Genomic DNA, 68537 nt, shown 5'->3' on the forward strand with positions numbered 1-68537 from the left:
ATGGTGCGGTTCGGGAACTCACTGTCGACCGGTATCTTCTTTGTCTCCTTGGCCGCTTGGACAGCTATGCTGCCATGAGGGTTGGTCATAGCCGGCAGACCGATCTGCGCCGACTGAGCTAGTGCGACAACTTCTTGCAGCTTCCTCTTCTCCCCGACAATGACCAATGACTCGGCCAAAATAGATCCTGCTGCCGCGCACTCCATTGAACGCTTGTAATTGCCGAAAATGGTTATGGTACCATTCTGTCGCACCAATGGCACCCGGGGTACCACCGTTGCTCAACGCGTGGGTCGCCTCACTTGCTTCCTACAAGGACGGCACCCTGGGCAGCGTGGTGCGAGCTGCCCGGAAAGGCACCAGCCCGGCAGGAGCATGGGAAGGGGGTTGCCGTGGACCAGGACTAGCCGGGCTGCGGGGGTTACCTCGGAAGACAGCGTGAAGATCCCCGTCAGGACGCCCCCCGGGAAGCCCACTTGCCGAGGAGAGTGTTCCCTGGCGTGGGCGTTTACAACAGGGCCGATGCCCAGCAAGCGGAGTATCAACGCCACGTGGCTGCCCGGCAGGCTCCTTTTGTGCAGGGCTGGTCAGAGCGTGGAGTGTGGCACAAGCCGAGCATTAAATGCTCCGACAGGGAGGAGGTTACCCGTCTAGTCAACCTACAGTGAGTAGCTTGCAGTGAGTAGCCCGCAGTGAATCTATGGCAGGTGTGGCCCTAGCTACAGCGCATCTCACCGTGCATGCATGCCAGCGCAGCGAGGGCGGCTGCCTTGGGCCTCTGTTCGACGCATGTCCTAGGGCACGTCCCCCATGCAGACTGTGGCACCTGTGGTATCCCCTTGAGTATAAAAGGAGGACCCGCTCCGATTTCCGAAGGTTAGACTCGAGCATATATTGCAATCCCGAGAGATTTAGTCCGGAAGTAGCAAGTAGCCACTTAGCAGAAAGGGAAGAGAGCGCTCGGGGGCTCCCCCGGTAACCTTGTAAATGCTTTTTCATTGGCTAATAAACACTCAGAAGCATGACGTAGGGTTTTACACCTCCGGGTGGCCCGAACCTGGGTAACCGACTTGTGCATTGCAGCGCCCGTCATTGGCCTCGCCGGCGATCGCCGGAGCGATCCCCAACGCCGACTGCCGAACCAAAAAGGGGGTGCCTCGCATCCCCGGTGTCTAAGCCCCGGCTACGACACATTCGGTCCTGGCATCTTCATCTTCAGGTAGCCATTGTGAGTAGTCGCCATGAATTTGGCCAATGCCGGTCTGCCGAGCAGCACATGATACGGACTGTTGAGATCCACCATCTCAAACACCAAGTTCTCTATCCGACAGTTCTCCCTGGTGCTGAATAAGACATCAACCCGGATCTTGCCGACCGGAGCACAAGACACTCCCGGCACAATACCGTGGAAGGTAGTCCGGCTAGGCTCAAGCATGTTATTAGTAATACCGAGTTTGAGCATCGTGTCTCGGTACATGATGTTTATGCTGCTCCCATTATCAATGAGAACTCGAGTGAACTTGACATTGATGTCAGGCCCAATGAGTGTCGGGTCGACCAGCAGAGCATAACCACCAGGATTCGGCATGACTTTAGGGTGATCGGTGAAGCGACCGCCCCCGTACACGGGTTCGATCTCTGTGCTTTAGTGCTAGTCTCTGGATCAACTCACCAGCACACAGTTTCAAGATGTAATATCATAGAACAAAGGTCTCAATATTACAACGAATTATCCAGAATTTAAAACGTACTTACAACTCGCATAACCTCACGGGTTAGCTGGAAATAAAACAACTGTTTAGCAGCGGAAAGCGAAAGATACAAGGGCACATCAACACCACGGTGAGAGCGTGTTGGAATGTAGACCCGTAACCCAAACAAGCAGAACGTACATCTTACTCGTCGTCGGAGCTTCCTGCATCATTAAACGATGCAGCCACTAGGGTCAATACATTGAATGTATTGGCAAGATTCACTAGGAGTTATATCAGAGCCTACCAAGTATATGCATAATGTGGCAAAGTGGGGTTCAAGGCTATTTGCGTGGAAGCAGAACATAAATTACCCTACTACAAAGAAATGTTATAATAATGTTAACTAATGGACACCGGGTAGAAACACTGATGCTCCTATTAACCTAGAGCACATTGAGTGAATTCATCAAGTGCTCCTACCCTGTTCAAACCATTCATTTTATTTAAGAAATTGGAATGAGTGAGACTTTCCTTACGGCTCCACATCTAGTTGCTCAAATTGTCCGTTGCCGGGGACACGGCTAAGTACTTAGTTTTGATGCTCTTGAGAGGTTGTACACTTTACCCACAAGAAATCAACGTGTTAATCCCTTGCTGTCCTCAGGGTAGAGTAGCAACGGCATCGATTACAGGAATTTTCAGACCATAATCACCCAGACCACCTGAGGGACCTACGTTCCCACCTACACGGCTACATCTGCACAATCCCTCGGATCCAGGATCATATGTCTTACATCCATCCTGGCAGAGCCCATATTACCATGTGGTTGTACTGAAAGCTACTAAACAGGAAACTAGTCCGGTCTCTGTTACCCCAGGTGGCATTCCACATTTGCAACGTAGGCGCTCCCCGAATCCACGGGAGAGACGTCCATGGACGATCCATTCCTGAATCCACAGGAACTCGACTCAGAGGGACCCATAGAAATGGACCTGACGTCGCTAATCCTCAAAATCTTCAAAGCAGCCCACCCAGGATGGTTCATTGAATTAGTTGTTTTGCCTTACATTTAACAAAAACATTTCATATAGCCAACGGCATAACAATATCATAATGTAGTTATTCCCCCACGATACTACCATAGCCTAGCATTCAACTAAAATCGATGGCAATTTGGTGGCAAGGTAATGGCGAGGGTGAATTATACTACCTGGGATTTATAGCTAGCATAGAGGTACGAGTAATAGTCCTATCAATGCATCTCTACCAACAACACTAATGCATAAGTATTTTAAAACAATAATAATAATGGGATATGATCAAAGTGAACTTGCCTTGTCCAAGGTTGTGGTAGTTCTCGCACTCTTCGCAACAACAAGGAATACACTCCACACGATCTAAAATCAAAGAAACATACGCACAATAAACACACAATCAATACGAAAATCATGCCATAATGCATATGCCATGATGATGCACACAAAGGTTACTTCTAAAGTAAAAAGTTTTGTTTCTGTTTTGAAAAGTTTTTCAAATGATTTGGATAGACTAAACAACAATAAAGAGGTAATTAACGTGCATGAAACAAGGATAGGGTTTAAATTAAAAAATTGTGTGGTTTTTGCAACACAGAGCAAGATTTAAACTTGTATGCTATTATTATTCACAAAATAATTTCTCTTTTTGTCCTAATGGACAGAGAACATGCTCAAATAATTTTACAGCAAGCTAACATGCTCAAAACCATTTTGAAACAATTCATTTGAAATTTAAACCATATTCATGCATTCTGTAAATTGCTTCTGACTAAGATGTTCAAAACTGAAAATAGACAGTGCCAAAATATTCTACAAGTTGTGACGATTCCAGAAAGGTGCGGATCATAAATTTTGGACAAACGGTTTAAAAGTTATGATGCTTTGAAGTTATAGGGGCTTTTCTGCAAAAGTGCAATATTGATTCGGCCGAAAATAAAAACAAAAAGAAAAAGCTTCGCCACGTGGCATGACGGGGTTGTCCGGGAGCTAGGGTTTTCCCCTGGGCGGCGCAAACGGCCGGCGGGCGGCTCGCGGGTGCGGCGCGGGCTGCGGTGACGCGGGAGGTGGCGAGCGGCGCGAGCAGCGCTGGCGGAGGCGGCTCGGGGCGGAGCAGGGCGGCGGGCGGCGGACGGATGGCCGCTAGAGCTGGAGAAGACGGGCGGCGCGCGCGGGGAGATTCTCACCGGAACGGCGGCAAAAACGCAAAGAACAGCGACGGCAGTGTCGAACTCCGGCGAGCAATTACTTTCTAACCGGTGCGAAATTGGACGTGGGGTTTGGGGGAAGTGGAAGAGGAGTTCGGGGGCTTCGGGGTGACGCGCAGGGATTTCGAGATGGAGGTTCGTGCGCGGAGAAATCGGAGATGGAGTCGTGGCGGAGTCGGAGTCGTGCGTGGCGGCGCTTCTCGGGAGGCAGTTGGAGAAGACGACGCGCGGGTCCCACCGGTCAGTGAGAGGAACCGGGCGGTTCGGCCAGTCCGGTCCGGTTCGACCGGTTCGGTCCGGGTTGACCGGGTTTTCTCGGTTTTCCCCTTTTTTCGGTTTTGGAACCTCAAAAAATATTCTGAGCTCCAAATCACTCCAAATAAATTGCAAGAAAATTTGTAAAATCATATTTTCATATGATCTAACTTTTGGAACAAGAATTTTCTCAAAATAAAATATTTAAAAATACATTTGCCTATACAATGGCTTTTAGGGCCCTTAGGCTATCAAAATAAATTATTTTTCAAAATAGTTCGAAAAGCCAACTTATGGGATAACTTTATATATGCATTAAATCCTTTTTTTTATACCAACGCCCACATGGGTTGAAATGCAAATACTCAAAAGTAAGATCAAAGCCCAATTCAAATAAAAACATTTTGAAAAGGGGTTTTCTGGGTAAATTTCAGGGTTTTTAAAATGATTAAATGTAAGGGTGACATGATGCTTATGATATGCAGTGCATGTGAAAGGTTTTGAAAATTGGGATGTTACAATCGGCTTGGTTCCAACAGAGCTCCTGCTCCGACCAATACACGAATTTCGGCACTACCGGGATGACAGCATTAACCTCCATCTCGCGCCGACGATGGCTCTGCTTGTCAGTTGGCTCCGTGATAAAAATCATGTAACTCTGGTGATGCTCCTTGTACTCATTCCTTCCTCCATACTCCGGGATGCCCTGGTCTTCTACCTGATTGACAACACTGTTTGCCGGAGGGGGTCCTTGAATCTGAGCATTGGCGCCTGTGAGTGGCGGGGGAGGAGGTAGCCGACTTGCCTCACCTTTCTCGGCCTGTTGCATCCAACTGCATTGCCGGGTTGTGTGATTCGCTGGCTTGCTGGGATTGGTCGTGTGGAAACGACAAGGCTGATCAAGCATCATCTCGAACGTGTACTTCTGCTTATCTTGCCACGGCTTCTTTTGTTCTCCTTTCTTGGCCCACTGCTGATTTCCAGCCTTCTGACGCTGGTTAGGACCGGCATCAGGTTGATCTTGGATGGCTGCCACATGGGCTGGCCCATACTGGTAATCCGGCCTATCGTCTCTTCTTTTGTTCCGGTGATCATGATGATCATTCGTCCGGAATGATCCGGCAGGATTGTATGTCGGCTGCTCTCTGTGTTGCTTTGCCGGCATCAGCAATGGCTGAGTTGGATCACCCAACGCATACATGTCCGCAATCTTGATCATCTCGAACAGTGTGGCCGGCATTTCTCTTTGCAGCTTCTGCCACAACATGCTGCCATGTCGGCATCCTTGGGCAAACCATGCTATGGCCTGCGACTTCACTATCCCTTCACAGGAGTTGCGGAGATTATTCCACCTCATCAGGTACTCTCGGTCAGTCTCGTTGTCCCTTTGCTTGCACATGAACAGTTGTTGAGGGCGGTTAGGCCTCTTGTAGGTGCTGGTGAAGTTGCTGACAAAGGCTTCCTCGTAATCTATCCAGCAGTTGATGCCGCCCTCCGGTAGGTTATTCAACCAAATTCTGGCTGGCCCTACCAGCATTTGGGGTACATAGCGTACTACCCATCTGCGATTGCCACCTGCCACATGCACTGCAGTGACATAATCTTCCAGCCAGTCTTCCTGCTTTGTACTACCGTCATACGTCCTCGTGCCCCAGGGTAGCTGGAAACCCTGGGCCGGTGTCTCTCTCATGATCCGGTAAGCGAAGCAACGTGGTCCCGGAGGACCCTGCTCTTCCAGAAGCTCCGACAAATGGATCCTGTCGAGCCGATGTCGGGCATCTAGCGGCGACACGCCCGAGTGGGTCGACATTGTCACGCTCTCGCCTGAGATAGCCTTCATCTCCCATGGCCGAGTATCCGACATTGAAATGGTCTTGCCTGCGATCTTCACCTCGATACAGGGGGTTGTGCCCGGCACCCTGCTGACCTGCAGCAGTATTGGGCGCCGGACCCCGAGGTTGGCGTCCATGACTTGTTGAGTGACGCTCTTGAGGATTTGCTTTCAAGCTAATGCCGGATCATAATGATCCAGCCGCTTGTCTCGGCCGGAGTTAACACTCTCATCCCGTCTGCCACCAGGTGAAGACGCTTGCTTGTCGGACCGGCCGCCAGCGCCCGCGGCCAAGTGAATGATCTGAGATGCATCGGGCGTGCCGTGCAGCCTCATGTATGCCTATTCTGCTCGTTAGCCGTGTGAAGCAGCTCGTTCACACGCGACTGCTGTACTCGGAGTCCTTCTCCCATGAGATTCGGCAATTCTTCTAGCGCAGCCTCGGCTGCCCTAAGGTTTTTGACAGGAGTGTTGTATTTCGGCTTTAGTGCCGACGCATAGCTTGCCGACACTGCAGGTATGGCTCTACCATCCCTAGCTATATCGGCATTCAATCTTCTGCCACGGTTACGCACTTCCCCAACTCAGATAGGGTTGTGCACTGCAGTAGAATTAAGACCATGAGCTTTGTTATACTCATGGAGAGAAATCTTGAGCTCTTGCCGAGCACGAGCCATGTCGACACAGCTTCCTGCAACAGGTTCTGGCGCTCTAACTCCAGCTCAGCCTGAAGCTGGGCTGAGTTGGCGTTTGGAGCCATAGGCAGCGTCAGCCTCTCGATGGCGGCCTGGAGCAGAGTTGGCTTTGCCGGTGCAGCGGACGTGCCGGCCTGAGCAGCGATGTTCTCAGGTTTCTCCATTGGGAGTCGCGCCGTTCTGCCGGACTTGCTCGAGAGCCCAGCGCTTTCTGCAGCACCCTTGCCCGCATCGCCGCCTTGCACCGTCATCATGACCTCCACACGGCTAGCGGGGCAGTCGACATGCCAACTGCGAGCCGTGCAGATGGTTGGGGGATCCTCGGCTACCACCACCAGCTCGGGATACATGCAAGGAGTGTCAGTGGCGACGTAGACCTCGTGCATACCAAAGTTGATGAATCGGCCTGCGCAGCGAAGTGGTGCGTTGTTGAAGCAGCCTGCGTTGTTGTCGATGAAGCCCATAGAGCCGAATCTCTGGACCAAACCGGAGATGATGCGCTCTCCGGTGACGAGGAAACTTCCCGTCCGGATGAAGACTCCAGCCAGCGCCGCTGCTGGCCCCACGGTGGGCGCCAACTGTCGTGGTGGTGTCACGGCAGATGCCATAGGATGGCTTGAGTTGGGGCCAATGGACGAAGGTGGATCCAGAGGAGGGATGGCGTGGTGTAACCACGCACAAGTAACCGTGAACATGATCTTTACCCAGGTTCGGAGCCCTCTTGTTGAGGTAACACTCCTACTCCTGATTTGTTAGTATTAGCCGGGATACTAGAGGGCTACAATGGTGCTCCTTGAGCTGTGTCCAGAGGAGGAGGAAGAAGGAGATGAACTAATGTCTAAAAGAGGAACCCCTCTCACAGGAGGGGTGGAGCCTCTATTTATAGGCTAAAGATGTTACACTGACATGTGGGCCGAAAGCAAACCCTAGCTACTCCCGGGCCCGCCGGGTACGCCCATGGTCCCCTCCGGATTGTCCGAGAGGAGACAATCCGGAGTTGTGCTTTATGTACAGCCAGACGGCACGCACTGTAGCCACGCCCCGGCCTTCGTCACTTGTTCTTCTACGGCGCGTCACTGTCTAGGCATGCATAAATTAACATCGGTAGGGCCAGCGTTGTTGTCTAGGCATGCATAAATTAATCCAGAGGACCATTTTGTAATCTGGTCTCCAATCGAGTCTGCTGCTGGGCGGCCATCCAACAGCAGCGACTGTATATTGAACGGGCTCTCGTTGTAAGAGGCAGAAGATGTCGATACAACCTCGGTCTTTTCACCAGAAAAGACCGGCTGCGGGATTTTCTTCAGCCGGGTCCTCCGTGAAACTGTATGGGTTCAGAAGGTGAAACAATGTCAAAAGATGCTCGAATTAGATGAGACCCATCACATATGAGAGGATGAAGCATGCTAGTTATATACCAATATTTTTTGGGTTTTATCAACGCGAAAAGTAAAAATGAAAAAAAAAGCATATACAAAAGAAACTAGCTGCATGAATATTTAGGTATCTACTTCTTCCCCGTAGTGGGCCATCCCCCCGCGTGTGTGTACTACCATCGCCGCCGGAGCCGAGTTTCGGTTTCAATGGACTGTGTCCAGTAGAGCTTTCGCCTGTGCACGCCATTTGTAAAGCGCTAGCATCATCCCGCCTCTATTACCTTCGCATTCCAGCGTTTTAGCTGGTGTGTCAAATAGGTCAGTGTTTGTTGCCGAGGCCAATCTCTTGCCAACACCTGCACTTTTTTGAAAGTATAAATGGTCATTCACTGTCATTGTTTTGCATATCAGAAAATGCACACTAAAGGCATGGTTTACCTGTAGGCGTGGTGTTGTTCCCAATATTGCAGGAGCCTTTTGCCGACGAGGAGCAACATTTGCAGCCTGCGGGCGTCGCATCAAGGATTTTGCTTGCAAACGAAAAAAATTCCTCCTGCAACCTACGCTAGAATTCATTTGTGTGTAGCACGAGGCGCGCCTGGTGTTCTCTCAGTAATATCGGCATCTTAGTCCCAGACTGCAGAGCATGATCATTGGTGTCATTTTCCGAGTTATTTGCATATCGATCTAAGTAACAAAACAAATAAAAAAAACTCTACTCTTACATGTTGCGGGTATCTGGATTTCAGAAAGCTTGAGAACTGTGTAGGACCGCATTCAAGTGGGCTCGCGAAAGGTGGGATCCGGATAGGCGTCACATCAGAATTTTGGCACCTTTGCAGGCTCAATGGTAGTGTCGTCCTCCTCGGTGTATTCCCAAATTCCGTATCCAACCGTGCGACATTAAAGCCTGCTTCATTACCGACGGCTTGCAAGTTCTTCTCCTGTGGACATACCTAATAGTTGTTGATCATTCGTTGCCTCCCCCACAAAAAAATCCCAACATGTCAATAACATCTTCTATGATTTGAATACACTCTTACCTCGGTGGCGGCCATGTAAACACTGAGCATGGGCTCTCCCGTCTGATCAATTCTAAGGTGCTCAATGATCTTCCATACTGACTCATAGTCGTACAATGGAATCCGTGGGTATACACCAGTGGGCTTGTTCAGCAATCCTAGATCCAGCTGATCTATGTAGTAAACCTTCACCGTATGAACAGTTGTCAGTGAAATGCACAAACAAACAAAATAATGATTATGTTGTACTCGATTGGTATTCGAGAAACTGTTACCTGCAAGTACAGGTGGCAGCCTCCAACGTTTATCGATGATATGCCTTTCGCCAAATCAGCTTGTAACTTGCGAGCTGCTAGCGCAATGTGTTTCAACACGTATCGGCACCAATTGAAAACTCCTATTTGTGATGGTACCACAAGGGACTCAAGGAAATCCAAGCACACGTAATCATGCTTGCATGTTGGCGCAAGTATATGCCCCACCAAGAAAATAGCAAATGCAATCTGAAAATGTCCAATCTCTAATTCCGTCAACTCTTCCGTCAGTGGTCGAAGAAGATATGCTTCAGCAGCTTTGAGGCTGTGGATCCCCTTTTGTCCATGGCTATTGGTGACTTCTCCGTAAAATGCCATCACCTCTGACGCCAACGCCAATCCTTGTGCCGGTCCCTGCGATACTATCTTGCTCCCCATGGGCAGATCAAACACCAACTTTACACTTTCTTCAGTTAGTTCAATACTCGATTTGTCAGACACTACGACACGCATTGAATCCGCATCCAGCTTCTGCATTAGCCAGGCGCTAAACCTTAGATTGATTTTTGGGAGCATGTGGATCTGTTTCATGCCCTGGAAACCCATCTTATCGACCAGACGCTTGAAATCGTTGAACTGACCTACAACGGTGCACACTTTTTTTATTGAAACTAGCACGATGGCCCGCACAAAATGCGCGGGCAACACATGATCATCGTTCTTGTATTTTTTTTATGTGTGTTGTTGACGTTTTTCTTTTGGCTTCTTTTGGTTTCCTGCCATACTGGTATACTCCTTCTGTCTGGATTTATAAGGCCCGCACGGGATTTATGCGGAACTTTGGTGAAACATTACTTTAGTGATACAACGATGTTGCGACAATAAAGAGATATCATTGTATTGGCATTGAAAAACTCTATCAATAGTATAACATTTATATACATACATTTTTTTGTATAAATGTTCGTTAAAGTTCAACACAAAATTCAATGCAAGCCTTATAAATCCGGATGGATGGAGTATAATTCATGATATTGGATTATGTCTGACACATATCTATTCGTCGTATTTGTAATTTTAAAATCAGAGACATGAGATTTGTATACCTAAGAGCAACTCCAGCAGAATCCCTAAATTTAAGCCCCCAAATTCTATGGGGATCCCCTATAAAAGATTCTGGCCCGTAAATTTGTGTTTTCTTCGGCAGACTTCCTATCTCACTCGGTCACTCCCTATATTTCACTCTTCTAGTATTTTATTCAATCGTTTTTCTAAACTTTCGTGTTAAATCGAATCATTTTACTTTATAGCACTTAAAAAACTATATAATACGGAGTATTATGATGATTATAATTTAATTAACATATTTTTTAATTAGCGGGGTGTCTTTTACAAACTATTCTACACACCGTATTATCCATGTGAATCAGCAGCAAAAACACATGTATCAAACTGCATCTACGTCTCTACTACTAATTAAATTGCTCTCCCCTTGATCTCTACATGAAGAAAGATCCACATGCAGTAACGGTTGTTTCCCTTCTCTCTCTCTCTCTCCCCTCTTTTTTCCATTCTCTCTCTGTTCCTTTCCTGGTACAGGCTGAGGCTCACCATATGCCCAAAATCGACCACCACTGCCACCGGCAAGGCCGCCGCCCGCCTCGTTGATGTCTCTCCCATCCCAAACAATGCCACCACTGACTGCCTCAACCAACGTTGCTGCGGCAGCCTTGACACCACTCAGCCAATGCCTTCCCCATCTCCTGTCCAGCAGCTCGATGTCGGCTCGCCCAGATCCGACGGCGCCCCATTGCTTCCTGCTGCTACTTTGGCACGCCAGCTCCACCAGCGGTTTGTTCGTTTTGTTCTTAGGAAACCAAAAGAGACGTTAACGTGACATATTTGGACTCGGTGTTTCCTTTTAGAGGTTCAGCCGAACATAACATCAAACGAACCGATTTGTAGGACGTAACATCAAACAAACGATTTGTAGGACTCGTAGATCTCATATCTAACAGCTGGAAATAATTTAGGTGATGTGGATCTACGTGGAGGCTGAGTACCCCGATATGGTAAAATTATTATTGAATTGCTTTCGAAAAATATCTTGGAAATCACGCTGTCACATGTGATTCACGTAAGCATGTATCTTTTTTTTTAAATGGCCAGAAGACCGGATTCCACTATGAGAGATAACGGAATATCGTAAGCATGTAACTACATATCATGGTTAGTAGAAGTCCATGTACGGTAACTGCATATCATCGTTAGTAGCACACGTTCGGTTTCCCAATTGAACCACCCTATGTGAGTTCCTATTAGAAAGGTATTAATCCCTAGGGCCATGGGCCTACGTGGACTTTAAATGGACTGCGTGGGCTGTAAATCAAATATATCTTCTCATTAAATCTTGATCGTTAATTATAAGATCCAATGGCTAGAATAATTAGGATGATGCGGATCAACGCGGAGGCTCCACTCAGTACCCCTCCTATTGCTTTTAACATATAATAGATTCTTGATAAAAATGACTGCCCACTGGCACCACCGGTCTGAGCTGCCGATTCAGTCGCGTCGCTCTCGGACGCATCAAACGAATCCATCGTCCTGTTCTCTGAGAATAAAAATACAAACGGCCTAAGACGCCTAGTACTGAAAATCCCCTATAGTCCCCCACGTACAGCTTACTAGCATCCGGTTAAACGTGTACAGGCAAAATCAGTCTAACCTGGTACGCGTCTTCCTCAGCACCTCCGATGCTGTGCCTGCCCGTCGTCTTCAGCAAACTACCCCCCTGTAAAACGAAACATTGTATCTGTCTATAGACCTCTTCCCATCACATGAAACAAGTAATCAAAAATGGGCAGTGCAGATCAGTACCTCTGTTTTACGGTCTTGCCAGCGCTGCAGGCAGCCTTCCCTTCGCCACCCTAAGCACCAGAACGCTGTCGATACTCCCACAAACAGATTCGGTGAGACGACTGCCGGACGGCTAGATACCTCGCTTTGGGAACCTTTGAAAAAACCCCAAGCAAGAAAGAGATCTGAAACTTCGTCTGAGACTGACCTCCTAGTAGCCTGGTTTTGTTGGAGAAGCGGGAAATGCTGAAATTCAAACGGGCATGTTGCCAACGCGGTGGTTCGTGTGAACGCACATGTCCTTCCCGAGCATATCTCCCTGGTGTGTCGTGCGGTGCACGCCTGGACTACATTTAGTGCGCGCTACCAACCAACGTCCTTCGCCTTAATGCTTATATCGATCCCATCAGTGGTCAGTGGTCTTGCTCTGCGCACAAAATACTTTCTTCTTCCTCTTCGCATCTTCCTCCATTTCTCCATCCAACCGCCGATTTATCTCTGTAAGGATGTTGTCCTGGAGTGACACCTCTAGCGGTCCGCCGTCCATGCCGCCCCGACGGCCATGCTGCTACACCGCCGCCACGTCCTGCCAGGCCAGCGACTCTGGTGGATCCAGAGTTCACCGGATTCGAGATTGAAGGAGACGTTGGGTGCCACCATGGGCTCTACGCTGCTAGAAAGGTCTCTTACGATGGCACCAACATAGGGAGACGATTCCTAGCATGCGGAGAAGAGGAGGTCGGTTGCAATAGAATTTGATTCTGCTTGTTCTTCGTACGTGCCAATCTTACTGACTCCTCGCACTTGATCGTTGTTTGTGACAGGATCGCCATGACGACTGTGGATTTATCCAGTGGGTGGATCCCGAGTGGCCGCCTATTCTGAAGAGAGCAATTATTCAGCTCCGAGACGAGATCTCCGATCAACGGCACGAGCTTGACCTGGAAAAAGAGGAATATGATTACAAGAAACGTGTCCTCGACATTGATGCAGCCTTGGTCCAGAGGGAGAGGAATTCTCTGAACAAGGGACGCGATAGCCTGACAGCTGCGGAACTGGCTATGAAGGAGGCCCTTGCTGGGTGCGTTCTCGCAAGGGACGCAGCAGTTAGCAAGACCGAGGCTACGGCAATGTATCTAAGGTGCACTATTGCGCTGTCATCTGTGCTTGCCATCCTCCTCGCCTACGTTGCCGCCGTCAGCTAAATCCTTCAGCGATGCTCCACGCCCCACCTACTATGTCCTATGTTTACGTTATTAGTTCGCTCGGGTTAAAAATTTTTTGTATACATTGTTAGTTCGTTCGCCATGCTCAACTCAATCAGCAGTTCGTTTTGTGATAGCATGTTGTGTATTTGCATTTATGTTTAATGTGATCCTTTGCCGACTGAGTATTTGTTTGCTTCCATGTTCCTGCAGCTTCGAACCTGTTGTGCACTCTAGCGTGCTGGCTCTATTGTATTTTTGTATGCAAAAAACTAACGCGCTCAGAACCTCATAACCTTAACTGCAGACCGAAAACTCTTGAACGTTCAAAAATCCATTTGTGCGACCCCACTCGAAAAAAGTATCCATGGACCAATTTTGAAATCTGATAGGCAACTGTACTAAAATCCGCGGATGGCTATGGGCCAAATGATATTGGATGCAACTAGGAAAACAAAGAAACAAGGATCCAACGTTACATTAACCAACATACATTACCTTGCATTGATACCCATTCGACAGCGGTGAAAGACCATTACTTGACTAGGACAAAACCATAAATTCGCATAAACCCTACTTACACGATACTTGCACCCTTGGTGGGCACACTCGCACGGGCACCTTGGCCGTTTGGAACTGTCTGGCTCCCATGCTGCATACTACTCTTCGTCCGACGACAGGACAATGACTTCGTCTGGTTCAGTCCATGATTCAATCTCGTCGAGGCTGTCAGCTTCTGATACTTCATCTACAGATTCTTCCTCAGTATCTTCCTCTAGCTCCTTCTCTGCTATTACTTGGGCCACCGCCGCTCGGCCATCTTCTCTTGCTCATACGTACGCACGGACTCTTGCATGGCCGCGTCATACAACTGCAGGTACGCATCCACGGCCCTCGTATCAGCTTCCGACTCCTCTATCGCCTTCTTCAGCATCTTGTCTTCGTCTTCGCGTGCCGCGGCTTCAAGCAGGGGCATGGACGCCGTCGGCGGCGCCCGCATGCTAGAAACCGAACCCCTGTTGTAGTCGACGCGGCACCGAGGAGGTACGAACGGCTGCTGGATCATCTGGCGCGGCGGCTCATCCCGCACCTCTTCTTTCGGCGCCAGTTCTTGTTGGGGGACCGCATGCGCCGACTGCGCTTGTATCGACGCCGGTGCGTGCTGCCGGCTCTCAGGCGCCGGTTGGTCTTGCGACGATGTCTCCCCGTCAAACCATGACGGCGTGGATCTTTGGAGAAACCATGGGTACCTGGTGGTGCACGGTTTCTTCTTCGGTGGCATTGTGCTCCTACAAGTGTGGCTACGGTCGCGACCAGCTAGTGCTTTGGCGAACTGATCAGTCCCTTGACTCGTGAGCATAAAAAAGTATGGCTGGGGCGAACTGATGTGTCTCGGTACACGATTCAAATGACATGTCCGGGCGGGGTTCAAAAAACTCTAGTTTCTTGCCGAGTAAGCCAGCATGCCTAAAATCGTATGGCCCAAGTATAATCACGTGGTGGCCCATCTGCTTTAATGCGGCCTCAACGACACCGTTTGAATTTGAATTTGGCCGGTCCATGTGCAATAAATGGCCCAACCCCCTCCCCCCCAACTGGACCAAATCCAAGCATCATCTGGACCAAATCTATCTTCCATCTGGACCAACCCTTCCGGCCTGGACCAACTAGTCGTCCTGGACCAATTTGGCACACCAACCTGGACCGAGCATCACTCCATCTGGACCAACTATTCTATCAAATACGGCCTATATACGGGATGGGCCTTGAAGGAATACACGATATGCAGTCCTCCCAGATTGCTTCACGCGACCCTGGACGCCTCGTGATACCGTGCGGCTAGTCGCCCGAGTAATCTGCCTTCTCCAGCTTCATGCAAAAGCCGCGATGAAAATTTGATTAGACTACTAAATTAGTTTGAACTAAATTATTTTGAAAATATAACAAAATTTATGATGCGGTTTCTCCAAAAAACTAGATGAGAGCAGTTTTTATGAGAAGCTGGTCATAGAAACCGAAAAGAACACAGCCATAGTTTCTTTTTTCTTTTAAGTTTGCTTCGTGGGGGCTGGGTGTGCCCTGAATGCTTTATTCTCTTGTACATGTCCATGTTGTAACTCATACATATCCATGTTGTAACTTATAACTCTATTTTTATTTATTTAGTCTCTCCTGCTGATTTTTCCTTTAAAAAATATAGGTACCCCTAAACGACGCAGCCTACGCGTTTTTTTTTTCGAGCAGGAGCCTACGCGGTTTGGATGTGTGTAACCCACTCACCCACCACACTTCACTTCCCTACAGCCGTCTATGTATGTACAGTAAAAAGAAGAGTTTGGCAGGGAGCCGGGGATCGTGAGAGACAAAAGGCGGTGAAGTGAGGGTTAGTGGGGGTGTCGAGAAGCGGAGACGACGAGCCGCGTCCCCTCCTCCCACTCGCGAATCGGGAGCCGGAGCAGAGAGATGAAGCGTCGGGCCACCATGGACGGCCCCCAGGAGCAGCCGGCGGCGAGCTACAAGGTTTGTGCTCATATCCGTATATACGCCCCTCTCTTCGGGTATGCATTAGGTCATCTGCTTGCGTTGCGGCTGCGCGTGGGATTAACGGTGTAACGCGAATCGCGAATCGCCGATTCCTTTCGGGATAGAGGGACACGCGGGTTGCGATCACTGATGATCACACGCATAGTTACTGATTTTTCTGATCCGATCGGCTCCAAAATGGGGTTTTGTGTTCGTAGCCCTTAACCCCTAGTTCGCCACTGCTAGCTGCTCGCGCTGGCAAGCACATACCGCTAGAATAGAGTCGATCTGGAATCTGGATCGAGGGCGTGTGTGGTTTGTATGCGATTTCCGTATGAAGTGTTCTTGGCGATTGGATGGTTTTGCAGGCAAAATTGGGATTTCCCCCCTCGAAGGAACCAAGAAGCCTACTAAGATGTTTGGAGTAGAAGGGAAGAAAAGAAAAGTAGTGAAATAAAGAGGAAATATATCATATGAAACACCTCTATGATGTATGTATATTAGGTTTCTGGATTCTAATTCTCCATGCTCCATTTTTACTGGAGCGGGGCAAATATGCTTATGTACTCCCTCCGTCCCATATTAAGTGACTTTGTATTACATGTATCTAGACGTTTTTTGAAAACAGATACATCTATATTTGGACAAATTTGAGTCACTTAATATGGGACGGAGGGAGTACCTTGTATCATGATGCTACTAATTGCATTATGTTACTCTGCTAGTGAGTAGTGACAAATAAGTTATGAGAATATTTGATTAATACCTAACCAGCGGGGCGACGACCTGTGCATTTGTGCGGTTAGACTCGCTCTAGATTTGTATGGTGCCTTTTCTCACGATTATGGGACATCATAGTGAACTGTTCCATTCCTTGTCTCCTGCATTTGTCTTTGCATGAATATTTTATAGGAATTATGTCTAAACCTTTTCGGATTTTACTTGAACTTTGTTATCTGTTCTGGTTGTTTTTTAGTTGTGTTTTTTGTTAGTACAATGCCGTATATCCATATGCTTCGTTGTTTGATCCTCTTATTCTAATTTCATATGCTATGATTTTCCAGTCTAAATATCACTTGCTCTTGTACATGTTTGTGCATTTGGCGTACATGTAGCCTTGTACAGGCAAGAGATTCGTGACTCCCGGTTTCTATGGAATGTGAGCCTTTTTGTTGATTCATCCCTGCCCGATCGTGTTGGGCACGGTGATTTTTCTGGGGCAAAACACATCTGTTATATGCACGTGGATTCGTGTGATGGCATATAATTCATGTTCCCTTCACTTTCCAAGTAGATTATGTTCTTTCTAAGCATCATCTAGAGTCCTGATCTAAGTCATAGAAACATTTCTGATCTTTTTTGGCTAAATCTGGACCATTATAATTTGGACGCACCACACGATCAATGGTGGACATATTTCAACCCTATGTGGTCGGGTGTGGTGGCTTCTTATCCTCTTCTTGTAATAATATAATAGATTTTTTGGTTAAATCTGGACCATTATAATTTGGAGCCACCACACGATCAATGGTGGAAATATTTCAGTTTATGTGATTGAATGTGGTGGCTTCTTGTCCTCTTCTTTTAGTTATATGCTAGATGTTGGTGTGCTTCTTGGAACTCTAGTTAAATAAATAAAGACTCCAAAATTTGCTCCTTAGCCCTGCGGACACATGTCTACAGTCTTCTTCAATCAGGTTGTGAGACTCTTCCTTGGGTGTCATCAGCAATCAGCATGTTCAACAATGGTTGCCTTAGGCATTTTGGATCATGAGTTGTTCAAATAATAATCGAGTGCTGCTATGATGAAAAGGAAAGCAGTCCAGTGCTTGAGAACCATACATCCAGTGTTGATTGAGGTTTATGTGTGTTGTTTATTGATTGCTTTAATTTTTTCTCAGTGTACTTTTTTTTTGTTATTGTGGTGTTCCCTTTTGTTGCAAACAGTAACGCATTTCTAATGAGAGAATATCTGGTTATATTTGTAATAGTTTGATGACTCAACTATCTTATGTCCAGATCCATGTGAAGATGCTAAAAACAGTCACCCTTGATGTTAACTGCACAGATACAGTTGATCAGATCAAATCTAAATTTAGTACCATCGAGGGGATTGACAAAAGCATGCAAGAACTATTCTTTGCTGGGATTCACTTGAAGAATCATGGCAAGGTTGCTGATTACAATATCATGCCAAACTCTTCTGTGGAGCTTTACGTAACTGACAGGATGCAGATATCTGTCGATATACCCTCCGATGTACCCTCAGATGGGAAAACCATCAGGCTCAATATGAAGAAATCCAACAAAGTTGTTGATGTCAAGGCGGAGATTGAACAGAAGGAGGGAATTCCTATTAATAGACAAATGCTGATTTATGAAGGTCGACATCTTGAGAACAACCATATGTTAAGTCAATGTGGTTTGACGAATGACCCAGCACTTCTTCTTTTGGTTCGCCCGACTGACAATCTTCATGTCTTTGTCAATGTTGGAGATAAAAGATTTGTCAGTCTTACTGTCAAATGCTGGCATACTGTTGCTATTGTCAAGTCGATGATAGACTCTTTGGAGGGATTACCTGCTTGGAATCAGATACTCATGCAACCTCGGTCTGGCGTTGATGTGGTACTTAAAGACAGCAAAACACTGCAGGCTCAGGGCGTCAAAAACAACGATATTCTCATATTGCAGCAGAAGGTTCAGCATATGAGAAACAACCAGACTGTCCAGGTCTTCATCAGGCTATGGGAAGGGAAGACTGTAACAATGTTTCTTAACTTGTCCGACAGAGTAGAAGAAGTAATGAAGAAAATTGAAGAGAAGCTGCTGATTAAGGAAGGCATATACTATCTCTGCTACCAAGGGCATCATCTGTCTAGTTTTGATACTCTTCAGAAGCACGGGGTCAAGAGGCACTCCACGATTACCATCCGCCTCCGCCTTCGGGATCCCAACCCCGTGAAACCAAGGCCTGGGAACTGAAAACTAGGAAGAGCTTGGGTGGTACTCCGAACTTTTAGGTGGAACTTTACATCTGTCTAGCGGTGAAGTCTTTTAACTTTTGATTTCTAATGACTTGTGATGCCTGTCAACTAGAAGTGTTACTTTTGTAGTCCAAGCGGCTTGTTTAGCAGTGTTGCTTTGCTTCCTGCTGAATGAGATGAGATCATGAGACGTAGCTGTGCTGCTTGTTTTCCTGTAGAACCTCAGATTTCGTGTTCACTGCATGTTGCCTGCTTTAATAGTGATTGGTCGTTCCAGACTATTTTATCTTATGGGCAAAGGCTATAGCAGTGGCCAAGATATGGAGCTTTTGTGTAAGTTGGGTCATGCGTCGTTGGCATGCACCTCTTCTCTTGCAATGTTGTCAGGTTCATTTGGTTTCATTATAGTAGGAGTACTATGTTAGTTCGTAAACATAACTAAGGTCGACAGATTTGCTTCTAGAAAAGGTCGCCTGATCAGTTGGCTACGCGTGGTCGTCTGGTCGACCAGCATGTATATTTTCCGACGGAGACGCTGCGCGTCACGAGATCTGGTCAAAAGTTTGCAGGCTGATCTCTCGCGTGGCCGTCGTACGAAATTCGTCCCCATTTAAACAAGGTGCCGACAGGGACGCTTCCTGAGGCGAGGACTGGTAAAGCCTTGATTTCTATAACAAGTGTATTGGTTATTTGAGAATACTGGGTGTCCATCCAATACTCTTATAAACTTCTTTATCCCAAAACACTAGTACGAGGAGTGTTTTTAATTGATTAAATAACAAGATATTTTGAGAGGGAAATTTAGAGATAATACATGTAATTCCTCTCTACCAAACAATTAATTTGGGGTTTCTAGTGTTTTTTAATTTGGCAGGATAAAAGTTTAAAACACTAGTGCAAAACAAATCCTAACGGAAATGAGATTTGACACATCTGCTCTTCGGTGTGGGTGGGTGGGGGGGGGGGGGGGGTGTTTGCGGCAGTGGCCCCCGGCCAACGTTTTTGTCAATACTGGCCCCCTCTGAAAACTATTGACAAAACTATCCTGGCGGAAAGGCGGAAAGTCCAGAAAGAGACATGTGGACTTCCCGCCAATGGCATTGGCGAAATGCACTGTAGCACGCATTGTAACGGCACACGTGCAGTGTTTGTGCATTGGTTTCGGAAAGCGCTTTTGTTCCCCTTTGGAAAGCTACTTTTGCAATTTCGTTTTGAAAGGGGCCAAATTTGTCAAAAAGTTATTGAAGCTCCATGTGGATGCACACCCTCTGCTTTTTGGAGTTTCTCTTCTTCTATCCTATCCAAACATACAAGAATTAGATCAAGGTGAGAAGTGAATTTTGATGATTTGGAGAACAGTGTTTGCATAAAAATTGGCTCAATGATATTTTTAATTCCAGGTTTCATGTTGAGCATACAATGACGATTTCATTTGTGATTGGTTGGCAACTTAAAGCATACAGTATTGTGACAAAAACTGGGAAACCCAAAATGGGGAATTGTGTGTACTACCTCCATTCCTAAATTTAAATTCTTCTAACTCAGTCATAAGTCAAACTTCTTTAAGTTAGAACAAGTTTATAGAAAAATCCACCAACATCTTCAACTTTAAATTATTTTTATTGTCATGATTTTTTCTATAGTTGGTATTGTAGACATTAGCACCTTTTCCCTATAACTTGGCCAACCTTTAAGAAGTTTGACTTAGACAAAATTAGAACATCTTGTATATAGGAACATAGTGAGTAACAAATTAAGATTGGTATAACTTTCTTGTGATGCATATGCCTCAATTTTATCTTGCTACCTAATTTAAAGCTCTTTTTATTAAAAAAATCATGTGCAAAGATTGAACACCAACTCCACAATGGAAATGTCAACGAACGGTGGTGCTTGGTTCATCCGCCCATAACATTTATTTCAAACCTTATTTTAAGGCTTAAAGCAAAACCCTCGAAAGGATGAGACTCAATAGCACACAAATGCCTTTGTTCTCAAGCAAAAGGAAGCCACTATATGTTTTGTTTTGTCACCGCTGGTCTCATCCCTTCCTCAACATCATTCTTATCCCTTATCGCATTGATATTCTCTCGTTGCTACCGTAGAGCATCCTTATTATCTCCTTTCGTGTAGTCAACTCAACTACATCCCCCTGTATGTGTTAACAACTTGCAACAAACACCTCTGCTGCTACTCCTCTTCAGTTTCACCTATAGAATCAACTCTTACAATAAGTCCAGATCCGCTGCTTGTTTAGTGTTGATGCACCAATCGTGCTTGATATATCATCCTTTCAATCATACTCGATTTGTCATTACAATATATGCACTGACCATCACCCTATGCTTTACGGAAAAAAACGCAACATAACTTCGTGTCCCCGACCTCATCGGCGAGGTCTTCCTTCTGGTCATCTTCACTTTACCGTTCCCCATTTCGCTTCGTCTGTGTTGAAGGAGAGCATGGGACTGAGGAATAATATGGAATCAGTTGTGCTGGTGTCAAATCAAACGGCACGTAGATCGCAAAACATCTTATAGTACTCCCTCCGTTCTCCTTTACGAGGCGCTTTATTTCACAGTCCATCTTAACGGGGCGCACTGTTCTGTTTTTGGCTTTCCAATGCCGAAATTACCCCTGTTCTCAGACTCGTGGCTGCACAGAGCATTAATCGCATGTAGTCTTCCTTCTTTGCTGCAAGCGTATGCCTCTGCCCCTCTTCTTTTCTCTTTTCCCCTTCATCTTCTTCCAGACGGGCAGAAAAGCTTGGGTACCGCGTCCAGCTCCTCTTCCTTTCTTCATCTCCTCCTTGTCTTCTTTCGAGTCTATGCAAGGGATGGCGAGCAGGAGCTCCGTTAGCGAGCCTACGTATCTGCTTGTAGGCTAGTCGTTGAGGAATCCAGGTATGTGCTCGCCGGCGAGTCCTAACGATGCTCAGGCGCGTGGCCGCGCGTGCAATAGCCTCAACCGATTGTGCATCAAAGTCAACCGAGTACGGGCGTGAGCCGTGGGAGCAGTTTCGTTCTGTGTTCCAAACTGCCTTGGTATCCGAGAAAAACTGATACGTCCGGTAGAAGAGGACGGAAGGAGTACGTTTTTTTAGAACAAAGGAAATACTGGTAAAACAGGGCAACCCTGGAACAGAGAAACATAGGAAGCGAAGGGGCAAATCGTAATTGTAGCATTCTGATTTCTGCACCTCCTCGCACCTTCCACCCTTCGATCCCACGACTTCTCCTTTCTCCACCTTTCTTCCCATCAAGAACCCCAATCCAAAGCCCAACCCGAAAAAATTCCAATAAATTCTCCTAAGCATCTCATTTTGTGTCAGATCGAACCTGGTCTCGCAGCCATTATCTGTTCGATCATAGCAGTGGAGTAGAGCGTTGAGGAGGGGAGGGGCCATGGCGTCGTCGGTCGAGGAGGAGGAGGCGTTCGAGCACACGCTACTGGTGGTGCGGGAGGTGTCGGTGTTCAAGATCCCGCCGCGCTCCACCAGCGGCGGCTACAAGTGCGGCGAGTGGCTGCAGACGGACAAGATCTGGACGGGCCGCCTCCGCGTGGTGTCGTGCGGCGACCGCTGCGAGATCCGGCTGGAGGACCCGGGCTCCGGGGACCTCTTCGCCGCCTGCTTCGTGCTGCCCGGTCAGAGGGAGAGCGCCGTCGAGACCGTGCTCGACTCGTCACGCTACTTCGTGCTCCGCATCGAGGACGGCAGGGGGAAGCACGCCTTCGTCGGCCTGGGCTTCAACGAGCGCAATGAGGCCTTCGACTTCAACGTCGCGCTGTCGGATCACGAGAAGTATGTCAAGAGGGAGCAAGATAAGGAGGCTGACGGCGAGGAAGCTGACGAAGGCCAGATTGATATCCACCCTGCCGTCAATCGCCGGCTCAAGGTAATAGAAATGCCTGGTGTGCCTCTTTTCTATGCTCGGCTATAGCGTAATTTGATTGGTCAGAAATTATATTGTCGCGGCAAAGGTATTTGTTCCATATCTGTATCTGTTTAGCATTCAGCAAATGAGTTAGAAACGATGTCTTCTTTAGCCTGTTTATTCAATTATGTAAAGTACTCCGTCCGATCCATAATAAGTATCGGAGATGCAGTACAAAGTTAGTACAACTTTGTACTAAATCCCGGGCACTTATTATGGATCGGAGGGAGTATCCATCTATTATTCTGCTGCGAAATACGGATACCTTCTTCATAATGAAAAATGGTCACTAGAAAGGTACATCATGACCAAATTAAGAATCTGTTTACTACACTGTTTGGTGATAAGGAACTTGTAATTATATCAGCAAGTAAGAATGAGTCTGACCGAATTGTTGCGACACAGATACGACCTTATGTAGGGGATATAAGTGCGCCAAGCCACTGAGTTACCCACTTCATTGTTGCTTCATTTCCCATTTAACTGTGAGTCAATTTGTGCATATATCCTAACATTAGTGGTCAAGCAAAAGAACAATGATGTGTTGGTATGTTTACCTGACACAACCCACTTGTATGCTAAATGTCTTGTGGAGCAATATATTAAGAGCACATAATCCACTTGCATCACTAAACTTAGGTCTTGCGAAGGGATATTATTTCAAACCTCGACTAGTTTTATCTTTGCAGTATATCACACTCAGCCAATGAATGTGGTTTTTGCAATGATCAAGAGTGCGTCAACTAGTCTCATGGTCGCTACTTGGGTGCAACTCGACACCTCGACTTGACTTGTGGGCTAGTCGATCGACCGCTCGACTAGCTGCCGACTAATCTTGAAATAGTCAAGGTTTTTAAGTCGGACAACTAGTGAAAAGGCCCACTTATCAGGTTTCACTGGGAGGATAAGGCTCTGTCCGTGCTCTCCATGTGGAACCCAAGCTCTTTGCACGCCCTCTCCAGCCTCCACGCTGGGTGTTGCTGCTTTTGCTCCTCAGCTGGTTCTACCCCTCACCCGGTTCTGCTCCTCCGCCTGCTCTGCCCCTCCCCGGCTCTGCTCCTCTGCCAGCTGCAGCAAGCCAGCTACCCTTTTCCTCTGCCAGCTGCGGCAAGCCAACAACTCTGTTCTCCAGTATATTTTAGTATACTGGTATTAGTAGTTGAGTACTATGGTATTTTTAGTAGCTACTGCTTGACTTACAAGTCGACTAGTCAAGCACTCGTCGTGACTAGTCTATGAGTTGGTACCCGGGGGATTTGGCTCGACTAGTCTACTCTAAATCCTTGGGGTTTTGACATACCAGATTTCAAGATGAGAAAAAAATTCCAAGGAAATCACCCAAATTTCAGTAAGGCAGTTTGCTTGAGCGTACAGTCCTATACGCTAGAATTATTTTGCGGCTGCCTCCTAGCTGGTGCAGCAAAGCAGCCAAGAAATGGTCATGTGGCATATTAGAAGATGACGGACAATGGTATCTAGGTTCTACTGGATTAAAGTCTATGCAGGAATTTGTGCGTGCCATGTCCATTCTCACCTTCTTTTTTTTATGATTGTATGTAATATTTGCTCCTCTAGAAGTCCTACATTTATGAACTTTTGATGAACTTGATATTTGTGATATGACGCAATACTTTTTTGGTCTATTATACTATAAATGCAAAGAATTGAAGCTCAAAGCTTTCTAATACCTTGTCTCTGTTACGGATTAAGACACCAATAATACTTCTGTTTTGCTTAATAATGCTTGCCCCCTGTGGTTGTTTATCTGTTCTTGTGCATGACCTTTTGATGACGGTGTCCCTGCTGTTTTCAGGAAGGCGAAACAATAAGGATAAATGTAAAAAACAAGCCATCTACTGGAAGTGGCATGCTTTCATCTGCTGGTTTATCTGGTGGGCCCACTGAAAAACCTAAGGCAAGCATGCTCCTTGCACCACCACCAGGTGCAACTGGGAAGCTTCGATCTCCTCTTCCACCTCCACCTAACGACTCAGCATCTGCAAGATTGAATTCTGGACATAATGCTGGAACCAGGGCCCCGAAAGAACCTACCAAGAAAAACAGCGACCCTTTTTCAGATATTTCTGCTATAGAGGTGAGGTTTTTATCTTATGCTTGCCCTGCAATCTCTACAGTTTTGTAATATACTCCCTCCGATCCATAATAAGTGTCTCAGATTTCATACAACTTTGTACTAAGTTAGTATAAAATCTGAGACACTTATTATGGATCGGAAGGAATAGATAGCAAGTAATGTGTTTCCAGCTTTCCTTTTTGTTGTTTATATTGTTTAAATGGAGAAGTACTGAGATCACGTGCAGTTTCCATGTGGAATGTGCACATTCTAGTCAAATTTGAGGGGTCTTTTCTCTAGTACTTGACGACCAACCAACACATCCCTTCCACTTCTTATACTTCCGTTATATTTGTGGTATGCAGCGAAGCCTACCTTCATCGACTGAATTGGGACAAACAAAAGGCACAGGTGCTGGATGGGCAGCATTTTGACAACGGTTCTGCCATCTGCTGTTGATAATCTGTGCTCTGGAAAAAGTATGAAGACAACTGCGTCGCTGAAAAAGTACACACTGCTTCTACTTACTGGGAGTCTCTATCCTTTGAAATCACATGGTGAAAAATGACTGGTCTGCATCCACTTGGCACTCAGAAAATAAATATTCAGAAAGGTGCTGTTATCCATCAAACCACATGGATTCAGGGGGCTCTGAAAGTCTGAATAGAAGTGTGGCTTTCTTTGTTTGTCATATTTGTGTTGTCAAATTTCACATACTGATACCAGAATCATACTGACCCCAATGTGTGTTTGTGGGCCAAAAGGTTCCAGAGTACTGTTTATGCGGAAAGCTCGTTTTATTCAATCATTTGCCAAGTTTCACTTTTAGAACCTGAGCCTGTTTTTGCTTGTCACCGTCATTTGCTTTCATAGTAAATACTCCATACAAACATTCAGAACAGCAACTATAACAAAGTCCGAGCTGCAGGTAAATCCCTTGACTGTTCTGTGAAGCTTGACTGAAATGTTTTTCCATGTACACCAGCTTTTTATTGAATTTTGCAGCCAGTATAAAATTTAATTCCAAAACGAGTTTTTTAAATGAATTTCGCAGACAAAACGACAACAGAAACAAGAATGACTGCATATTTATGATCATTTTGCGGCCACACATGGGCTCCAGTACATTCTGGACTGCCATTTTCAAACAGAGAAACTGGACAACAAACTACAAAAGCTAATAGTAGGACGTGGTTCGCAAAAGCAACGGCTCAGATCCAGATGTTATAGCAGAGCTTCGACAGTTATAGTCTTTCGGATTTTCCAAAGGATTGTTTGTACAAAAGAAAATTATGCTTTGCCACTCAACCAAAGCCACTCATTTGAGTGTGTATTTTTAGCATCCCAGTTCCTAGCATCCCGCGTGCTAAAAATGCCAACGACTACATTTCGCCAAAATCCCCCGATGTTTTGTGGAGCCATGCAAACAAAACTGTGATCTCAAACTTCCTGTCACAGTTTATCTGATCCACACCCACCTGAAAACAAGATTTGCTTGAGACTGAGACAAGTATTTTTTTTTTCTGGTGCATTTTGTGGAAATTAAGGAACATCGATCTGATTGGTTTCCTGTCTGCTGCTGTGTTAATTGTTTGTGAATCGATCGATCGGTTAATTTGGTGGCGATGGATTCGGCTCGGAGCTGGTTCAACAAGCTCCAGACGCGTGAGAAGTCGATGGGCAAGAAGAAGGAGCTGCCCCCCAACGGCAAGGAAGGCGATGACGCGCCGTCCAGCGCCACCAAGCAGCGCGTCGCCGCCGCCAAGCAGTACATCGAGAAGCACTACAAGGAGCAGATGAAGAACCTGCAGGACAGGAAAGAGAGGTAATTATTGGCCACTTAGGATCATCATCATTCTTTTCTTTTTTGTTGCGTGTCGTAAGAAAAATCTTGTGATCATTGGCCACTTACGAGATCAGGAGAAGAATGATCTGATCCGGCGAGATTTCTCTAAAAAAAATTGGTCTTGACGATATATCCGTAAAACGTACAGACGGTACAGCTTCGAGAGGAAGCTGGCAGACGCGAACGTATCGGAGGAGGAGCAGCACAACATCCTGAAGCAGTTCGAGAAGAAGGAGACGGAGTACATGCGGCTGCAGCGGCACAAGATGAGCGTGGAGGACTTCGACCTGCTCACCATGATCGGCAAAGGGGCCTTCGGCGAGGTCAGGGTGTGCAGGGAGAAGGCCACGGGGAACGTGTACGCCATGAAGAAGCTCAAGAAGTCGGAGATGCTCCGGCGGGGGCAGGTGGAGCACGTCAGGGCCGAGAGGAACCTCCTGGCCGAGGTGGACCACCACTGCATCGTCACGCTCTACTGCTCCTTCCAGGACAGCGAGTTCCTCTACCTCATCATGGAGTACCTCCCCGGGGGCGACATGATGACGCTGCTCATGAGGAAGGACACGCTCACCGAGGACGAGGCCCGGTTCTACGTCGGCGAGACCGTGCTCGCCATCGAGGCCATCCACAAGCACAACTACATCCACAGGTAAATACACAAAATGTGGCATCAATCTTCCAGTGTGACAGGATATGAAACTAGCTAGGTTCAGAGAATATGTCCTCTCTGAATTTCAGTGGCGGTGTTTCATGCTTGGTGTTTGGTCTTTCAGGGATATCAAGCCTGATAATCTGCTCCTAGATAGATACGGTCACTTGAGACTGTCGGATTTCGGGCTATGCAAACCGCTAGACTATTCGGCATTCCCTGACCTGAACGAGAAGGATGTCACGCCTAACAGAACGTCGTCGGCGCATGGTGATGGGAGACAGCAATCTGTGCCAAACCGCACGCAGCAAGAACAGTTGGAGCACTGGCAGAAGAACAGAAGGACTTTGGTCAGTAAATGCAGTACATCATCATGTTGCAGTTATCATTGCTCTTTAGTTAGTAGCGCTAGTACTCTATAATTTGACTGTAAGAGCATCAGCGTAATTATTTGTCCGTCAGCGCCTTCTTCGATGATCTTTTTTCGATGTTTCTGAAAAGATGCTACATGATTGTAGGCTTACTCCACTGTTGGTACACCAGACTACATTGCTCCGGAAGTTCTTCTCAAGAAAGGTTATGGAATGGAGTGCGATTGGTAAGTTTAATTTGGGGCACATCTGATGCCACCGCACATCTTGAGTTTTCACTCAGAAGGACAAATTTAACTTTCACACTGTTTTTAGGTGGTCACTCGGAGCCATCATGTATGAAATGCTAGTGGGGTATCCCCCATTCTATTCAGATGAACCTATGACAACTTGCAGAAAGGTAATGTCTTTCAGGATTTCAGCTATGTGCATTCTGCTTCTTTGGTCCTCCTGTTGCCTAGAGCATGCCCATCTTCAGTATGTCAGTGAGTTCGAGGTTCTTTTTCTTTCTCTACTTTATGAATCTTACGTCCTTTTGTTTCAATTGTGATTACGTGTGTTGCAACAGATAGTGAACTGGAGAACACATCTAAAATTTCCTGAAGAAGCAAGGCTAACGACGGATGCAAAAGATCTTATAAGTAAACTCTTGTGCAACGTTGATCAACGCCTCGGTACAAAAGGTGCAGAGGAAATCAAGGTTGTTATGTGTCAGTTAAGAATATTTGATCCCTTCTTCAAGAGGAAAAGAAAAGAAATATGATACTACTTAATATTTGTTCATAGAACTTTGCATGTTTAATATTAGGAGCACTCTTGGTTTAGTGGAATAGATTGGGTGAAGTTATACGAAACCGAAGCTGCATACTTACCTCAAGTAACGGATGAGTTGGACACTCAGAATTTTGAGAAATTTGAAGAGGTAGGAAAGCTTTTTTTCCTCTAAAGAAATGTCTCAGTCATCAGAAGTCAGTGCAAATATTAAATCTATGTTGTATTTTGCAGTCTTCAGATCATTGTCAGGCTTCATCGAAGACGGGCCCTTGGAGGAAGGTAATTGTGCCTTTATGTACAAACTCTTTGGTAGCTTTACCAATCTGAAAAATATGCAACAATTTCCACCGCCTTGTAATAAATATCCCCATCTATCCTGCCATGTGTCTCGCAGATGCTTTCTTCAAAGGACTTGAATTTTGTGGGCTACACTTACAAGAACTTTGAACTCGTGAATGATGATGAAGTTCTCGAAATGGGTACTGTATTTTCCACTTTCTTCATGAATAACTATGTTTGTCTCTTCCATTGCTGGCGCTTGTTCGGTTTTGTTGTTTTCCATACTAGGAATGTTCCATATATACTGCACTGGACCACTGGTCATTATTGAACTGCATGCACCAATTGGTTCACAGAGTAGACTCCTTTTATTAAAAATCTGCTAGCAACCATATGGTCCATACTAGTATAAGAAATACCATGTTACTACAGTACATTGTTGTTATTTTCACTCATGATGCATGTTGTTCTTTCTTACCCAACACTGTCTTGTGTAATCTACCGCACACAGCTGGGCTTAAGAAGAAAGAGAAGGCAAAGAGACCAAGCGTCAAATCTCTATTTGGTAAAAACTCTTCTCTTACCCAATTTGGATATGTTAGTACAAGTTCCTGTAGTGATTCATCAATCATCTCCCTCGTGTACGTTTAGATTCGCCGGAAGGGGAGGAGCAGCAAGCGGCGGGCGGCGAAGACGACGATGGCGGCAGCGCCGACGGGAGCGCCCGGTGCCGGAAATCGACGGCCGAGCCGGAGCTGACGAGGAGCCTCAGCTTGCCGTCTTCCTCCGATGAGAAACCTGGGCTCACCTTGCCGTCGGATTGAATCAGAAACCTCTGCTTCTTTTCTCTTCTCTTCTGAACCTGGCTAACACTACGTAATCACTTAACAAACGGCGGAGTTCCCCTGTATCGATCTTTGTCGTCGCATGCATATATGCTAGCTTCACGCGGATATGGTCGTCGATCTAGCTAGCTTTGTACTCCACTAGAGTTGTTTGTACCCTTGACCCTGGTTGATTAATTTAAGATAGTGATACTGTATTTAGAAAAGGACTGACACTTCCAATGCTCCACAAGATACTACTACTGTATTTTAAGCATTGCAACCTTGGCGATACCATCGGGAGTTGCTAGTTTACGGTCATCCGTCTCGGGGTTACCTTTTCTTATCTCGAGTGCATGTGAAAGCGGCCTGTCATGTCCGCCATGTAAAAGTGAAAGCAACGTCCCGTCGAGCATTTAAAACTTTCAGACAAACATTCATTTTTAACAAACTTGCAAGAATTCAGGATAAACTTTCACCTTTTTTGTTCTAAACGGAGATTCAAGAATTTCTGACAAACTATTGGTACATTTGGGACGAGCTTTCAAAAAATTGGGACAAGTTATCAATTGTTTTGAACAGACTTCGAAAAAAATTACTTCTGACAAACTTCCAATTTGCCCTAAAAAAACTTCCAATTTTTTTAATGCACTTTGAAAACTTCGGGGCATACTTTCAACATTTCTTTCAAAAACTGTAGAGCCAACTTTCAATTTCTCCAGGACTTGCAAATTAACGAGACAGACAGATCAACTAAATGAAAGAAACAAGCGGCAAATTAGATGAGAAAAGAAGCAGTAAAATAGTTAGGGACAGAGAAAGAACACGCACAAGGTACACTCTGAAAGAAAAACACTAATTTTTTTTGGTAATTTTCAGATGTAAGCAGGTTGCAACTACACTAGGGGCACAAAACTGACGAAAGTCTGAAACTAAATCTACAAGACACAAGATAAAGTTCAGAGGCAATGCTATAAAACTCACAAGCTATAGTACTGAATTTACTACAGATCGGTAACCTTAACATGTATTGTTGAAAGGGTTTCGTTCTCAGTTCACAGGCACACAGCAAGGGCAGCAAGGAAACTACAAAAGGAAGAGTAATCAGAGTTTTTCACCAAAAGCTTAGATGGAGCTTGATTTGGTCGTCGAGGTTGCAGCAAAGGAAGTAGATCAGGGAGAGCAGTTAATTGTAACAAGAATTGGAACAATGCGCTCCCCTTGTAAGTGCTGCTTGAACTAGGCTAAGTTTGCTCCAGAGAAATGCAACATGATGTAGGTAGATGGATATTCATTGAAGTGAAAATAATTCAACATTTCCAACTTCCATAGCTGCAAGTACGTGACAAAGCATTGGTGCATACTGAGAAAAATAGATTTGCATACTGATTCTTCTATCAGTAATCGAGCCTTTGGGGACGCAAGATCATCAAGCTGTTATGGGTCATTGTTTTAGTTTTTTTACTATTCTATTACTGCCCCTTCTTTCATCAAATTTGGTTTCCCCAGCCCTCTACTGCTTCTCCATTGGTGCATGAACAATTTAGAAGCCTACCATCTCATCAAGTATTTTAATTCCTTTTCTTTGTTCATTTCTTTTTCGATATAGGTACAAATTATGTATAAAACCTGTAAAGAAAGTTAGAAAACCTTACAATGTACATTTTATTACCTCCAAGTTTCGGCGTCTTTGAGGTAACTCAGATTAGGTTCAGATTAAGTGAGGTACAGGCGAAAGCTTAGCCATGGGTAGTTCAGTTAACTAAGGCAGATTCTGAATCAGTGACGACTGCTACTAAACACTGTTAATGTTTTCTTTCATTACGCTGCCGTGAACTGCATATTTAAGAGTAACTGCACATTGATTAATTTGACTGAAACTTTGGGTGACATACTCTTTCAAAAATGCTGAAGCCTTTTGCATTTTTTAACATCAGTAAGAAGTTGTATGCCATATATATGCTGGACTAGATGCTGTGAATATTTCAGCACTCATGATCAGATTAGGGTGCCATATATATTTTATGTGCTAAGCTCCTATAAACAACAAGTATTGGCTGGTAATTAACTATGGCTTAGTTTTACCGCAGGGAAAAGTATTGGTTTCTTTTCTGGTCTAGCATGAGTCATGCTAGCTGCTATGATGTTTTTCAGTACTAATCAGATTAGTGCACCACACATATTTCTCTGCAAGTTCCTATAAGTTGAAGTCTCGCGAGTATATATTGACTTGTATATTAATTATGTCATGCAGAATTAGGCGATGACAACATGACAAACGGTGCTTCACATCATGGCACACATTTGTCATTTGGTTCTTCACAAGTTCTAATTTGTATTACCTTCGCAGCTTGGCTTCAATGTTTTAGGAGACTACTTTCCAGATGTTTGCTCCATGGAATTAGTTGTAGTCAATTTCTATCAAATATGTCTTTATTCAACCATGTCCATCATCTCTCCCTTGCGCAAGCAGACTGGTTATACGCGTTCTCTTTGTCACACCCAAAAGGACCCGATTTTAGTGATTATGTGGAGGTATCTATGCTGCTAATTTGCTACATGCCTCCAGGTGTAAACAGTGATATCGGTTGTTTCGTTTTTGTCTTCTCATGATGCAGGAAACTGCTATAACTATTATTTTGAAATTTGGATATTTTCTGACATATTCATTTGATTAGGGGTAGATTGCGTAGTTCAGTGTGTAAATTGGTAAGGTTTAATCACCATTAAAGATATCAATTCCAAGCATATCAAAGAATATAATAATCAGATCAGAGATCGTTATTTTCTCTGCACATTTTTAAAATAGAGTAAATCCTTCTCCTGAATTTCTGTCAAATACTCGTGACTTTTACTCTGACAACTGCTACACTTAAATTTTGCTGCAGTATAACGTTTGTTACATGCATGATAAAAACTCATAAACTGGAAGACATGCTCCGTTTATGCCATACAATTTTTCTCTTTATCCACTGTATCACCAAATAACTAATTAATCCGTTACTCCATTTGCTTATATTGCCGGTTCTTGACGGATGCCGACTTCTTCAAGCTGTCCAGGTTAAGGAAATGGATTGGATTCACCAGTAGGATAGTGCAATTCCTTTGCACAATTAAGTGTTGCTTTCACTAAATGATTGGTCGTTTGTCGAATGTATGGTAAATGTGGGATTTAATTACTCCGTATTTGGTTTTTTGGTTTCTACTAAAGGTCTACATGAGGTTCACAAATTGAATCACTGAAGTTAAAATAAAGATAAATGTGTGTTATTTCTAAGCATTATGGTTCAATTTATATATTCTCGGTTCAGTTAAAGCAGTGCAAGATTTTTTTCTGTTGTTGCAGTACCCATGTATGTTGAGACTCGTAACTATCGGGTGACATCTGCTCTGCCGTGGGTCAAGTCGATTTTTATAAGGATTCATTTTTATGACTCCGTGTGTTGCGTTTATACACTTGCTATATCTATAAGCATATAAAGTCAAATTTTGAATTATCATAATTCATTTTGATTTTTTTTCTTATGTGAAAGCGAAAGAATTAAGAGGCCGTGACAACGCACGGACACTGTACTATATATAGAATATATGACAATTATAATTATTTACAAATAGTTCTTCGGCGGGGTGAGCAGACGATCAACAACTCAAATATTTATAAGAGTAAAACTATAGTTATATTTTGCTTCCAAAGATATCTTCATATTTACCGACCTAAAAATATTAAGTAAATATTTGACTAATAAACAATGTCCTTCTTCGTACTTCGAGAGATATGCTATTTTATGAGAAATAACTACACAATCTGAAACATAGCATGTGAGTCTCTCAAAATCAGAACTCATAAAACAATAATACACCACGTGGGCATGGTTATCATATCTACTGTCATTAAGTAATATAATTTCCCTATCAACTTTCATTAAGCAAGAAATATGAGTAAAGGTACGACAATTAAGACATCAATGAGCAATCATACATGGACATCAACAGTAAATAGCCAAAATAACTAAGAGTGAAGAAGTTGCGTCTCTCGGAGAACCAGTCTTTGCAGGCTATATCGTCATCGATTGCGCATAGTCACGTTGGGACACTACACACACCACCTCACACGGGCGTGGCCTCGAAGACTGGCCGCCGATGTAGGCGACAATTGACTCGTCATCACTGCCTCCTACGTCTTTCTCAGACACCGTCCAAATGCATAACTTGACAAGTCATCGCCATCGTTGCCTCTAATGATCCGGAGTTAAATTAGTTGAACTTTTGTAGATTTATTTTATACAGAGACGCAAATAGAAATTCTAAAAGACCAAACAAATGTACATCTAACAACAATTTAATAATTTGTCTTAACTTGATGCAACGGTTACGGTATCTAACACAACTTTGTCATTTTTTCATCATGTATTCTCAAACATTATGAGTACTTGTGTTATTCTCATTTACTCCTTGGGTAGTTGGCCCAGTTATACGGTGCCTTAAATGGATCTGAAAAAAAATTTCACCAGGTCGTGTCCGGACCAGACCCGTTTAACCTTAGACCGTGCCCGGCCTACCGATGGCCACCTGTAGCTATGCCCCTCTCCTCCTCTCAATAAAGAGAAAAGCTATACCCCCTCTCCTTCTCTCTAGCTCGTCTTCCTCCTCGCTGGAGCGCCTCCACCACAGGTCCCTTCGATTCTCTCGCTCCCGACCGTTTCTCCTCCCATCACCAAACGAACGGATTCCGCCCTTTAGATCCCCGTTTCATAATCTTCCCCAATTCGTAACTGAGGCAAAAATCAAGGTAGGGCGGCCGCCCTACCTTGCCCTACTGGGTCCTCCGCCCGTGCATTACACCGTCGATACGAAACAGTGCTGTTTTTTCAGGCATCGGTAGTGCTGCAGGCAGCTAATTTTGGATTTCTTTGTGATTTTATGCGGATTTCAGGGAGTGATTTGGTGTTTCTTGGCCTTTCTGTTTGATCATGCTGGATGATTATTCGTGGCAAAGGGGAATGTTGCTTCTTTGGGGAGGCATTGTGGCAATAGGCAGCTAACTTGATAAATCAAACAATTCAGGGCTACGTTGTTGTGGCGTAGTTACATCTGACGAAGAGGTTACTTTTCCTTTGATTCGGTGTTATCAGCAATCCATATACGGGAGAAACAACAACCAAGAATAAAGTGATCATGGAGCACGTGATTGGAGGGAAGTTTAAGCTTGGGAGAAAGATTGGGAGTGGGTCATTTGGGGAGCTATACCTTGGTATGTTCTACATATCTTATGCACAATATGTTTCACTTTCCTCGAACACACCCAAATGTGTGTCATTTGTATTAGAAGAAAGATTATGCGCAAAATGGTTATCATTTCGTTGACAAAGTATCCCATTTAATGCTTTTTCTGTGTGCATTTTCCTTGATTCAGGTATTAATATACAGAACGGAGAGGAAGTGGGAATTAAGTTGGTAAGTGCTGATGAACTTGCTTGTAATTTTAATTTTGATGAGTTGTATGCATATATATTGGCTGCATTTCATTATGATATTCCTCTAGAGATTCAAGTTAAACTTTTTTAATCTTAATATAGTTTACAATCGAATATTCGGCTCAAGATCTCACGTTTCACTCGGTCTGATTTGTGTTAGGAACCTGTGAAATCAAAACATCCGCAGCTGCACTATGAATCAAAAGTTTATATGTTGATGCAGGGTGGAAGTAAGTGGGCTGTATCTATATATTTGATTTACAATGATGTGCGTGGTCACACCAGTTAGTCCCTTATTGGATTACTTTGTTTTTCATTATAGATGGCATCCCACATCTTAAGTGGTATGGCGTCGAGGGGGAGTACAATGTTATGGTGATCGACCTTCTTGGCCCAAGCTTGGAAGACTTGTTTAACTCTTGCAACAGGAAATTTACTATGAAAACAGTCCTTATGCTTGCTGATCAACTAGTAAGTTTTTTTTTTCTAGAACATGTCAACTACTTCGTAGTAAGTTTGTTACTCTGAATTGGTTGGCCAGTGGTGCCCGCCTGGAGTTATAACTCAAGTTCATTTGCTTGACTTTGATCTCAGCCATTTCGTCCAATATGTTTGAAAGTTTTGCAAAGATTTTGGAATAAAAAAATCTTACTTGGTGGAGTTAATTCTGAAGTGTTAGAACATAATTCATGAATTGATGATGGAAATCATGTGAAATCCACAAACTCCACTGGAGATTAACTTTGCAGGATTTCTCTGTCAACCTCTCTGACCACATATTAACTTAACATGAAAGCAAGAAATTATTGAATAATCTTCTGTGGAAAATAATCATGATAAAAAGAAAACATTGGTTAGCCGAACGGCAAAATAGGCAAAAGCTTGTTGCAAAACAGGATTATCATAATCGACAGACCATAGTAACGCTTAATGCAACCTTAAGTTTTCTTTTTATTGAGGAATATGAGCTTAATGTAAGTTTTTGTGAGTTTTCATTTGGTGTAATCCTGCTTTGGTTATCCTTTGTTTTTTAGATAACCCGAGTGGAATACATGCATTCCAAGGGATTTCTTCACCGTGACATCAAGCCAGACAACTTCCTTATGGGCTTAGGACGGAAAGCTAATCAGGTTTGCCTTGTAAAAATAGGTCATTAATTTCACATTACGTAACTTAGTTCATGCATAAACCTAATAGGAGTAATGAGTAATTTAATACGGTAATCTTGGACAATTACTCAGATTATTTATTCATAAATGAACAGCACATAAGGAGATATGCTCATTTTTTCTGTAGGTATATATAATTGACTATGGGCTTGCTAAGAAATACAAGGATCTCCAGACTCATAAACACATCCCCTACAGGTGAACTTAATGATTTATGACCTTTTTAAATAAAAAAATTATATTAATTTCTTTACATAGAAGTTATATTTGATTTTGATTTTGTTGCATCAAGTATTTGTGCTGTTAAGTTTCAAATACATCGCCAGAACATTGTGGAAATTTTCCTATCAGTATATTTTCTTTAGGGAATACTTCCCAGTGGTATTACCATCTTAACGATCCGAGAGAGGTCTCAGGTCTGTGTGGGTCCTAGACACGACCCTATAGTATCGGATTCTGATATATATATAGGCTTATAAACCAATATTTCACTTCTTATTATGTATTTTTTAAATGTGGACTTTATGTTAAAATGATAAAATTACTTTGACCACTAAAGCTTAGTATCTCACACATTTTCTAATGTTATGTACATTACATCTGAATATTGTAAGGCCTTTTTATCGAGCAGTGTACAGATTAGTCTCAAATTGGAATATGATATCTAAGATATGTCTTCTTGTGCCACTGGATTTAAATTGTATTTTCAATATATTACATTTAATTGTTTCTCTGTACAGGGAAAATAAAAATCTGACGGGAACTGCACGCTATGCTAGTGTGAATACTCACCTTGGAATAGGTGAGCACAATAAGCAAATTCAACCTTGTTACCCTTCCTCCCAAATTATCCTAGAATCAAGCACTGCACTCTTCTAAGCTTAGCCATGCAACGGATATCATCTGATACAGTTAGCAGCTATTTAGTCTATAAATTAAAGAAAGAAAGAAGTACATCGCATACTCACATCATCTAACATATGCATGTACTTCTTGCAGAACAAAGCAGGAGAGATGATCTGGAGTCTGTTGGCTATCTCCTACTGTATTTTTTGAGAGGAAGGTTAGACCTGATGATTATGTACTTTACTGTCTTGCTTATTTTATGTTCAATAGTGCAAGCACTCACTTTCCATGATTTCTTGTTTGTTCTCAGTCTCCCGTGGCAGGGTCTTAAAGCTGGCACTAAGAAACAAAAGTATGACAGAATCAGTGAAAAGAAAATGCTTACCGCAGCAGAGGTACTGATGTTGCGACCATGAAGTTCCTCACTATTACATGTATTTCACTGAAGTAATTTTGATCAGGTTCTGTGCAAATCTTATCCGTCGGAGTTCATCTCATATTTCCACTATTGCCGCTCCCTGCGATTTGAAGACAGACCGGATTACTCTTATTTGAAGAAACTCTTTCGGGATGTATTTATTCGTGAAGGTACACGCTTTTCTTTCTTCTTTGGGGTTTGTTTACTAAAGTTGTCTTCTGTTTTGTCCATTGGAAATTTTCTATAACCTGATGTTGAGAAAAGTGGTCTAATTATTGGCCACTTCTGTAGGATATCAATTTGACTATGTATTTGACTGGACTGCACTCAAGTATCCTCATATGAGCTCCAATAACAAGCTTGTTCGGGTATGTATTACCTTGCCTTATCGACATATATTCTTTGCTCTACTTTCTTTTTGAACTACTAACATCTTCTTGATCACTCTAAAAATTATTATCTTCTCAATATCCAGCAACCGAGTGGAAGAATGGCTGGAGTTGGGCCATCTGTGGAAAGGACAGACAGATCTTCAGGTTTGCCTTCTTGTAGTTGGTCGCATCCACCTATTCATTTCATACTCATCCGCTTGTAAAGATAGTACTCAAGATCATCTTCGATTTTTTTCAATGTAGATTATCTTGCTATTATGTTCAGAATTTGTATGATCTCTCATGAACCTTTTGATTCATTTGACTCTCCCCGGTCACGTTTTCTTTCGTTTTTCCTACGGATCAATATCCAGATTGATTCATTTCTGTTCTGCCAGTAGGACAAGATATCCGGGACAGATTTACTGGTGCTGTTGAGGCTTTCGCGAGAAGAAACTCAGGTAATGGTCGCCATGGAGACCATTCAAGGCACAAGAGCCTCGCAGAGTCCTTCATGTCGTCTAGAGAAGCTGTAAGTTTTGCCCTCCATTATGAATCTATGATATTAGATACTCCCTCCGATCCGTAATAAGTGTCTTTGGTTGTACTAAATCAAAGACACTTATTATGGACCTAAGGGAGTGGTAAACATCAAAGTATGAGAACTCTTGGGTTGGGACCAGACTTGAGGGGGTGGAGGTGAAAGCAACTTCTAATAAAATTCTGCAGTTCGGAAGCTTACTTTGTCTTCTCTACGCCAGGTTGCTGATTCGGAGAAAACGCACATCTTGTCCCGGACAGGGAGCTCGTCGAAGATGACCATCACCCCGTCCAGCCGGCCGACTTCTTCGGGGGACTTGACCAGCCGGTTGGTCTCGGGCAGTGGCAGCAGCAACCACCCGTCGTCGTCCACCGTCCAGAGGCTCCACCACTCCGGCGGAGGCAGCACCGCTGAGAACGGCTCGTCGTCGCCCACCGCCCGGAACGCGCAAGGGGGGAGAGCCGGTGGCCGGCGGGACAGCCACGCGGCGCTCCGGAGCTTCGAGCGCCTCGCCATCAGCGCCGAGAGGAGGAAGTGATCGCGCTGCCGGTCGATTTAATGATATCATGCCAAAGCCTTCGCGCGCCTAACAGATTGCATCTGTTATATGATCGTGTATTCCTTCCTACTCAGTATGTACTAATTCTTTGCCGCGGCGAATTTGCCTTTGGTTCAGTTGGCTTTTGCACTTCTTGTGGGCAGAGGCCTCCCAAGTGCGGAACGCCTGCTCCTACTGACAGCATCTCAGGTCAATGAGAGCGTCGCGGTTAAAGGTACTTACTGGGTTTTGACTAGTTAGGAAAACATCTCCATTAGTACATAATGTAATTCATGTAACACAAAATTGATCTCATTAGATGTATATTCAGAAATACCTATACTTATAATTTCTTATTATTATTGTGTATCGTTACATTTTAGTAATTGTTGGCCAACGCTCTATATATCCATATCTAGACAGATGGAATACCATAATGCTTATGTATGAAATTTCAGTACGGTTGCTCCTGATTTTTCAATTTGGATAGTGTTAGCCTCTCTAATAACTCACTGGCCTAGAATCTGACACAATATCGGGGTACAATGAATATTTAACATGAGTACTCATTTAACATTTAAACATCTCAAAACAGAGAAAAAACATTGACATGAAACAAAAATCACATCATACTTATGAGCAAAGAGATACTATACAGAACCTTTCTTTTATTTTTATTTTACACAACCATATGCACCGTAACTAGCCTAATATGGATGCCACCATGCCTGCTAGGATAACTGCAGTCTGCAGTAACATCCAATCAATCAAGTGTTTAGAGGACTCCCTTTCTTAAGAGAACTCTGACGTTGTCAGCTGCTTCTCACTTCACTTGAACCATCCTCCATCCGATATTTACATGTAAACTGTGATTTTCAACAAGAATTTGAAATGTAGGCAGACTCTAAGAGGCATGAGGGTTGCAAAGAGGTGTCATTTTATGGATTTTTCAGAGCAGCCAGCCTCTTCTCGAGTTCGTCCAACTCCGAACTGTAAACAAGCTAACCAGTGTCAGCTAACATCGCAACTTATATCCGGTATAGTTGTAAATTCAAGCAAGCAAGAGAAGTATACTGGGCTTGAAATAGATCAAAGACTATTGTCAGATAACTGGTTGTTATAAATTCATATGTCAGATGTCAGCTTGTATCAGCAATGGTCCAACAAATAAGATCTTACATCAAATTGTGTTTAATTCTTCCGGAGAGATGCAGACCAAATAGCATCTTATACTAAAAATAAAAAATAAATATTCATTTTTTTTATTTGGTTGCACAAACACATTCGATTACAACTCTTGAGTTAAATATTTTTTTCTGTAGGATTATGGACTGTTGGTGTATGGCAAAAGAACGTCAAAATGGAGCTAAATAGTGAAGTTCCTTAGTCATGCAGTTTGAAGTGCAAAAACCATTAATCTTGGTTTCTGAACAACGGGGGTAGGGTCAAAGAGATGTATAAAAATCAAAATACTAGACGATATAAGATCCTGCATACCTCTCATCAGCCTGAACCTTCTTTCCAGCAATTCTTCCTTTAGGAGCCGAGGACAGCTGCAAAAAATCAGGATAAGAGAAATTTAAAATAAGATTTGTGTTACAATTGTAGGGTAACAAATGGTTGTGTTAGCATCGTCAACTACCTGTGAGGCAATGTCAACGCCAATTTCATCAAGCACCTAAAAGAGACATTGACAGGAGACGTAGTTAATATACAAAGAAACATGGTAGGAAAAGTATTTCAAAGACATACTATGGTTTAGACATTGGAAATTAACCTGGTTAGCAAGCTCTTCAGTCTCATCCTCGGCCTGGTCATCGTCTAAAACATTGTCAATGGAATCAGACATCATCTCGTTCTGCACAAAGAATAAAGACGGTCAGTGTATACAGGCACATGCACTTCATCACACTCTAACACAGCCACCCATTACATGCATGTAGACTTCACAGGTAAACAATGTAAATCTTGTCTTACTGGAAGAAACAATCTATGAAGTACTGGCCGTAAGTTGCATACCGTCATATCCATTTGTGCTGACTGTTTTTGGAATTCTTGCATTACTTTCATCTGCTTGGCAGGATCCATTTGCTGCAATACAAATAAAACAAAATTTAGAAGTACACCCTTAGTAGAACATATGAGTTTTGATACTTAAAAAATTATATTCTACAGCCCAGTTCAAACTTTAAACAGATAGAAGAAGTTACTACTGTAATAGATGTCTGAAAGATATCCTTGTGTAAAGCGCACACTTGATTTAAAAATTTAAACATCCAATCTGCCTCATACACATAAGTTAAGTGTGATATTACCTTGTTCATAGCTCCCATTGCTTTGCTCGCACTTTGCATGCCAGCAGCCACTGAAGTGTTGGCATGCATTGCCTGAGGACAGAGTGTGGCACCAAAATCAGAAAACTAACCCCCACTGTCTGTGGAAGAAGCAATACCTGGAAAATATTCACCTGTGTATGTGTCGTGATGCCACGAATCTGAGCCCGGCTACCTTGTAAAGTAGAAATTTGCTGTCTTAACCTGATAAGTTGACGGGCCAGAATTTTTGTTGCTGCCTGCCAAATAGAAGGGCGTCAGGAGAACTATACTGTATGATTTAGAGCAAAATTAGTGCAAAAAGAATGGTCAAAAGGAAGAACAAAGTGTGTGCAGCTGAAATAGAATAAATGAAACCTCATTGCCAGTTCTTGCAGTCCTTTTGATTTCTGTAACTAGCCTCTTTTCCTGTTAATTGGAAAAAAAAAGGTAAAGCTGTGGCTGCTGCTTATTCAACTGCATCTAACAACTAGGATAGTGAAACTGCGGAGCACAGACAAAACAGAAAGTGTGCTTGTCAATTATCATATGGAGTGTCACATATTCCAAGAACCGCACGGAACAGGCTTTAACAACTTGCTAGATAAATAATTTCAATACAGGGGATCAAAATGCATACCTCTAGCTGTAATGTCCCAATGTCCCTCTCAATACCTGCAGATAACACAGTTCAGGCATTAGATAACTTCAGAACCTTGGGGAAAAGCGATACTACCTCCGTTCCAAAATATAAGACAGATTTCGTTTCCTTTGACCAAGGCTTTGACCGAATCACTCCGTTAATATACAATTTATGTGGCATGAAGTTAATATCATTGTATTCTTATTCAAAAGTACTTGTTTATGATTATGATTTGAATCACATAAGTCACATGCTAATGGAGTAATGAAATGAATACAGTTGGAGTAATAAAGAGGTCATAAGTGACATAAAACAAATTATTAAACATGTTGTTTCTAGGGCTAGATGCAGGATAGCATTTCCCTCGGTGTTTTACAATTCAATGTAACCTGAACTCCTCAAATTCAACACCCTTTATTTAGCAAACAAGCGAAAGCTTTGCGTGTACTCATATAATGGATTTATGATAGAATGGAAGGAACTACAGATATCATGGCAGGCCACACCATACAGCAGCCAAGGGCTTCAGATAAACGCATTCATTCCAAATCAAGTTTTGGGCATTTGGTTTGGCAACCTTACTAGCATTCAATTTACACAAAATAACAGCAATTTCACCTTAAATCCAGAAGATAAGCCAACATGGAGGCTACAATCAGCTCGAATTGTTGGTAATAAAAAAATCGAATGCAACGAAACCAGCTTTTCATTCATCTAGCATTAGATGCAGACTACAATAGCTAGCACATGTAACTTGGTACACTTCAACCTAATAATTAGCACTAGAATAATCAGTTCTCCTGTTGGTGGTAAGTGTACAGGGACGGAACCAATCACCTCTTGTAGCATTCGTCAGCTCGCGCTTGCTGTTCCTGATCGCCTCTGCACAGAGCCAAAACTCAAATCAGACCTCAGGGTAGTACTACAATAGTAGAGCTAGCTAGCGGCGCACGGAACCCTAGAATCCTCCCCGAAGCAATCCGATCGATCGGAACTGGAACTCCGCAACGCCCGCGCGCGAAACACGAATTGGGGATAGGGGCCGCGGGCGGGAGCCGAGGCCGAATTCGGTCGAATTTTGATCGGAGAGGACGGGGACGGACGGGGCGAGGAGACGTACCTCGCGGCGTCGGCTTCTTCGCGAAGGGATTCATCGCTGCCCTCGTCGCGGGCGCTCGCCACGCCGGGAGGAATCGAGGAGGGCGGTGTGGCCTGTGGGAGAAAAGGCCGGCGAGCCGCGTGGACGACGGACGGGGAATTGTTTTGGGTTCTTCGCAGTAGTTGCGCAGGGAACGACACTCGTTCTGGCTTTCGTCTTTGTTTTTTACGCGGTTTTTAGTTGACCAGATGATGCGCCGGGCATTTGCCTAAGAAATGAGGAAAAACTGTGATCAATGAAGAAAATCTAAAGTCGTCAGTATTTAAAAGACCCACTCTAATAAGTGACTCAAATTTGTCGGACGTATCTACTACGTGTGAAAAGCGTCTAGATATATGTAAGAGAAAATCGGGACGGAGGAAGTACCTCCAATCCTCCATTCCCATTTTGAAATATTGAGTATAAGATGATTTAATTTTGTTCTAAGTCAAACTTCTTCAAAATTGTTAAGTTCATAAAAATATACCAACGACCTTAATTACAATTTTTCTTTTGGATAAAACATTGCTTTCCATCGATCTTTGGACCTTTATATCTCCATCCCGGGGTTCAACGCAAACCATAAAGTAAAAAAATAATTCAAATGGTGGTCATTTACTGATAGTTTAGACGAAACCAGACACCCATGCACCAGCAAACATACAAAAAGGAGACAGTCAAGGTGGAGAAAAACAATTTAATGAAGGTATCAGAAACAAAGGAACAACATATGTTCGGAAGAAGAAACACAAGCGTATTTGACACTTTCAGTTATGAGGCGTCAGGAGTGATTCATTTTACTAGTAGTCTACAAATATCAGACTCATAGTAAAACCATACAATCAAAAAGACGTGCATGCAAAAGTGGTCCAATCAATAAAAAAGTAGCTGCTTTCCTTGATACCGGTGAAAACGATGCACGCCTGTATAGCCGGACGGAGGGAGCACTTGCTACAGCTCTCATGGCAAGCACACAGTTCTCATAAACCCAATGCAGTTAACCGTCCTATCTTCTAATGAGCACAATGCAATTTACCGTTCTCCTAAACTCAGGTCAGATTTCTGGAGTTCGAGGGAAACACAGTGCAGAAAACTTTCCCCGGGCCTGAGGGGCGATCCAACCATTGCTGAAAGTAATCGACGGCGGTGGTGGACGACCAAGCTTGTTAGTGGCGGTGGTCGAAGCAGAACTCCTTATGGGCACCGCACGAGCAGGTCACGCGCACCACCATCTCGGCGCCTGGGCACGCCGCCGGCGAGCTGCGGCCATCTCCGCCCGCGCCGGACATCTGCGCGTCCCGCTCCTGTACGAGTGTGGGGTTCTGTTAAGACGATTGAATGACCAAAATGGAGTAGAAAGAAGCTGAATAAACGAGCAACAGTAACCAGTAACTCAAGATGAAATTATCACGTTTTGTTGAATTCTCAAGTGATCAAAGTGACTCAACAGTAACTCAACAGGACTGTAGGCATTTTTGTCTACAGTCTTTCACCTTCAAAAAGAATTCTCAAGTGATTTTTGGTAGCTGAACAAAGTGTTCATGGTGAAGCAAATCCTGTAAATTTCGAATGGTTCAAGTGATAGGACTGCAGAGGATAGACCAGGACAGCGAGGAACGGAGGAACAGGGGAAAGGCGGAAAAGGCTTAATCAATTACCTGCCCGATCGCCTGCTCCACCGCAGACGGCCTCATCGGCGATGTGACAAAGGCGCAGCACGTCCCGCCCGGCAACTTGAACGGCGACGAGAAGCGGGATGCGTCCTTAACGGCGATGGTGTTGTTTTTGGTTTCCTATAGCGATCGACACCGGCAGAATCGTATCAGAGATTCAGGGACGAAAAATGGTAAATTACTAGTAGCAAAGGACGAGGAAATAACCAAGAAAGAACTCGACCGACGCTGCGGAACATTGGATCGGACAGGGAGGGGGGAAGCGTCATGATACCTGCTTGCTCGCGTCCTTTGCCGGCGAATTGACGAACGTGCAGCACGCCGACACGGGTACGGAGGCGCGACGTCTAGAATCGCCGGTGGCGGACGCCTCCGTCTTGGCGACCTTCTTCAACGGCAGGGTGATCTGCAGCTGCTCTTCCCACGGCCGCTTGTTCCCTCGGCGCCGTGACCAGAGAGTGCTCCCCTCGGAATTGCGCACCGGAAAGGCCAATGGCGGCGAGACGGCGAGACCGCCACCGCCGCTAATCCCAGGGCCCGCGGGAGGCAACTCCTTGGCTGCCGCGGCGGACGCTGAAGAACCTGTGCACCCGAACGCCGGATTCAGAGAAGCCAAGAACGCCAATTCCCCGCAGTTTTTGCCGCTGGAACCCGTGCGGGCCGGCGTCGGGGAAGGCAAGAACGCCAAGGCGCCGGTTCCGTTGGAGCGCCCGGGGCCGGCGGACAATGATCGCCGAGAAGCCAAGACCCCAAACCCTCCGCTGGCGGTGGATCCCATGGGCGTCAGCGGCTGCTCCGTCGAAGTCAAGAACGCCAGGGCGCGGCTGCGGGTGGGGCCCGCCGCGGGTTGCCCCGGGAAAGCGCGGAACGCGAAGCTCCCGTTGCTCCCGCTGTAAGGCGACAGCGCCGAGGAGGAAACGGTGGCGGCAAGCCCCGTGGAAGGCGCGAGCGCGGAGGAGAAGGGGGGAAGCTCGAGCAGCATCTTCTTGCGCGGGGAGAAGGTGGCGGGGAAGAGGCAGCGGCGCTTGCGGCCGGCGGCGAAGGGGTCGGAGAAGGCGACAGGCGACTGGTCGGCCTCGATGCGGAGCTCGGCGAGGCCGCGGTACGGCTGCGGCTGCGGGCTGTGGAAGAGGCGGCGGGACACCTCCATGGCTGCGGCACGCGCTGTTCTCGGCTTTCTTGGGCGGGCAGAGGAAGTTTGGTTGGATGGTGAATGAAGGCCTGGATGCCGTCCCGATGCTTTATAGTGTCGTTAGTCGTGAAGACTGCAAGATTAGTCGTGAAGTTTCTGCTTTTCGTTACTCCGTAGCGGCATAGCTAGCGGGTGTAGATTCTCTTTGATGAATCACCCCATTTATAATCTGCACTTTCATCCTCTTCTTTTTATTCTCTCTCGTTAGAATTCGTACCTGATCTTCCGGCGCGACGGACAAAATTGTTATCAGCACAAAACTAGAATTGTCACCATCACAGTCTAAAGTTGCCACCTCCGCTGAACTAAAGTTACCATTTCACGGAATTAAGCGTATGCTTCTTAGTCTTCTGGCACGAAGAGGTAAAGTTGGATGCACAGACCAAAGTTGCCAATCTACAGAACTAAAGTTGTCACCCCAAAAGACACATGTCGTGATCTCAGGCACCGTCTTCTCAATCAGATGACCAGTTGATCATTCGCTCGAGATTAAAGAGTGAGCGTTCGCTCAATATAAATTCCTTTAATGTAATGCATATCCGTTATACTACCATTTTAACCGTGTTTTTTTCTATACGAAAAATGTTGGATTTGTTTATACCATGATGCAGCCGTGCCAGCCGCTGAATCATATATATATCGAGATCCACATATAATATATTGTGTCAAAGTCATTGTCATTTTAGCGGTGTTTCTATACGAAAATTGCTGGTTTTGATTATGCTGTGGTGCGGTTGTCCCAACCAATGGATCATATAGGTCGTCATTTGTCTTCTATAGTGCTCGGCTTATGGGAGAAGCTGGGGTGAGCGACAGGTTTTGGGAGAAGCTGAGGGGGGGGGGGCATATATCGAGTTCCACACTAAATATATTTTTGTCCATCTAAGGTGCTTAGTGGTGTAAAGTATTCTCTTCCTATTGGTTTTGTGGCATCAAGGTTCATGCAACTAGCTACCTTGCTTAGCACATTATTTATTTATTTATTTTTACTTCTATCTCTCTCTCACACACACAGAAAACATAATTATTTTCTCTATTTGAACCACTAGAGCCAAGCAATCCCACGCATAAAGCAACACATTTCACACATAAGACATCATAAAAGCCAGTTAATCCCATGCTTAAGGCAACAACCAATCTGAAATATAGGATTCTCATGATTTATCTCATTTGATTTATATAACACCTTTTCCAACAAACCTTCTAAATATGACCAATAAGAAATTCTTTTTCAGTTCACATTTTTTAAGCTCAGTCAATTGTTGCATGAACACTCCATGTACTCTTAGTGATACAACTATTATCTTCCCTTGTCTAACACCAACATCAACAACTATTTTTTCTTGGATATTTGTGGGCAACAAAGGTTCTTTATTTTAGCTTTATTCCATGTTCCATGGCACACTTGAAAATGTGATTTATCATGCTGCAATTAGGTATGATTGAAAAAATACAATTGCAACTAAAGGATGCATGGGTTTAAAAGAATAATTATCAGTCTAAATATATAAAATAATCGAAAGTTTCAACGGAAAAAATTAAAAGTTTATCCAAAAAAAATTGAAGTCCATCCCCAAATTTTGAAAGTTTGTCCCCAAAAGTTTGGAACTTCGTCAGCATTTGTTGAAATTTATTCTTCTTAAAAATAAAATAAAATTGAATGTCATCTCAAATTTAGAAAACTTAAAGCTTGTCGCTATAATTTTGGTAGGGAAATTTCAGGCTTTCCCCTCTAGAAGAATGGAAGAAAGGGAAAAGAGGAAAACCCAAGAAGGCCCGATAGGCTGGGCTCTAAGCTCGCTCCGGAGGTGTTTGGGGAGAAAAACCATGAGCTTGCTCGGGAGGAAAATTAGACGCTCACTTAGTTTGGGAAGAAAACCATGAACTCGTTTGGGTAGGGAAACCGTATAGTTGGAACTGACCACGACGTTGCGTACGCGTTGCTCCGCCAACTGTATTGTCCTGTAAAAAACTCACACAAGTGTCCGCTAAAGTAATTTTCATCTTAAATCCATAATCCACCTCGCTTTATTGCACAGTTCATTAGTTTCACGATACTTAATAATCGGTGCTATAAATATGATTAAATTTGTGATGATAAGAATATCCATTCATATATCTCGGTGGAAATAGAACTGGAAGCACAAAACCGAGGAGATCCACGGGGTTTTTCAGCCACATCGGCGGATTCCATTTAGCCAAACCAAACCGAAAAGTGGCACCCGAAAGTCGATTTCATTTTCCCCTCCGCTGTTATATCGACGCCCACCATTAGCTAGCCTAGCAGCCCAGCACCACCACCATCTTCCGCTCTCTCCCCATCTCCTCCGCTGTCTCTCGCTGTCCCGGCCTAGGGTTTCGCCTCCACCCGCAGCACGCCTCAGATCTAGACGCCGACGACCCCCGATCCTACTCCGTCGCCCGACGCCGATCCCGTCGAGCTCCGGTTCGCCACTCCCCTCGCGCCTCACCGCCTCGTGCTCCAGCTTCTGGACGCGCGCGGGGGGCAGATCTAGGGTTCGGATCCTCGCTTGGTGCATGAGAAGGGCACTGGGGTCTTGAACGCATGGAGGTGGAGCCGGCGAGGAGGGACGCGGCGGCGTTGGACCCGGAGCTGCTGCAGCTGCCGGAGCTCGCGCCGGGCGCGCTCCGGGAGAACTCGAGCATAGCCGAGGCGCTCTACACGCAGTGGCTCGTGCTGCCCGAGTCGTCCAAGCTGGTATAGCCTCTTGCGCGTGCTTTTTCCCTCGTATTTTCCTTTGGATTTGCTCTTAGATTGGCGGGGTTCGTGCATAGATTTTGCCAGGTTAAGTGTGATCTCGTACTGGAACTCGTGAAAAATGTAGTTGGAATGCTCGCCTTGGTTGCCCTTTGTGCTTCAGTGCGTCTGTATGGTAGATTTTTTTTTGTATCGCAGTTGTGAGCTTGTGCTCAGCATACAATGTGATGCAGTTTGCTGCATCAAAATTTAAGGTCCCGTGGGAGACTCTGCTTGTAGTAAATTTTCGCTTTTGTATCACAGTTGCGAGCTTGTGCTTAGTATATAGTGTGATGCAGTTTGGTACATCGAAAATTAAGGTCCCGTGGGAGACTGTGATTGTAGCAATTTTGCGGAAATATATACCTAGCCTCTTTGTGTGGCCTGCTTAGTTTCTGCATTAGGAATCATACTGTCTGAGCTAATTTTATTTTTCTAACTGATGTGCTTTATTCTGGGATGAGCTTGTGCCTTCTGTATCGACTTTATTGTTGTACTCAAGAGAATGAAATGTTGCTATGATATAGCTGAATGTTGCATCGTTTAGCAGGATCTTGGATTTTAGGAGAGTAAGGCAGTGATGATTTACCAATATTTGAGTAGTGCTACCAAAGCTAGCTTTTATGATACAACGATTTGTGTCATTTCATGAGCCCAGTATGTGTACTTAAGGTGAAAATCATTAGTTTTCGTTGAGTTCAGTTTTTGCAGTGGTATACTGTGCTAGAAAACTAGCTTAAACTTTCAGCTTCTGTCTCTTTAGGCTACTTTACACTGTCATGTTCGTGCATCGATATTTGTTTTTGGCAAGTAATATGAACATTAAGGGAAGGACTGTTATGTAATTTGATTGGACTTATATTCTGAAATTCTGCACATTTGGGATTCTTTATGCAATGATATGCACGCATCAAGGATCTGGATAATAAAGTGTGCTAACATTTGTCCAAACGTGTCAGCACAATTTGATGCTCTCGTTTGCAATCTGTTTTGAGTACACCTTTGATGATATGTGATGCTCCATAGCTTCAAGTGAGGGGGCTGAACTGTTATTTGATGTGCATATCTTTTCAGCTCTCTTTGACGGCTGAAGCTATGCATAATCAGCGCATATAATGCAGCACTATAGCTCAAGTGGCCCTAGTGCGCCACTAGTTTCGTATTTATAGCATTTCCAGGGCTGCAAGTTTTAGGTTGTTATGCTAAAAAAAATTAAGGATGTCCAGTTGCAGATAGAAATTGGCTATAAGGTTGTTTAGGGGATGTGTACTTTGCTGGCCAAATGTTTTTACTGATTTAGTAGATGCATAAAACTTTTAAAAGAAAACCTCTGTTGATAGTATCATGTACTGTACATGTTATCTGGAGTTTTGTTACCAAGGTCTCATGAAATCCAGCAGCAGATGACATTGATGCTCGCCTTGAATGGCAGCGATCCAGGAGAGAGAGGGACTCCATTTCTGCCATGACCTTCTCCAGTCCGCATGTGCTTTCGCTTTGCAAATACTCTTCTCACCCTCAGCTTTCTTGTCTGCACTTTCCTCTCCATGATCTTCTTTGTTGCTCACCTCTCTTGGTAGCTCCGGTGCTCTCTGCTTTGCTGCTATTGGTGCTGAATTCTGCTGCTAGAGGAGGTGGATAATGCCTCACTCTCCAGCTTTTATGTGTTATATTTCTGCTATTGTGCTGATAGTCGCACTAAGCTAAGGTCGAATTAGCACCGATGCAGGAACCTAGGCATCCTGGCGCTCCTAGGCCTTCTGTGATAACTGTGTAGTGTTATGCATATACTGGGTCTATGTTAAATTTTTCGTTTTTGATTATTTGTTTGAAGTTCTTTAGTACCCAAGTGCATGTTTCAAATCTAATCTTGCTCCGTATTACAAATAGTATATGCTAGAAATAGCTCTCTTAAGTGTTTGTAACACATGTTGATGTTTGTTCTAATCTTCAATAATTGTTTATTTGTATCGGTACATCTTTACACTTATAAAGATCTGAGTTGGTGGTCGTGAGTTCACTCCAACAAGACAACCCCTTAATGGCTGCAGAATCATCTAATTGCCACTCATTCTATACTTATCACGATCTTTGACTATGCTTGATTGGTTTTCATGACTTCCAAGATAATTTTTTTTAAAATAATAATATTTTGACATAATTCTTATTTATCAGATTTTTTTTAAAATGTGAGCGACACATATTTAAACAACTCATGCATAATACAAATTATTAATTTTGTAGCAAAGCACGGACATTTAGCTAGTATACATATTGTCTTGAGTTGACAACATGGAGTGGTTCAACAATTCTTTTTGTAAGTCTAAAGTGGCTAGCTAAATCTCCCAACCAATATAGCATAGTGGTTAAATCCTAAAATGAGTAATCGATATAAAGGGGTGGGCTTTTGGTTTAAAACAAAAAAATTGTTTTCTGTATTTTTTTTCAGAAGTCCGGCTTGTCAGATATGACAGCCAAAATAGTCATAAAAATTTGACAAATGGAAAATCCAGTTAGCCAACAAATCGATTTCGGTTAAACTGGATACAATCAAGCTGCTGCAACACAAATTGGGAGAGAGGGACGAACAAAGAAGAAGAAAAAAAATCCTTCGTCGTCTTGGCTTGCCAGTCATCTGAAGACAGTAAGGGTGCTTGGCAAAAAGGCCGTGGTGTCAGTTGGGGCATGGACCTGATGTTGATGGCGATAATAATGGCAGTGGCAATGAAATCTCCCAGCGGCAGCGCAAGGCTTGAGAATGGCTGACCAGAGGGGAAGGCTTTGGCTAGATTGGGAGGAGAAAGGAGAGGCCTGGGTGGAGCTTTCTGGCTGCTGTAGATTGGATATAGCCAGATCAAGTGTGATGTTGCTGCTGCTTTATTGCTGCAGGGCATCCAGATTTTTGAGTTGGAAACAAGATTAGTGCATGGTGCTGATGTGTAGCCTGCATCCCCTGCTGGGCCTCAGAAAAACGATGGGCTTAGGCCCAGGTTGTTGGCAGCTCTATATTTTTCTGTTTTGCATAATTCAGTTTTTTCAAGTATTGCCGTAGAAACAACTGAATTTTTGGAGATAAATTTGGTATTCTACATATGCTGGCTGAATTACTAACCTTTGGTTAGTTCGGTTTTGGTTCTGTCTTTATGCCCATCCCTATCGATGTATCAAATGTACAACTGTGCATGGAATCATGAAAACACGTCTGATTCCTGGCTATAGGTTACTTTGTATTTTTACATACCTAATATCCAATGCTGGTAAAGTCACAACTATAAACGAATAGCTACTGAGGTTACCTTCTATCTGACGTGCAATAGCCTGCGTTTGATATTCTCAGATATCTGTTGAAGGGGGAAGTGACAACATGATGTTTTGTGAACCTTATTTTCCTCTTTTTCAGTGGTTGAAGTTCTGTTTCTTTCCTTATCAGATTGACTGATTCTATGGGGTCTCATATACCAATATGCCATTGTTTTGTAAAGTAGACTGTTGTTGTGAAAAAGCAATAAATTTGTTTCTATAACATGCTTCAGTGGGATATATAATTCCTCACAATATTTAGTTTTCTTGGCTGCTAGGTGAAGTGTTTGATTGAAGATGCAAAAACCGGTGCCACACTGAATGCTTCTGGGAGCTCTGCTAGCACAAATGCTGCTTCAAGTAGTTCTTTGCCGTCGATGTTCCCTGCTGGCAGTGCTCCTCCGCTTTCACCTAGGAGCACCGCTGGCTCTCCTCGTGTTATGCGACGAGCATCTGGAGCTGGACCATCATCCTTGGGATCTCCACTAAAATTAGTTAGTGAACCTGTGAGAGAGGTTATACCTCAGGTGCTTTTCATCTGTGCATTCTGTTGTTATCATAGTGTTTATTTCTACTATAATTGTTTAAGCATCTTTCTCGTTAGACTTAGTTCTTGTATTCAATATGTTTTCAGTTTTACTTCAAAAATGGGCGGCCTCCACCAAAAGATTTGCGGGAGCAGTGCTTGTCTAGACTAGATCACCTCTTTTTTGCCGGGGAGGGACTCCAGCTTCAAGGTGAATTTTTTTAACGCGGATCATTTCTTTGTTACCACATTTAAATGCATTCTTAAGTTTGAATATCGTTTGTCCATATCAGAATTCAGAACGGTCCTAAAAGACATATGCAAGTTACCATCATTCCTCTCTGGGGTTCTTTTCAAGAAGATCGACGTTGCATGCTCTGGAACTGTAACAAGGTTTGCTGTTCATTCAATATCTGAACCCCAAGGTCTACATTAATGCATGTTCAAATATTGGGAATCTTGGTTGTTCCATCATATTGTGAGGGTATGGCTAATTCTTCAGTAGCTTGTTAGCACATGAACTTATCAGCCATAGTCAACATATTAGTTGAACATGAGTTCAATATTGAATGTTAACAAGCACTTTCTTACAAGTTATAGCAGTTCTTCTTTCAAGTTCTGAAAAATCAGATATTGAGAAACTGGCTCATAGAGAAACCAATGTTACTTTCCCTGGGTAGTGGAAAGTGAAGCCCTCCAGAATTGGGATATGCCTGTGCTGTGGTAGCGATCGTACAAACTATAGGCACGATCAGGGTGTGCGTTCGGTTTTCGGTTCGGTTTGGTTCATATGGTTTTTGGCTAATACGGTTTGTATACTTCGGTTAATATGGTTATGTATAAAAATATGGTTCGGTTTCAGTTATAACCAACTTTTGGTTCGGTTTCGGTTATAACCAAATTAACCAAAGTTGACACTAAGTTTTGAGCGACACATAAATTTTTATACGCATGGTTCACCCCAAAAAATTATGGAGTTGCAATTTTCTGTACTGTATCGCTGTCACGTGTTGCTAGTCGAGAAAATGTACAGCTTCCTGAGGTGTATCTATCGGACCATCTCCTGTGGCTGCTGTCGAGCCGCTGGTGTGAAGCCTGCAGAGGCCCAAAACAATCCAGCTTTCAGCCCAACTGTCCAAGGCCCAAGCAACGCATAGCACAAGCAGGAACAAGCGTTCAGTAGTTCAGGGAGTTTAGTACCACCTCGGTTGTCCAGAGAGAATCAAAGTTCTACAAGTCTATAAATATAGAGGTGGCTCCCCTTTGTTCCTTCATCTTTAGTAGGCTGAAATGCTGATGCCCAAAATGCATCGTCTGTATCAAAGTAAAGGAGCAGAGTAGAAACATATAAATAAAAATAAATATTAAAATATATCTTTCGGTTAGTTTCGGTTTAACCGAAATCCATCGGTTTCTAACCGAATCCTATACAGTTAGCTGTTTTGTTAACTGGAACTGTACACCGAAAAATTTCCGGTTCGGTTTTCTGTTTTTCGGTTCGGTTTCTCGGTTACGGTTTGGTTATGCACAGGGTGAGGCACGATACCTTGTCCAGGCCCATTTTGTTGGGCTTAAACTTCTGCAGAGAGTTGGTTGTGGGAGGGAATAGATGCGTAGGGCCATGTGAGCTTTGTTGACGGCGAAACATGGAGTGGCCACAGCAGAGGCCATGGGAAGGGGGGAACCTTTTCTCGTATGAAGGAACTGGGGGTGGGCTGGCCTGCTAAGCCAGTAAAATTGAGTTCTTTTCAGCTTCAGCTGCTGTGGACCTTGCTAATCCAGTTTTTGTTACCCTGTTTCATGCGGTCATCCACTGGTTCTTTAACATTTATATTGTATGCTTAGGCACCATTTTCTGGATCAGGATGTCAGGCCTCATTTATCATAGTCCTTACCAATGATAATAAAATTTAGTATAATACTCCCTCCGATCCTAAATTGCTGTCAAAATATTACATGTATCTAGACGCTTTTTAAGAATAGATACATCCATATTTGGGCAAATTTGAGTCAAGAATTTAGGATCAGAGGGAGTACAACATACTGGGTGTTTAATGGGTATTTCAAATGTTGGAATATGGCATTTGTTAATTGGTTGTAGTTGCTTTTTGCGATACTGTTTTGATGTCAATGTTAATTTTGTTATGGAGTATGTTAAATGCCTTCTCAGTTTCTCTAGATAATGAAAAGTTGCACCTCTTTAAACTCAGGGATGCATTTGTTGATTACTGGATTAATGACAATAAGATTACAATGGATACAGCTAGCCAGATATTTGAAGTATTAAGACAACCGGGTTACAATTATCTCACTCAGGTCAGCATTTCATTCCTCTGTTTGTTCACGGTACTGGAGACACATAATATGCCTCTAGAGGGACAAGATGATGATTCTATATGTACTGTTTGTTCTCTTTGCTGGGAACACTAATTCTCCATAATTTTTATAGGAGGATTTTAAGCCTGTCCTAAAAGAGCTCCTGGCAACTCACCCAGGCTTAGAGTTCCTACAAGGCACTCCTGAATTTCAGGACAGATATGGTAATTTCTTATATCCAAGTGAACATAATTAGCTCCAAGACCAGTATTCTCTGTATCTTTATGCGCATCAGATTCAGACATGCATTTTAAATCATCTTTGCTAGTTTGCTTTTTAAAAACAATGCTACCTGTAGCTTGATATATGATGAAACGAAATGATCCCTAACATAGATTTTTCTTCTTCCAAATTCTTCTCATGTTTTTCATGCAACCTTTTCGGACGTCCTTCTCCATTTATTTGCAATTGTGTCAGAGAATTTTATTAATGTGGTCTAACATGTCAAAAATAAGGCACCGATTCCTTCATTGTTCTGTTTACATGGACGATGAGAATCAAATTGGGCCCCAAAGGTAATAATAGGGATCATTCAACTGGTTTTAGATTGGTACCTTTACACTTCATTATTATGAAGTTAAAACTGAGTGATTTGCTATACAAAGATATGCCATGTTTGATTATATGAATTCTAATCTGTTTTGCAACAAACCTGTCAGTTGGAAACTCTTTGTATTACCACCTAAAAGATAAACAATCTTTCTGGTTCTGTTTTAAGAACTCATAAGTGGCTTATCATCCTCTGCTCTATATGCTGATATTTCAAAGGAAATTTGACTGTCCCAGTCAGACTCTGTTGTCAATCTTTTAATGAGAACGATGATCCCAGCGAGAACATTCTCTTTGTTCTAAAAACAACATACTTAATGATTCTGCGATGACGATCGGATATTATGAACTATTTCTGGTAATTTGCTGCATCTCATTCATTGGTTAATCATATTTGAATGTATTTTTCAGCGGAGACTGTGATATACAGAATCTTTTACTCCATAAATAGATCTGGAAATGGCCATCTTACCCTTAGAGAGCTAAAACGTGGGAATTTAGTAGCTGCAATGCAGCAACTCGATGAGGAAGAGGATATTAACAAAGTGTTGAGGTAATTAATGTATTCCCTCGATGGCCATTTTTGCATGTATTGCCCAAGATCTCTCGGCAGATGGTGGTTTCCATTATGTCATTACTATCTATTATGTTTTAACTCCTTATGTGTTTCTGATCTTGCTTAGTTCCTGTATCATGGGCTCATGATGGCTTACATGAATCTATGGTGCAATCAAACTTTATTTGAGAATATAGATGGCTTCTTTTTTTTGCATGAGTAACTAAGTTTGTCATATCTGATGCAGATACTTCTCATATGAGCATTTTTATGTGATGTACTGCAAATTTTGGGAGCTGGACTCAGATCATGATTTTTTGATTGATAAAGAGAACCTCATCAAATATGGAAATCATTCCTTGACCTACAGAATAGTTGATAGAGTCTTTTCACAGGTGAGTCTGTTCCTAGTTTATGTTGAGAACTAAGATACGAGCTTGCCTAAGTGTTAGATTTTGTATATTATATTGGTATTCTACTATTACTCAGGTCCCAAGGAAGTTCACAAGCATGACAGAAGGAAAGATGGGTTATGAAGATTTTGTTTACTTTATTTTGTCAGAAGAAGATAAATCATCTGAGCCTAGCCTTGAGTACTGGTAATTTGTGTTAGCCTTGTCTGGCTAATTGTGTTCTATATTATTTGCACTGATAAATCATCTGAGCCTAGCCTTGAGTACTGGTAATTTGTGTTCGCCTTGTCTGGCTAATTGTGTTCTATATTATTTGTACTTTTCTTTATCTTAGGGCTGCTTTAATAAGAAAGCAACATCATTCTTTGAGTGTGTATTCAAAAGATGTTGTGGTCCTTGCTTGTCATGTTTCATCTTTAACATTGATGCTGGACTAGTGAACTCCCAAGTCCGAATGATTGTTTTTTGGAGGGAAATTATTCTTTTGAGGTTTAATAATTTTAGTCGAATGTTGCTTAGAATTTCCCAACATGATGGTGGTTGCTTATATTTATGTTGTGGGCTACACGTGCTTATTCTATGTATGTTATAGCATCTGTAGAACTCATATTGTACTATGTGATAAAATACTTCTCTCTATTTATTGAAACATGTGAAATAATTTTTACAGGTTTAAGTGCATTGATCTTGATGGCAATGGTATTTTAACTACCAATGAAATGCAGTTTTTCTATGAGGAGCAGTTGCATCGTATGGAGTGCATGGGACAGGAACCTGTGCTGTTTGAGGACATACTATGCCAAATGATTGATATGATTGGACCAGAGGTATCCTATTGGATATAATTGTGATCATTTTACCCCTGTTTGGAACACTAGAATACAAAGGCAATGTGGAGGAAATGCATTGTTCCTTGAAATATTCCTTTATTCTAAACATGCCCTTAATATAAGTGTCATAAAGCTTTTCCTTTCTGCAGAATGAGACCTATTTTACACTGCGGGACTTAAAGCGGTGTAAACTTTCAGGAAATATATTCAATATCCTATTCAATCTCAATAAATTTATGGCATTTGAAACTCGTGATCCATTCCTGATTCGCCAGGTAGTCGCTACTTGCCATAAAGTGATTGAATGCACTGTCATTATTTAGTTTAAAAGTTGTATAATGTTTAATTGCAGGAGCGTGAAAATCCAACTCTAACAGAGTGGGATCGGTTCGCCCATAGGGAATATATTAGGTTGTCGATGGAAGAGGACGGTGAAGATGCTTCAAATGGAAGTGGTGATGTGTGGGATGAGTCACTTGAAGCTCCATTTTGAATGTAACTGTGAGTGTTGCTATTTTCAGTTTTTATATAAACGTACAGAAGTATAGAAAAATAACTAAACGATTGTATATGAAAACTATGGCTTGAAAGAATATTGATTAGATTTTAGAAATTTGATTCTACTGGCTAAAGAAAAATTGGATCCAACCTGTCATACACAGTCCATCATGATATTTTACAAGACCACTTTCGAGAAAGAAACAATAACATGAATCCCTCTTACGCTTAACTGCAACATTTTTGCTTTCACTTTTCATAGTCACCTACCTCTCATCTATGTTCCAGTTCTGTAAACAAATTGTTTTCTATTCCAAATGGTCAAGAGAATCAGCTGTTTTCATTGTTCAAAACAGTCGGAGTTGTCCTTCTCTACAGTTCACAGTTCAAGAGATAAATGTTGGCAATTATTTAAAGTTTCATATCTAAAGTAAATACCCCCAGGGGTTGATCAATAGCAGAAAACTGAATTGTGATTGAGCGGTTACCAGAAAACACCCGATTTACTTAATATTATCAAGCAGAGTATTCTGATTATGGTGGCCACCTGCCTGCTATCAAGGTTCATAACTCCCAGTCCCTGGGTTACCACACGTCTATCTTTGTATCTCATATAAGCTGGTCAAAGATGCAGTTGGGATGACTTCTGCATGGTATTTCAACTTTCTTGCATCTTTGCTGCCATAATAATGATTTTTATTAAGTTGAAGCTTCTACAAGTTATAGGATAGGCGTCACATTGGATGGCTTAGGGCATCTGCAGTCCTGGTAATTCAACGAAACTTAAGTTTTTCGCAAAATCCTGGCCTAGTAATTTGATTGACAGTGTCCTTGCACATAACAAAATTGGCAGTTTTGTATGACTAGGTGGAGATTTGTAAGAAAAAAAAATTATGACATGTTATCGTCACTGCCTTGATGAACTGTTCCACAATTGTCTTTTTTTACAGGTCTCCCTGCATTGGTTTGATATGAATGAAATTTGTTGGGAAGTCGAAGAAATGTAAAGATTTTGGCTAGCCTGCGGATGTCATTACAGGCTCACAGCAGTTTCAGTAACACCAAAGACTACTTATGAGTTTTACTGTGCAGGTCCGATTCAATGTTATCAGTTGTCCAGTTGTGCAAACATTTTTGTTTGGCAGGAAGAATGCGGAAGTTGATGTGGTCCTCCTGCATGTTGACACAGCAACAACCTCAATAGTCTCAAATGATGTTAAAGTGGAGGGGGACATCCACCTATTTCCCTTTGTGTTCAGATTATTGCTTTAAGGGGGATGCCAGTTTATTCAATTGCTGTGCTCAAATTTTGGAGCTAAACTGTTCATGTTTGGCTGCCATTTTTCTTTGTTAACGTGGAAGTGAGAGCAAGCAATTCCATCATTAACTTCGGTCATGGTATGTAGCTTTCTGGTTCTGTTCAGTTCAGTTTGGTGTTTTGTGGTGATCTCGGTACATTTTGGGATTATAGACAGACCAAGACATCGATATCATTTGTAACATTAACTGTGCATGGGGTGCATAAAATTCAAACAGAAAGGTAGATTCCATTGTCAATCCAACTTTCATTTGCAACTCAGTGGATGTTTTAGTTTGCACCTCGCGGTATTGGCATCTGGTTGTTTTGTGTGTTCAATGCGAGTGTTTTGTGTCTAAAAAAACGAGTGTTTTGCTTGTTTTTGTTATTAGAAAATCAAAGCTTTATTACCCTTGTTGTCTGCACGCAAAAAACAGCCACCAAATCTAAAAGGGTTAATTGTATCTATGACACTTTCTATTCCACCTATTCCACCTGTTGGAATATGTCATTAAAAAAACTAGACATGGAGAAATGACACTTTAACTCTTAACTTTTTTATACCTCTAATGATGCCATCCTGTCCACTTAAAACCAATTATAATGATGCCATTCTGTCCATTTAAAACCAATTATTGTTTATAAATATATGTATTTCAGTGTGTACAGCAGTACCTGTCTTCACTTTTTCTAGAATTTGTTAGGGTCAGCATAGAGGAGCGCGTGGGGGATAATAAGAGGAAGATGAATAGAACTGTTTGATTTGGGATGAAAAAAAAGTGTTCGTAGAGAGCTATGTATATATGTACTTAGACAATATACCTGATGGTATTGGACAAAATGGCATGGTCAGAGGTATAAGGAAGTTAGAGTGGCATTTTTCTAAGTCAAATTTGTGTAATGTCATATCTCCCACCGGTGAAAATTATAATGGCATAGATACAATTAACTGAATCTAAAAACGTGCCGTGCCAAGCTTATTGTTAGGATTTAATTAATTATGTAATTAAGGGTTAATCCCTACTTGTAAAACCACACGTGCGATTTCCGTTTTGACTACCGTCACGCATTCTCATCCCTCAAACAGGCGTCGGTACAGACCTGCCTTTTCACCCTGTATATATATGTTCAACATCATCAACAGAAGACACTAATTCATTCTTATTGTTCTCAATCTCGTTTCTTATTGTTTTGTAACACGTTATCAGCACGCTCTGCCGAGAGCAGCATTAAGATATTGTTCTCAATCTCGTTTCTTATTGTTTTGTAACACGTTATCAGCACGCTCTGCCGAGAGCAGCATTAAGAACGAGAGAAACATCTTTGAAGGGCTGCACAACGAAGGAAGAAATCGAGAGCGATCGATCTAGCACTAGGGATCAATCGGGCTGATTACACGGCGTCGTAGGACTGCATCAAGCCACGACACACACATGGAAAAGAAGAAAAATCGATCTCCAAAGATCGATCAGAATACTACTTTACATCAATGCAATCAATCATTGATTGATCTACAAACTAATCATCGTTTTGTTTTCATATTTTCCTATCGGAATGGAGAAACCAATCTCTGGAACCAATCGATCAAGGAAGAAATTAATCTCTAAGAAGACCAAGAGGAAGAACAGAGAAAAGGAAGAAACCGATCTCAAGAAATCTCTGAAAATCGATTGGATCAATCAAATCAGAGAATATCAAGAAATCATAACGGTAAGTAAGAAATCAAGTTATTTCTCACCGTTTTCTCCAGATCTGTGGTTGCTTGCAGCCATGAAGGCTACCTTTTGCTTCTGCGCCCCTGCATCTTCGTCGTTTTTTAGTCGTCGTCAACGCACATGGTACACCAACGGCCATGCCGTCTTCGGGGCGGCGCAGCCGTCGCCTGACGACCTCCGTCCCAACTCGGCCCTCGGCACAGCCCCGCTCCACCAAGAGCAGGCGGTCGTAGGCCTCAATGCCAGCCCACGGGCGTCGCTCTCGGCTCCGTGCGGCGTCCAATCGGTGGCACACCATGATTTGCGGCGACGAGCAGCCTCGCTCCTCAGCGCCTCGGCTCCACGCGGCAACGGCCAACCAGCAACGCGCGACGGCGCAATCTCCAGTGGCAGCACTTTGCCACAGCCCTCCTCCCCGCGAGAACCTCGAGCACGGCGTCCAATCAGTGGCACACCATGGCGCGGTCCTTCCCGGCGCTCGCCCTCCAGCCACCGTCGCTACCCCTCAGCCTCACCTCCACCACGATCTGGCGGTAGTGGTTTCGGGGTGAATCCCCTTGCAGGGTGAATCCCCAACAGATGGGATGGATGGGGATTTTTTGTCAATTTTTGATTTAGTCCTCATACTTTATCATAATTCAGCGGACGAATTTCTGTAGGCCCTCAGGCTTGCTAGTTTGCAAATAGAACCCGGTTTATACGGACAATTGCGAACAAGTCCAACTAACAGTACTGTAGACACAGTACTTGTCATGTTTTGGCTATCATGTTAATTTTTATTTACATCCCAATGCATTATTCTGTTGAGTTTGAAATTCCAGAATACGTATGAATGTAAATGTTTTCATGTTCAAATGTATTTGCTTTTAGCAATTCGTACAACATGAATGTTGGTACAACCACAATATTATCCGCTTATATTAAGCCCATGATGTTTAAAAGCTCAATTGGCTTAATTAAATATTGGATTTTGCAATTTGAAAGACGATTACCTCAAATTTATATTTGGGATCACAAGATACTACAGACTTTCAATAACGGTAAAATGCTAAATGGCGTTTAAAGTTCCGTGGGAACATACACCTTACTGAAAGCAGCGAATTTCTCGCGTACTAGTGAGAGGTCTGCATTATGTCATAAATTGACAAAATGACTACCTTCAATGTGCTCTCCCTAATATTTAAATTAAATATAACATAAGGTAGTATAGACTTTCACTAACGGTAAAATGCTAAATGGCGTTAAATGTTCCGTGGGAACATACACCTTATTGAAAGCAGCGAATTTTTCGCGTATAACTGAGAGATCTAAATCACTTTTTAGTGATAACCTTCAAAGTGTTATATTAATAATTTGATGTCCACATTATATTATTCAAGTCTTCACTTGAACTTTCAATTTTTGCAAATGTTATTACAATGTAACCATGATGATATTTAATTTACTCACAAGTAAATTAATCAAATCTCTGGTTTACATATAGGTCAAGATGACCGGAAAAATACAATTCGGTGAGCTTGCGCTCAACGGTCACAACTATCCTACATGTATAATGGACATAAAAGGTCTACATTGCATCCCATGAGATTGTGGGTATACTCCAACCTCTTCAAAACGTGATGGCCAACTAACAGAAATGCAAAAATATGGTGCTTTGTACCATACTCATCCAGATCTCTCAAGTCTGAATACTTACTGGATAGAAATATCCACATGCTTCAGATCGTGGGAAAGGCATTGCAAAGTCTATGTTAACACTAGCCTTTGTCCAAAATGTGTATGCTACACGCATATGACTCCACAACATCCGGTCAATCTGTATCAACAATCCTAGGACAACCGACCTGTCCAAGGTTAGAGATTTGAAGCTCACTTCAATATCCATGTTGACATCATCAAGGAAACTGATTGTCCGCAAGATGTTCTCCTAGAACAAAGCAACAATGAGGCATTCCAGCGGTCAATCCTATGGGCACGGAGGATATGACAATCAAGTTTAACTCGAATAACATGTTTGGTGACTATAAATAGTCCCATCACTCCGTAGATATTATATCTAAGTCCATTTGACAGTTGTAATAACACATACACATATGTTGTTGTTGTTGTTGTTGTTGTTGTTGTTGTTGTTGTTGTTCTATATTTTATATCACAATGTAGTGTATCAGCACTTTGATACAAATAAATTCTACATTTCCATATATAGATTTCTACGGGAGTCAATCTGATGAAAGAGGAATTGTGCCTGCTGGACACTAGTGCCACAAACTCTACACATAGGGAAATAAAATAAATAATTCTCCAACTCTTACTACGGAGAATGGAGAGATCTTTACAATTGCTATACACGATACAATAAGTTTTGGCTCCTGATGTGCCATAATTGCACAACCTATGGGTACACAAGTGACTATCCAGGATACTCTATAGTGTCCAGATTCAACTCGTATCCTACTGAGCTGCAGAGATATCCGTAAAAATGGTTTTCACATTGAAAACCATAATGACAACAAAGAGGAATATATTCTCTTTACCAAGACAACGGATATGGCAGATAAATATTTCAAGAAATACGTTCTTGCACATTTGTATTGTAAATACACATACACCACACCCGTATAAAATGTTGCGTATAAGGTAATTTTTCAGAATGTCACTACATTCCAAATGTGGCATAGTCGCCATTGTCACCCTGGATTAGGGATGATGTGGAAAATTACTAGCAATTCCAATTTTCATTGGTCATGATTTAAATACTCCTAAATTTCCTCAATATTCATATTCCATGTGCACTATTTGTGCTACATGAAAGCTAACTTTGGGACCTTTGTATCTCAAAATACTAGCAAAACCACTCAAATTCCTTGAACACATTCAAAGTGATAATTGTGGTTGCATACAACCATGGTCTGGACTTTCCCTGTATTTCATGGTTTAATAAGTTCATCTACATGATGGCTCACGTGTGTCTTATGTCCACACAAAACCATGTACATGCTAAATAATGAGCCAATGTAGTAAACTACAAGCTCATAATGCAGAATATCGAATTAAATCAATTCGAATTGGCATTGTTGCAGAATTCTCCTCACATGCTTTCAATGATTATTGCATGGTTTTGGGGGTTGAAGCTCAAGACTTTGTCCCATATGTCCAAACTCAGAATGGTTTGATTTGAATATCTGATCAAACGATATAGCTCATTACACATGATTTTTACTAATGAATTGCAACTTACCAACCACATGTTGGGTCACCCAGTTCTACACGCTGCTAACTTAATTCATAAGTGAACAACTGCATATCGTAATAATTCCCCTATCCTATTTATACGTGGACATCAACCAAAGATTTTCCATCTGCGATTATTCCGTTAAATACCGATATCACATCAATGCCCCCTCACAGATTTGGGATCTATGCGAGGAATAACTGTATTTCCGTCACTTACAAATACCTCAAGTCCCTGTCATGGAGAGTTATTTATGGTCAGTACACTGTCTATATCACCAAGGAGCATTTCCAGGCATTAGGGGGAGATTTCAAGTACCAGAAAGAATGCCAGGAAATTAATAAGAATGTATAGCACATTTTCTTCTCAAATCCACGTACTCAAGGATCTGAACCTCAATTTCAGAAAATCATTCATTTGCAACACATTGCAAATAATCTGCGATACTCATTTACGGACTACAAAAGTATCATAAAATCATCTATTCATGCAACTAATGTGCCCGAAAGAGTGGAGGTACCAATTAAAAAACCACTCAACTCTCCATTCAATACATGAGGGGGAGAAGTACGGCCACAGTACATGATTTAGCTTCTCGCAAGCAACAAAGGAAAGTTATGAGTATACTCTAAAAAACACAGTAAATGCAATTCAACTTCACGTTGATAGATACAAAATGGGTAGTATACTCCCAGTGGAAGGCAAACCTCCACAAACCCAGCTCAATAGTGCACATAATGACTGGGACATCGGAATACCTAGACTTGACCGCATTGGGAAACTGCGAATAGTCATCATGGGTACATAATATTCATCTATATGATGATCTCACGTGTGTTTGATCTACACACGGAACCATGCACAAATATCTAGATTTTGGAGAATCATCAAAAGACTACAAAATTGTCGACATACATTTCTACACTATAATTGCAAACAACCTCCCAAATGATCCTCGTCCAAAGACCATGGCCATGGCATAGTGTGTAAACACTCGGACCGGGTTCAATCGAAGGATGCAATGCAAGCAGAATCAGCTTCGCTCAATAAAAAGGAAGGTATCAGCGAAAGTAATACCTACACCAATTTTTCTTTCAAAAGAGGAATGAAAATAACGAGGTGGGGAAACTCAAAAGCGAGGCTTGTAGCACAAGGGTTCACGCAGATACCCGAAACCAATTCTCCATATATGTGTGGAATCATTTTCCGATAACATATTTCAATGGCAGTTTTAAATCGTCTATTTATGCGGTTGATAGACGTAGTGACAATTTTTTTTATGAGTCACTTGATTTGGACATATTGGGTCCTCAAGGAATCCTAATTTCCGAATACACATGAAAGACGCAACATGAATAGTGTAAAACCTTAATAAGTCACTACATGGCTTATTAACATAGTCGGGTAAATTGGTACAACTGACTAAATGAGTTTATTCCACTAAAGGACTACTCAAACAATGATGATTTTCCAAGCGTATACATCAAGAAGTTTCGTGATACATACGATCACCTAAAGACGGAATTTGAGACAAAGGATCCGGGTAAAACCAAATTTACATGGGTTTAAAACTCGAACATCTTATCTCAAGTATTATGGTACACCGAGGTACCTATATCCAGAAAGTGTTGGAAATTTTTAACATAAACAAATCTTATCCATCGAATCTCTCATGGTTGTTCAATCTCTAGACGTAGAGAAAGATCCATTTAAACCATGAGAAGATGGACAAGAGATATCATAACTCCAATATCATCGGATAAACTAACTCTAACTACTTATTAGATCCCACAAAGTTAGATCAAAATATGCTTCGTGTTCCTACATGGTGGGATAGCCATCCTAAGAAAGTTTTCAAAACTTCACTCTAGTGGCTACACATCATCATTCTGGAATCACCACGGACATCATGCATATGTGTGCATGTCTTCACAGAATGATAAACCACATGCAAAATTATGTGGTATTGGTTCCATTGAATCACTAACCATTATCTAGAAAGATAATGCTGCTTGTGTTGCATGGATGCAAACAGGTTATATAAAGAGCAATATCACTATTCATATTGCCCCCAGATTGTTTTATCCTCACGAACCTCAGGGGGTTCAAATATTATATTACACTCTTTTTCCCTTTATGAGTTTACTTTACGGTTCTCATCAAGGTTTTTAATGAGGTAATATCAACACAAGACCATATGTCATACATCCTATTTTCCCCATTGGAGTTTTTAAAAGAAGTATACAAGGCATACTGATGTCATATTTCTTAATTTTCCCCACCGGGGTTTTTGAAGGAAATATACAAGACATAAATATTGGTCTCTAAACTCATGGGGTTTTTCTCCTTCTTTAAGGTTTTCCCATATGAGTTATCACGGAGACAATAACCATTATATGTTATAACATTTTCTCCTTATTTTCCCACTGGGTTTGAAAAAGTTTTAGCAACATATCATACACCATCTCCTCATATTTTCCCACAGGGTTTTTGGAGGATACTCTATTGAAGATGATGATAACTCACAAGAACAAGTAGTGATTAGGGGGAGTGTTAGGATTTAATTAATTATGTAATTAAGGGTTAATCCCTACTTGTAAAACCACACGTGCGATTTCCGTTTTGACTACCATCACGATGGTTCATTCTCATCCCCTCAAACAGGCTTCTGTACAAACCTGCCTTCTCACCCTGTATATATATGTTTCAACATCATCAACAGAAGACACTGATTCATTCTTATTGTTCTCAATCTCGTTTACATCTCGTTTTCTAACACTTATAAAGGTGACGAGTTGCGTTTTGGTGTCACACCCTGTTGGCTTGTGCTGCGAACCGTAACAAAGCCCAAAGCTAATAACAGCTAGCTGGTACAAGCTAGCAGCATGGGAATAGCTGAGTGGTTTTTTTCTCAGCATGGTATCATTTTGACATAGCCAAATGGATCAAAACATTGTTGCAGCCCTCACTGAAATGGAAGAGCACAGGGACTCCGACTCCTTGTAACCAGGAGCAAAGAATGTATGTTGTCCATGCTATGTGGTGAAGTAAGTGCCAAATGAAAAGCGCCATGCCTTCACATGTCAAAAAATATGAATGCTAAATGGTTTCTTGTTCGAAGCAAAAATTACAATGTGGATCCTCTTGCCACTGTTGTTTAATCAAATTTTCTTCTATAGGATTAACTTATTTTGCTTGGAAGCCAATGGAACACTTCAATTTTAAGATATAACTTTAGTCTCCTTAAAAAAATGGATCTAAATAGAAAATGGCTATCTATAAGGGCTAAACACATAATGGATGGAAAAATTGACGGCAGAGCGAAGATCCCCTCGAAAGTGATAGTTCTCAAACTGTACACTTTATTGAGTATCTCGTTCTCGGTATAATAGAAGGCTATTTCATCAGAAGCATGAAAGGGATGTTCTAAAAGAGATCGCCAAAAATCAAGGCTACAATGTGCCACCCTAATGACAGAAGGCCACAATGGCATGCTTATTTCGGATGATGTTGAATACTATATATGCTAAGCATAGAGTGGTATCACCGAGCCACTTGTCCTCTCGCAACCTCTACAAATCACTTGTACCGGTTTTAAATGAGCCGAACTAGACCTTTCCAACAATGCGAAATCATAGGTTTAGCTTTGACATGAAAAGTTGTTTCTGCCCAAGTACTTATTCCTCATAAGAGATTGCCAAAGCTGTACTCGGTGAGTAATCTAAAATTCCACTTGCTTCACTAGCATTGTTTTTTACATCTAAAACTTGCTAGACCGCATTGGTACTTCAAAGTACGAAAATGTCACACTTGGTGAGCCTCCTCGTGTTGATTACATTGCTAATGAATTCTGACCCATGTAAGGACCATAAAAAATGACATCTTGTTTTGCCGTTTGCAGTGTTGGCCTAATTGCCTATTCAAATCGGATGGCCTGCAATGTGGGTTCTTCGAACCCTGTATCTCGTCGTTCGCGGCAGGTGCGTATTGTGACGACATCAACAACGATGGATCCTCTACACTTAGCGGTTGTTCCTTTCTTCTTCGTCCTCCTTTATTGTTGCAGTGCGTTGACATGGTGACATGGCTACCGACAACGAAATCAGTGATAGAGAAAATCTCTCAAAGTTGGCTGTAACTTTTTCTACGGTTTCAATATTAGAGCAGCAAAATGCTCATGCTTTGGCATGGATAAAGAACATATGACCTATCGCATGAAGACATCATCGCATGCTCAAAGCTCAATAGCAAGACATATTTTCAATCTTTGTGTTAGATATTTTTTGGAGACTTGTTAAGTAGTTTGTCGTGGATGACCTTGTTCTATTTGAGTTAGTTAGGTAGTTATTTTTGGTTAAAGTTTACCTTTTAGGAGAAAAGAGTGATGCAAGAGATGTGATGAAAACATCATGACCACCATCTCTTATTTAGGGAATAATAGAGATCAATATAAATATACGAGCATAAAACAAAAAG

General features: G+C 42.9%; 7 protein-coding genes and 1 long non-coding RNA gene across 14 annotated transcripts; 6 read left to right on the forward strand and 2 right to left on the reverse strand.

Moving 5' to 3' along the window:
- Nucleotides 1-8166: 8166 nt before the first annotated feature.
- LOC112271881 lies at nucleotides 8167-12390 on the reverse strand. The gene is made up of 7 exons (XM_024462094.1): nucleotides 12251-12390; nucleotides 12099-12164; nucleotides 9392-11984; nucleotides 9138-9302; nucleotides 8820-9038; nucleotides 8533-8731; nucleotides 8167-8450 (listed from the first exon to the last, which is right to left on the reverse strand). Exons 3-6 carry the CDS (start codon nucleotides 9974-9976, stop codon nucleotides 8660-8662), a joined length of 1041 nt encoding a protein of 346 aa, XP_024317862.1. The 5' UTR covers nucleotides 9977-11984; nucleotides 12099-12164; nucleotides 12251-12390; the 3' UTR covers nucleotides 8167-8450; nucleotides 8533-8659.
- Nucleotides 12391-12644: 254 nt separating this feature from the next.
- Nucleotides 12645-13619, forward strand: LOC112271844. The gene is made up of 2 exons (XR_002965342.1): nucleotides 12645-12967; nucleotides 13054-13619. It is a non-coding gene; the product is annotated as an uncharacterized LOC112271844 (long non-coding RNA).
- Nucleotides 13620-15755: 2136 nt separating this feature from the next.
- Nucleotides 15756-19281, forward strand: LOC100838710 (polyubiquitin). Its single transcript, XM_003574007.4, has 2 exons — nucleotides 15756-15954; nucleotides 17977-19281. The coding sequence occupies exons 1-2, from the start codon at nucleotides 15898-15900 to the stop codon at nucleotides 18940-18942; spliced, it is 1023 nt and encodes a 340-aa protein (XP_003574055.1). The 5' UTR covers nucleotides 15756-15897; the 3' UTR covers nucleotides 18943-19281.
- A 2405-nt stretch (nucleotides 19282-21686) lies between these two features.
- LOC112268491 (uncharacterized protein At1g03900) lies at nucleotides 21687-25761 on the forward strand. Its single transcript, XM_003574006.4, has 3 exons — nucleotides 21687-22840; nucleotides 24693-24974; nucleotides 25319-25761. Exons 1-3 carry the CDS (start codon nucleotides 22349-22351, stop codon nucleotides 25385-25387), a joined length of 843 nt encoding a protein of 280 aa, XP_003574054.1. The 5' UTR covers nucleotides 21687-22348; the 3' UTR covers nucleotides 25388-25761.
- A 162-nt stretch (nucleotides 25762-25923) lies between these two features.
- On the forward strand, nucleotides 25924-30032 carry LOC100823481 (serine/threonine-protein kinase tricorner). Its single transcript, XM_024460626.1, has 11 exons — nucleotides 25924-26778; nucleotides 26948-27448; nucleotides 27573-27798; nucleotides 27967-28046; nucleotides 28135-28219; nucleotides 28388-28519; nucleotides 28628-28741; nucleotides 28825-28872; nucleotides 28988-29072; nucleotides 29384-29437; nucleotides 29524-30032. Exons 1-11 carry the CDS (start codon nucleotides 26579-26581, stop codon nucleotides 29694-29696), a joined length of 1698 nt encoding a protein of 565 aa, XP_024316394.1. The 5' UTR covers nucleotides 25924-26578; the 3' UTR covers nucleotides 29697-30032.
- A 4238-nt stretch (nucleotides 30033-34270) lies between these two features.
- Nucleotides 34271-39459, forward strand: LOC100823781 (casein kinase 1). 3 transcript variants are annotated; one of them, XM_010236514.3, is made up of 15 exons: nucleotides 34271-34367; nucleotides 34630-34947; nucleotides 35110-35150; nucleotides 35331-35400; nucleotides 35493-35641; nucleotides 36205-36300; nucleotides 36467-36537; nucleotides 37080-37141; nucleotides 37339-37402; nucleotides 37496-37580; nucleotides 37647-37773; nucleotides 37895-37971; nucleotides 38079-38139; nucleotides 38373-38506; nucleotides 38736-39459. In XM_010236514.3, exons 2-15 carry the CDS (start codon nucleotides 34872-34874, stop codon nucleotides 39051-39053), a joined length of 1431 nt encoding a protein of 476 aa, XP_010234816.1. In that variant the 5' UTR covers nucleotides 34271-34367; nucleotides 34630-34871; the 3' UTR covers nucleotides 39054-39459. The 3 variants fall into 3 exon arrangements, with proteins under 3 accessions (XP_010234816.1, XP_010234817.1, XP_014756301.1); XM_010236515.3 differs by having other exon boundaries at nucleotides 34310-34485; XM_014900815.2 differs by having other exon boundaries at nucleotides 34310-34485; nucleotides 38376-38506.
- A 131-nt stretch (nucleotides 39460-39590) lies between these two features.
- On the reverse strand, nucleotides 39591-46019 carry LOC100839014 (vacuolar protein sorting-associated protein 2 homolog 3). Of its 3 annotated transcripts, XM_003574008.4 has the most exons (11): nucleotides 43129-43324; nucleotides 42846-42890; nucleotides 42006-42040; nucleotides 41744-41794; nucleotides 41521-41625; nucleotides 41369-41440; nucleotides 41073-41144; nucleotides 40831-40911; nucleotides 40696-40731; nucleotides 40551-40606; nucleotides 39591-40043 (listed from the first exon to the last, which is right to left on the reverse strand). In XM_003574008.4, the coding sequence occupies exons 1-11, from the start codon at nucleotides 43160-43162 to the stop codon at nucleotides 39992-39994; spliced, it is 639 nt and encodes a 212-aa protein (XP_003574056.1). In that variant the 5' UTR covers nucleotides 43163-43324; the 3' UTR covers nucleotides 39591-39991. The 3 variants fall into 3 exon arrangements, 1 of the variants encoding a protein (XP_003574056.1); XR_002964487.1 differs by lacking the exons at nucleotides 39591-40043; nucleotides 40551-40606; nucleotides 40696-40731; ... (3 more) ...; nucleotides 41521-41625; nucleotides 41744-41794 and adding exons at nucleotides 44805-44939; nucleotides 45094-46019 and having other exon boundaries at nucleotides 42005-42040; nucleotides 43129-44450; XR_002964486.1 differs by lacking the exons at nucleotides 39591-40043; nucleotides 40551-40606; nucleotides 40696-40731; ... (3 more) ...; nucleotides 41521-41625; nucleotides 41744-41794 and adding exons at nucleotides 44805-44939; nucleotides 45094-46019 and having other exon boundaries at nucleotides 42005-42040; nucleotides 43129-44468.
- A 2225-nt stretch (nucleotides 46020-48244) lies between these two features.
- Nucleotides 48245-59412, forward strand: LOC100839320 (probable serine/threonine protein phosphatase 2A regulatory subunit B''delta). Of its 3 annotated transcripts, XR_731568.3 has the most exons (14): nucleotides 48245-48730; nucleotides 52348-52596; nucleotides 52704-52806; nucleotides 52889-52988; nucleotides 54806-54911; nucleotides 55045-55135; nucleotides 55932-56073; nucleotides 56324-56471; nucleotides 56566-56675; nucleotides 57160-57316; nucleotides 57469-57594; nucleotides 57672-57820; nucleotides 58342-58585; nucleotides 58768-59412. XR_731568.3 is itself a non-coding variant. In XM_010236517.3 (13 exons), exons 1-12 carry the CDS (start codon nucleotides 48578-48580, stop codon nucleotides 57810-57812), a joined length of 1614 nt encoding a protein of 537 aa, XP_010234819.1. In that variant the 5' UTR covers nucleotides 48246-48577; the 3' UTR covers nucleotides 57813-57820; nucleotides 58768-59412. The 3 variants fall into 3 exon arrangements, 2 of the variants coding, with proteins under 2 accessions (XP_010234819.1, XP_003574057.1); XM_010236517.3 differs by lacking the exon at nucleotides 58342-58585 and having other exon boundaries at nucleotides 48246-48730; nucleotides 52348-52584; XM_003574009.4 differs by lacking the exon at nucleotides 58342-58585 and having other exon boundaries at nucleotides 48247-48730.
- The last annotated feature ends 9125 nt before the right edge of the window (nucleotides 59413-68537 follow it).

Source organism: Brachypodium distachyon, chromosome 3 (assembly GCF_000005505.3).
Source record: "Brachypodium distachyon strain Bd21 chromosome 3, Brachypodium_distachyon_v3.0, whole genome shotgun sequence".
NCBI lineage: Eukaryota > Viridiplantae > Streptophyta > Magnoliopsida > Poales > Poaceae > Brachypodium > Brachypodium distachyon.

Bases quoted from the DNA above. Each gene is read 5' to 3' on its own strand.
- LOC112271881 (XM_024462094.1), bottom strand. From the start codon at position 9,976: ATGGGTTTCCAGGGCATGAAACAGATCCACATGCTCCCAAAAATCAAT. The intron at 9,303-9,391 runs GTAACAGTTTCT...CATACGGTGAAG, and splicing joins GCTGCCACCTGTACTTGCAG to GTTTACTACATAGATCAGCT. The intron at 9,039-9,137 runs GTAAGAGTGTAT...GTATGTCCACAG, and splicing joins TTTACATGGCCGCCACCGAG to GAGAAGAACTTGCAAGCCGT.
- LOC100838710 (XM_003574007.4), top strand. From the start codon at position 15,898: ATGAAGCGTCGGGCCACCATGGACGGCCCCCAGGAGCAGCCGGCGGCG. The intron at 15,955-17,976 runs GTTTGTGCTCAT...TCTTATGTCCAG, and splicing joins AGCCGGCGGCGAGCTACAAG to ATCCATGTGAAGATGCTAAA.
- LOC112268491 (XM_003574006.4), top strand. From the start codon at position 22,349: ATGGCGTCGTCGGTCGAGGAGGAGGAGGCGTTCGAGCACACGCTACTG. The intron at 22,841-24,692 runs GTAATAGAAATG...TGCTGTTTTCAG, and splicing joins CCGTCAATCGCCGGCTCAAG to GAAGGCGAAACAATAAGGAT. The intron at 24,975-25,318 runs GTGAGGTTTTTA...TGTGGTATGCAG, and splicing joins CAGATATTTCTGCTATAGAG to CGAAGCCTACCTTCATCGAC.
- LOC100823481 (XM_024460626.1), top strand. From the start codon at position 26,579: ATGGATTCGGCTCGGAGCTGGTTCAACAAGCTCCAGACGCGTGAGAAG. The intron at 29,073-29,383 runs GTACTGTATTTT...TACCGCACACAG, and splicing joins TGATGAAGTTCTCGAAATGG to CTGGGCTTAAGAAGAAAGAG. The intron at 29,438-29,523 runs GTAAAAACTCTT...GTGTACGTTTAG, and splicing joins AAGCGTCAAATCTCTATTTG to ATTCGCCGGAAGGGGAGGAG.
- LOC100823781 (XM_010236514.3), top strand. From the start codon at position 34,872: ATGGAGCACGTGATTGGAGGGAAGTTTAAGCTTGGGAGAAAGATTGGG. The intron at 34,948-35,109 runs GTATGTTCTACA...TCCTTGATTCAG, and splicing joins ATTTGGGGAGCTATACCTTG to GTATTAATATACAGAACGGA. The intron at 37,403-37,495 runs GTTAGACCTGAT...GTTTGTTCTCAG, and splicing joins CTGTATTTTTTGAGAGGAAG to TCTCCCGTGGCAGGGTCTTA.
- LOC100839014 (XM_003574008.4), bottom strand. From the start codon at position 43,162: ATGAATCCCTTCGCGAAGAAGCCGACGCCGCGAG. The intron at 40,912-41,072 runs GTATGCAACTTA...TTCTTTGTGCAG, and splicing joins CAGCACAAATGGATATGACG to AACGAGATGATGTCTGATTC. The intron at 40,732-40,830 runs GTTAATTTCCAA...TGTCTCTTTTAG, and splicing joins CTGAAGAGCTTGCTAACCAG to GTGCTTGATGAAATTGGCGT.
- LOC100839320 (XM_003574009.4), top strand. From the start codon at position 48,578: ATGGAGGTGGAGCCGGCGAGGAGGGACGCGGCGGCGTTGGACCCGGAG. The intron at 56,074-56,323 runs GTAATTAATGTA...TATCTGATGCAG, and splicing joins GATATTAACAAAGTGTTGAG to ATACTTCTCATATGAGCATT. The intron at 57,595-57,671 runs GTAGTCGCTACT...GTTTAATTGCAG, and splicing joins ATCCATTCCTGATTCGCCAG to GAGCGTGAAAATCCAACTCT.